This window comes from Brachycentrus maculatus, unplaced genomic scaffold, assembly GCF_059751285.1.
Source record: "Brachycentrus maculatus isolate JH-2025_06_01 unplaced genomic scaffold, ASM5975128v1 h1tg000328l, whole genome shotgun sequence".
NCBI classification, from domain to species: domain Eukaryota; kingdom Metazoa; phylum Arthropoda; class Insecta; order Trichoptera; family Brachycentridae; genus Brachycentrus; species Brachycentrus maculatus.
This window is the reverse complement of record NW_028281077.1, coordinates 909550-973052: the sequence shown is the minus strand read 5'-3', so window position 1 is coordinate 973052 and position 63503 is coordinate 909550. Positions and strand designations below refer to the sequence as shown.

The following is a 63503-nucleotide window of genomic DNA, read 5'->3' as shown; positions in this document are numbered from 1 at the left end:
AAGTAATGAAATCGTACGATATTCATATGCTTAGAGTGTAAAATAGGTCTATACAAATATTTTAAAATTTGATATAAGATTTATTTTTTAAATTTACAGTTTTAAATTCTTCAAGTGTGTGTAATATTTATCATGAAATTTTTTTTAACTTTGACGTACAATGTAATCGTACAAAATGTGAAAAGTTGAAAATAAAGCTTTTATGCTCGTAAATTAAAAACATATTAAAAATTATTTTGCTAATGCTTTTATTTTACCCACATAAGCCGCTTGTGCACTGCAAGGAATTTTACCGTCCGACAGTTCGGTTTTGAAAAATGAAAGCGACTATGACAGTTTAGGGTGATTGAATTTACGCGCAACGTGTTCACGCACCGATCAAGAGCACCGATCCGAAGAAAGATGGACAAAAGCACAAGCTAATCCAAGCCAATCATCCGTTTTATATGCTAACTGACGTGCCGTACGGTAAAATCCGTGTAATTCCGTGTAGTGCACAAACGCCCATAGGCTAACTTATCTTAAATATGAAAGTATCTTTAAAACAGCTATGGGTCACGCGAATATTTCATCAAAAATTGCTTGGGCAGTTTAAGGTTTATATATTTTTGTTTATCAAATACAATTTTATCTAGTAAGCATTTACAAGTCTAAGAGTCGAATCTGATACAATATTCTTTTTACGATCAAAAATGTATTTTTTTTTATAAATAATAAAGCCTTCAAATAAATAAACTTAACCCTGAGTTCTGGAGTATCCAATGAGCAGTTACATATACGACTGGTCGCTAATTGATTGGTATTGTAACGAATTGGTACATGACATATCGCTCACTCCTTTCAAGAACGCCATAAATCAAAAATCGTCAATTTTCAGTTGTGCATGTTTTCGGAATGCCCAGAAAATGTACTATATCCCAGCAAAAGAGGGATATTTTAAACTTAATATCACCCCATAAATCACCTCATAACACCTCATAAAATTACCCCTACAGGGCAGAAAGTGTTGTTTTTGCATTTTGAAGAAAATGTATTGTTTAATTATTTTTTTTAAATATACTTAATTTTTTTCAAATGGAGAAAAAACCTTTAAGTTTTACCTAAAAAGTTTTGTTCACAGTAAAAAGTTCATTAAGTGACTTGATATTTATTTTCAATACATTGTATTATATTTTTAAACTTTGAAAACGTTCTCCTGAAAAATCAAGTTTTTTGATTTATGACGTTCTTGAAAGGAGTGAGCGATATGCTCGTTTTCACTAAATGTGCTAAAATAGGGATAAAATAAATGATAAATAATAAGTCCTTCCAAGGAATGAGTTAAAAGTTCCTCGCTCCCCGTATCTTACCCTCATATGTTTGAAATAATATATTTTCTGCTAAATTATCACTCAGGATCAGCGTACCTACTTAAAATTCTAAGCGAACGTATTTTTCAGATATTAATTTGTTTAATTAAACGATTTGTTTTACAGAAAATTGGTTACAATACTCACGTATTGGTGATTACTGTTTATTATATTAATTTTTATTTATTTATTTTTCGCTATACACAAAATACAATTTATAATAAAGTGCCCTCGCTGATTTATCCCTTGCCGACGGCACATTTTACAATACTAATTATAAAATGATATATAAGTATATCGCAGTCATACAGGAGAAAATAACCAGCTAACAAACTGTTCAGGAGGGCCGTTTAAGTCACTTTTGCTTGGCAAGAAAATAAACATCCATGCAGTTAGTCATTTTTAACAAGTCAATATATTATACTTCCAAGTTTCAAATCCTTTGAGATTTTTTTCAGGGCAATATTAAGCTAGTAAGATATCAAATAGTCAGTGATCACGTTTTTGTAAAAAAATGCACTTGGTCACTTTCTCCTGCATGACTACGATATAGTAAATTGTCTGTCATGCAATCAAGTAAGACATAGCCGAAAATTGCGATCTATTTCAGATGTACCCACCTCCATTATACATTTTAATAGGTATTTTATACGTAATTTTGTTATTTAATGACTTTATGGATAATGGAAGTAGGTTGTTCAACTTTATTCCTTAATACTCAAACTTATTTTTAACAAGCGAGGTATATGTTTCTTTGTTTTAGGTCTTGTGATTTTATGTCGCTCACTCCTTTCAACATCGTCATATATCAAAAAACCTGATTTTTCAGGAGATCGTTTTTAAAGTTTAAGAATACAATAAAATGTATTAAAAATAAATATGAAGCCAGTTTTTAACGTGCAACAGATCTTTTTAGGTAAAACCTGAATTTTTTTTCTCCATTTGAAAAATGTTTAGTATATTTAAAAAAATAATAATTAAACAATACCTTTTCTCCAAAATGCAAAAACAACACTTTCTGCCCTGTAGCGGGTAAATATTAATTTAAAAATATGCCGCTTTTGCTGGGATATAGTACATTTTCTGGGCATTCCGAAAACATGCACAACTGAAAATTGTCGATTTTTGATACATGACGTTGTTGAGAGGAGTGAGCGATGTATGCTTTCATAATATGTATTTTGTTGGAAAGTGCATTCTTGCGAAAGTATTCGGGTAATTCTTAAATGTGTATGCAAGAATTGTTTTAGCGTACCTATGTGTAGTTGTTTGACTGTCATAAGTTGTAATTTTTTGAATATTTCCTCTGTGGGAGTCCGTCTCGGAACTCTGATTATTATTTTCATCATCGATTTTTGGGTAAAATTAACATTTCGTTCACTCCTTTCAAGAACGTCATAAATAAAAAATCGGAACGCCCAGAAAATGTACTGTATCCTAGCAAAAGAGGCATATTTTCAACTTAATATTTACCCGCTACAGGGCAGAAAATGTTGTTTTTGCATTTTAAAGAAAAGGTATTGTTTAATTATTAATTTAAATAAACTAAATATTTTTCAAATGGAGAAAACATCAGGTTTTTTTACCTTGAAAGATCTCTTGCACAGTAAAAAGTTCAATAAGTGGCTTGATATTTATTTTTCATACATTGTGTTATATTTTAAAACTTTAAAAACGCTCTCTTGAAAAATCAAGTTTTTTGATTTATGACGTTCTTGAAAGGAGTGAGCGATTTGTTTATAATGATTACTAGTACCACCCCAACCAAAAATCAATACTCATATATTCTCAAGTCAATGCATAAAAAGCATACATAATATATTAGTATTTATTGATTTGGCGTTTAATTTGTAGAACTCCATTTTAATTTATGTATTAATTTTAAATCAAACAGTATTTTTGAGTCTACTAAGTTGTATTTTATTTACAAAAACACATAAAAAATTAATAATATGACAATAATACGTTGACATTCGTTTGAAAATGGCATAACTAGGCGAAACAATTGTCGCAATATTAATTTTTATGTGTTTTTGTTGATAAAATACAACTTAGTAGACTCAAAAAATCTGTGTATGATTTAAAATTAATACATAAATTAAAATTAAAAGCATAGACAATGGTTAAAAAGTCAATGGTGATGTCTCTAATTAGCCTATCGTACTATCGAAATGTTCATTTCGTATAAATATTATTTTAAATCGAATTGCTGCAAAACATTCATTTATATTTACCTTTTTTTAGTAGGTAACCAATATTAGTTAAAAAAAACTACTGCATAATGTGCCAAGTGACAACGTAATGCTTTAGGGTTATTTTTTCTCAAGTTTAGTTTTTTCCGCCTCCGTAGTGTAATGGTCAGCACGCTCGCCTACTATTCTAGAGGTCCCGGGTTCGATTCCCAGGGGGGGTCAAGTATTGAGTCCTGATATAAATATAAGTGATTTTTTCCACTCTAATATTTTTTCAATACTACCCTGGACTGGTACCTGAAACGGAGGGCTGATCACATTTCTTTCGTGTGTTAACGATCAAGATAACGCTGCGTTTATATAATGCAGTGCCCTATGCACCATTGGGGTGCGGATAAGGGTTTGAATGAATTAGTTTTTTCACTATGTTATAAATCAATCCCTATCCACAATCCAGAATAGATATGGTATACTTAGTATAGTATGTTGGGCCGAGATTCATAAGAATATTGTAAAAACAAGAGAAATGTGTATCAAGATTATAAATGGTAGCGTTAAAGATAAAATATGCTTTGCTTATACAGGCTACAATTAAGATCGAATTGTCCAAGATATTCTGAGTGATTCTATATGATAACAATTGAAATTATCTTTCGCCGATTAAAAAACATATTTATGTTATTAAATTTTACTGTACAACATTTTGAGTGTGTCCAAATACTTGTTCACAAAATCTGGATTATCTCCAATTACAGGAGTTATTTTCATATTATTTTTTGACATCTCATCAAAGATGAAGAAGAATATGGAAGTCTGGGCATTTAAATTATCTGGTCAAATTATAAGCTTAAAATGAAAATGGTATTTTCTGGCGTTTCTCATGTGTGTGATTATTATCCAGGATTCGGACCTCACATACTAATATAAGAGTTTCTGCTTAGTAAAAAGCTTCTTTACATCTCACCAATAGATGTCTCTAGTGAAGTTCTAGTGATTCAAGAACAAGGTTTCTAAATTGGTTCATATATATAGAACTTCCAAGAATTTGAGTAGTGTGGTTGTCAATAATGGGTAGAATTGGTGAATGTTACACGTGTGTAAAGTGATCACTTAAACCAGCCTATGACGGTCGTCAGCCCCGTAAATGCCCAGACTTCCATATTCTTCTTCATCTTTGATGAGATGTCAAAAAATAATATGAAATTTTACTGTAAATATGTTTTTCATTCTACTTTAATTTATATTTTCAACGTCATGTAATAATCTCAAACATTATCTCAAACGAATAAAAAAAGCAGAAATTCTACTCGGATGCGCAAAAAAATGGCAATGTATTATAATCCGACTTCGAGTCTAGTAAGTAGTCAGCGTGTTTGGCTACCACGCCGAAGGTCCCGGGTGCGATTACTCTAATATTTATTTAATATTACTCTGGACTGGTACCTGAAACGCAGGGCCGATCACCTCTTTCATTATGTCTTGAACTATCAAGATAACACTGCTTCTATACGACGCAGTGCCCTATGCACCATTGGGTTAGAAAAATAAGAATTATTGAAGTATCGTTTAATGTGATATAATAATTCGTTCAAATGGAGGTTCAAAATATCCTTAGGATGTAGAGTAAAATAAAACTTATCAATGTCGATATAAATTATTTTTATAAGGAACAATACATATTTTATGTTACATTATATTCATCCGCCTCCACGGTGTAGTGGTTAGCACATTCGGCTACCATGCTTTAGGTCCCGGGTTCGATTCCCAGGGGTAAAAAATGAATACAATTGTTTTTTCCTCTAATATTTATTTAATATTATCCTGGACTCAATACCTTGCCAGGATACCTTTAATACCTGAAGCGCAGGACTCAATACCTTGCCTTCATATAATAAACGATCGAATTTACTTTGCATCAATTTGATGCCGTGCCCTATGCACCATTGGGTGCGGATAAGGGTCAGTAATAGTAGTAGTAATATTGTATTTAATACTAAACAACAATTATATCTTGTTGGATAATGATAGTTGATACCTTTAATACCTGAAGCGCAGGACTCAATACCTTGCCTTCATATAATAAACGATCGAATTAACTTTGCATCAATTTGATGCAGTGCCCTATGCACCATTGGGTGCGGATACGGGTCAGTAGTAGTAGTAGTAATATTGTATTTTATACTAAACAACAATTACATCTACTTAGATAATAATAGTTAAAATCTGAATAATATGTAAATGTTGTTTTCTCTGTTGTTACTCACGTTGAAAAATATTATGAAAAACTATGTAAAAATTGTGCTACAACGATCACATCACTTCCACCCACTTTCGCGTCTATATAAAATCATTATAAAAAGTATTCTGTATATATTTTGATAGAAAAATGCATTGATCAGTTCTAAAAGTTTTTTTTTCGATTATATAATAGTAACACCTTCTACAACTCTAATCGATTTTGCAAAATATGATTAAGTAATGACTCTCTGAGGACGCTCCACCATCACATGCGATAGACATGGTGGTCTGCTTTAAACTCAAACGTTCTCGAGGTTTATGGAAGGCGAGCAAAGTCGGTCGGCCGAAAACATGAATAGAAAATTCTTGAATCTAGAACTGTTGCTCCAGCCGAGTGTCCCGAGCCCAGTTCTCGAACAACATGTATATACAGCTGCCGAGCCGCCAACAATGTTCGGGCAAATATGCAATAAATCACTATCTGTGTAAATTGTATTCATTGAACAATTGGTAGAACATTTCAGCAGTGAAAATATGCTGAATGTCATTTTTCATGATGGATATGTTTGCCGTGGAAACAACGCGCAGTTACCGCGAAAATAATGAAATTTTGTTGAGAACACAAATGTATTATTGCAGACGATGACTTAAAAAAAAACTCTTATTTCTGATCGGGATGACATGTTTGTTGTTTAAACAGAGGGGCTATGCGCAAATTTTCTTCTTGCGAATTCACATAATTAGAGATTGAGTAATGGGGGAAGGGTAGAATTGAGGCCGTCAGCGCAAAAGTGGCCTAACCCCTTAAATTTTCATATCCTGACTAGACTTACCTACCACGAATTAATATATTTAAAACGTTAGAGGTTTTTTACTGACATTTCTTGGTGGAATTGCATTTTATAGAATAAAATAACAACTGTGTAATTTTTTCCACAATAATTTTATTTGACCAGCAACCAATTTGATGAAAACCAAGCAACTTGATTATGTCGGTTACGACGAAACCCGGTTGATGGTCAGATAAAATTCATGTGGTAAAAATTACATAGTTTTTATTATTTTTTATTTTTATTTTAATACATTTTTTTCATACAATATACATATTAAAATAATACAAAATAGTTGGTAAATATACAAAACATTTCAAATATAACGTTTCTACCTCTCTAATAAAGAACATAATTGTGTTTAGAGAGGGAGTTCGTTTTACTTTTATTTTTATAAACAAAGTAAATTATAACAAAGTAAATTAGAAATAAACTAAGTAAATTAAAAAAAATATATTCCTTGGTATGGAGTCTAGGTAGGGCTGAGTGTTATATGTTTTAAAATTGTATTTAAAACGTGCAAAATAATATTATTTAGAACGTTTTTAGATATTTCTGTATTAGCCAATAATACACTTAGTAATAAGATTAAAGAAATTAAAGATTTCATCTCAAATTTTAGCACGTTTTAAATAATTTTTAGTCAGGATACGAAAAATTGAGGGTTATGCCTCTTTTGCGCTGACGGCCTCAATTGTAGAGAACTTAAAATCTATCTAACTAACCATCACGCCGCTTCTCCGCAGGAGCAGGCAGAGAGAATAGAACGCCATACCACCCTGTCTTTGCAAACATTTTTCGCATCTTCCATATTCATGCATCTCCTCATACATATCCGCCGATTATTTCGACTCCTGACCCAGCCATTTTCAAGTAATAGGGGTTATGAACTGTCATAGGCTGGTTAAGTGATCACTTTACACGAGTGCAACATTCACCATTCATCTTATGATTGACAACCACACTACTCAAATTTTCGGAACTCCTAGATATATGATCAATCTCATGACACAGTATATATGAGTTTATAACAGCTATATATGTTGGATCGAGAAAGCGTTTATTAAGGAGAGATGCTTTTATTTGTATGCAAGATCCGAACCCCGGATTATTTTTACATACTGGGAAACGCTATTCTTTTTTAATTTGCATTAATTGATTCGGCAATCGCTTTATGGTAATATCTTTACAAATTTTATTTCAATTTACTTAATAAAACCACTCTTCTTAAATATATTGTATCGCATTTTATGTATACGAAAAGTCATAAACTTAATAATTTAGAAACAATATTATTATTATTAAAACCCTTATCCGCACCCCAATGGTGCATAGGGCACTGTGTCTTATAAACGCAGTGTTATCATGATCGTTTTACACATGAAGGAAAGGTGATCGGCCCTCCGCTTCAGGCACCAGTCCATAGTAATATTGAATAAATATTACAGTGAAAAAATTATATTTATTTTACCCCCCTTGGGAATCGAACCCGGGACCTCCAGAACGGTAGCCGAGCGTGCTGACCATTACACTACGGAGGCGGACAAGAAGACTAGAAATAATAAAAATTCATGAAAATATAAATAATAATAAACCCTTAATTAACAATATGACAATGACTAAAGCCTCCCTCCCCCCTAGCGCCCCTGTTTCCTGATATAATATGTTTACTAATAAAAAATAAAAATAAAATTCCTACCCCCTCTTCATCCTTCAACATCCTAAGAGACAGCTCTAAAACTTAGACATAACTTCACATATGGTGTTTGAAAATGATACGGAATGCATCGAAACACTTGTCGCAATAGATTTCAAGTAAAAGTAATATTTACCAAGAAAAATTTTAATTTAAAAATGGATTTTTTTACTTCGACTTCACAATGTGTTCTAAAAAACTGGATTTGTCAAGCATTAAAGTATTTTTGTTAAAAATAAAACACTCTCCTTACCATCCATTGTTTACTTTGTGAAATACCACTAACTAAAACTTTGTTTTGTGTTTATTTTGTACATTAAAAGCTTTGATAACCTTGTGGTATGGTAATAAAACGCTCTCCTCATCATCCATTGTTCACTTTGTGCAATACCACTTTTTTAAACACTTATTTGTGACTACCGGTTTCGGAAAATCATTCCATTAAAATTAAAATTAAAATAAATTTATTTCATTTAAATTACTAAAATTAAATAAAATTATTACGATTTGACATTTGATGATAGAATGATTTTCCGAAACCAGTAGTCACAAATAAGTGTTTAAAAAATGATATTACACAAAGTAGACAATGGACGGTAAGGAGAATGTTTTATTACCACACCACAATGTTATTTCGCTTAAATTTTCATATATTTTTTACCATTTTTTTTCAGCAGGGATACTTTTACATTACATTACATACAATAGCTATACCTATTCGAATTATTGTCCATTGTATTATCCATTATGAAATATACAATCCATAGTGATGTATTAAATCCTATTTCCTATTGATATTTCTGGGTGGAATCTAAATTAATAATATTTTTGAAAGTGTCATTTTTTACTTAAAATATTTACATCTCATTATATAAACGCAATGAATATTTAACTATAAAATATAATTTTATTCCATGTATAGGTTTATCATCGATGGTCAAACGGTAAAAATATGTAAACGCTGGCAAACCTGCCCCTTCTGTTTGACGTTTCCTTGTATATAATATCAGAATTGGGATCTTACAATTATTGATTGATTTATCATTAATTTTGTGGAATAACATGATAATTTTAATGTAAAAATTAAACACTTGTATGATACCACTTTTGAGTTTATTAATGTATACACGACTAGTTTCGAGAACTACAGATGTTCTGATGAATAGACGAAAGTTGAAAAGTTTTATGTTTTTCTTGTGTTGATGAGAACATTTCGCTCACTCCTTAAACAACGTCATATATAAAAAAACTAGATTTTTCAGAACATCGTTTTTAAAGTCTAAAAATATAATAAAATGCTTTAAAAATAAATATCAAGACACTCATTGAACTTTTAACTGTGCAACAGATCTTTTTAGGTAAAACCTGTTTTTTCACCATTTGAAAAATATTTAGTATATTTAAAAAAATTATTAAACAATACCTTTTCTTCGAAATGCAAAAACTTTCTGCCCTGTAGCTGATAAATATTAAGTTAAAAATATGCCGCTTTTGCTGGGATTTAGTACATTTTCTGGGCATTTCGAAAACATGCACGACTCAAAATTGACGATTTTTGATATATGACGTTGTTGAAAGGAGCGAGCGATTTGTCAAAACTAGTCATGTTAACATTAATAAACTCAAAAGTGGTGCTTAAAAAATTTTTAGTGTGTCCAAATACTTGTTCACTAATCTTGATTATCTCCAATTATAGGAGTTGTTTTTCATATTATTTAAAAGAAAATTACATATATTTATATTTATAAATATATATATATATATATATATATATATATATATATATATATATATATATATATATATATATATATATATATATATATATATATATATATACATATATATATATATATATATATATAAATATATATATATATATATATATATATATATATATATATATATATATATATATATATATATATATATATATATATATATATATATATATATATATATATATATATATATATATATATATATATATATATATATATATATATATATATATATATATATATATATATATATATATATATTTACATATATATATATATATATATATATATATATATATATATATATATATACACATATATATATATATATATATATATATATATATATATATATATATATATATATATATATATATATATATATATATATATATATATATATATATATATATATATATATATATATATATATATATATATATATATATATATATATATATATATATATATATATATATATATATATATATATATATATATATATATATATATATATATATATATATATATATATATATATATATATATATATATATATATATATATATATATATATATATATATATATATATATATATATATATATATATATATATATACACACATATATTACACGTGTTATATTTTTAGTTTTTTTTTTTAATTTAGGGAACTTATTTGTATTGCGAACTTAAAAATGGATATTCTCAAATTCGATACAATATTTAAACAAAATACGAAATTAAGTATGCGAAATTTAAGATCGATCGATACAGGAAAGTGGGTCAAAATCGCAATTATTTTTGGAAAACGATCCAACGCCCTATTATCAAACTAATAAAAGCTTTTAGATAAAAAAAAACTTTTTCATTAAAAAAGGATATTTGACTCAGGTACAACGAAAAAAACCTTATCGAAACAACAAAAGACCCCGTGAGTAGGAGCCCTTAAAACACATCTTGAAGAGATGAGAGAAGTAATAAATTAAACCCTTTTTTCCTCTTTTTCTTTTACAAATTAATGTAAAATAAAGGGGCTATTGTTGACTCCACGTATTATCCATCCCTTTAACCCCATACGATTTCCCATCGACAATGGTTTTAATTCAGAAATCTTTAATATAGACGTATCCTTCTTACGGGTATCCATCAATCATATATTCAATGCCCGTTGAAGGGTTATAAGTAATAAGACTTCTTAAATCCTTAGATTTTAAAATTGATATTGAGTAATACTTGAAAAAGCTTACGCTGTATTTCAAATCCTTTGTCAAAGGTATGCTTCATAAGCAATTGATATTGGTATATATTGAACAATATATCGTGGGTATACTGGCAGAAAACGTTAACTCTAAGATCCCTGTTTGAATAATTCCTGTTATTTACAGCTTTTAACCTTTTAGACATCAACAAATAGAGCCGCCAATAATTTAACAATGTTACCAATATTGAAATAACCCCATCGTTTTTGTGACGTCATTCATTGCCAACTTACGAAAAAAACGTTTTTTCGAGGGAGAATTTTCCAAAATAAAATATGAATTATATCGGCTGTTATAAACACGAAACTAGTCTAAAACAATCCGTTAATGGTTGAGTATGTTAAATTAAATATTCCTCCCGTCTGACAAAGATCCACTCGTTACAAAATTTCTAGCGTATTAGGGCTAGTTCACACCCGGCAAAATCAGCGCGTTTGCGACCGCGCGATTTGAACTATGTACTGCGTTCACACAGCCGTGATGACCGTGCTTTACTCAGCATAGACCTTTATTTAAAAAAAAAAACAGATTCAAGATCCTGCACGAATGATTTCGCATACCCATACCCAAGACTTCCATATTCTTCTTCATCCATGTAAAAATAGCTAAATGTATTAACCCAGATTTGTGAACAAGGATTTGGTTTCACCCAAAATGCTGTGAATATATTTTCAAACTGGGCCTACATTCTTGAAATGCTTAAGGATGAAGATAAAATTTAATAAAAATTAAAAGTTGATATCTCTTTGATTAAGAATTGTAAGTCATTAATATAGTTATAAGTAAATCAATAAATTTACAACATTTTGAGTGTGTCCAAATACTTGGAAGTTCTATATATATATATAGAACTTCCAAAAATTTGAGTAATGTGGTTGTCAATAATGGGTAGAATTGGTGAATGTTACACGTGTGTGAAGTGATCACGTAAACCAGCCTATGACGGTCGTCAGCCCATAAATGCCCAGACTTTTATATTCTTCTTCATCTTTGATGAGATGTAAAAAAAATAATATGAAATTTATATAAGAATTTACACGACCGTATTATAGCCACTTACACGAAAGTTTAAAAAAATTAAGTGAAATTTTGTATTTTAATATTATTAATTTTGACATCTCATCAAACATGAAGAAGAATATGGAAGTCTGGGCATTTACGGGGCTGACGACCGTCATAGGCTGGTTTAAGTGATCACTTTACACACGTGTAACATTCACCAATTCTACCCATTATTGACAACCACACTACTCAAATTCTTGGAAGTTCTATATATGAACCAATTTAGAAGCCTTGTTCTTGAATCACTAGAACTTCACTAGAGGCATCTATTGGTGAGATGTAAAGAAGCTTTTTACTAAGCAGAAACTCTTATATTAGTGTGTGAGGTCCGAATCCTGGATTATAATCACACACATATTTATTTGTATTTTTAAGTGAAATTCTTTCACATACGGTGTTTGAAAATGATGCGGAACGCATCGAAACACGTGTCACAGTAGTTTTTAAGAAATAGTGGTATTTACTAAGTAAAACATTAATTATAATAAAAATGGATAGATTTTACCACAAAGTGACTGCCGAATCAATTAATGAAGAAATTCTGTAATTGGAATTATTTTCATTTTATAAATTGTTATTTTTGTAAATATTCTGTTGGTTTTCTAATAGTAAAAAATAATGAAAAAAATAAAATAAATAAAATCAATTGTTTCATTGCTTGCATTTTACGTCCGAAAAATACGACCACCGCTAACAATTGAACTCTCTAGACATGTCATAGAAATGGACCTATTTTCCAATGATCGGGTGGATACAGATGTATAGAAAGAGAATCCGCGCAGACTAGTATTAAGACATTAATTCAAATAACCTCCGTGCGGTCGGTCGCTGCGGTTTGCACTCGCGCATACTGCCGCGTCTAAACTAGCCCTAAGCCACCGAGCCATTTTAGAAAATCGTTATTAATTTTATTCATGCAAAATTCAAATTGGAACATAACTCGTAATATATATTTTTTAATGCAAAAGTAATTCTTACGGCACTTGAACAAATAATGTTTTGTGTAAACAATTAACACTAAGCTCCATATATTCTTTATCGTCGATTCTCGATACAAGTACCATGAGAACAATTACATATGATTTCATCAAAAAAATGATTTATCACCTGACATCGTCCCTGTGCGGAATAAGACATCATTATAGAACAATTATGCATAGTAATACGGGTATATATTACGTAACTATGAATCATTCAATGTTTAATACAAAATAAAACATTAAATATAAAAAAAAATAAGTTTAGTTTTAATACGACTAGTTTCGAGGACAACAAATGTTCTCATTAACAGGTGAAAATACAAACTGTTTTGTTTGTGGTTGTATTTTGTACATAGTTTTATTTTCATCCGTTGATGAGTACATTTGTAGTTTTCGAAACTCGTAGTTGTCGTGTTTACATTACATTACATTATACAAAGAGTTGTTTTATGAGTGTTTTGTTTTTACATTAAAATCATCATACAAATATTATTACTTTTTTTTAAATTTAAGTATCGTCTTATTAAAATATAATTCAATGAATGCGGTATATTGAATTACTTATGCTGTTTTTATGTTTTTGTGATCATAAATATGTTTTATTAACCTTTTGAGGTAACTTTAACATTCAATCGCGTTTTCCACGAAACATCCCTTTTCAACCGGTAATTTTCTGGTTTAAACGTATCCGATTTTTGTTAGATTTTCTGTTTTATTTTGCACTTTGGATAATAAAAACATGTCAAAATTGTGTTTGACAATGCAATGAACTAGTGTCATATGATAATAATACTCACACATACTAGTACAAACAGACATTTAAAAAAAATGAATAACCCACAAAACCTTTACTTTTATAGACTTGTTTGCAGGTAGGATAGTAAGGATAGGAAATGTAAATGTGAAAAATACATCACTAACACCCAAACCAATTAAAATAAATATTTTTAAAATTTACTTTGCAATTGGCCCCGCTTTGCAAATTTCGAACCCGCGACGCCAGCGTCTACCCAACTACGCCCGACCCACATACACATAAGCATATTTGATACTAAAATTAAACGGGGTTTTTGTATTGAAATCGAGAATGACAACCCTCTGCGGCATCTTCGAGTTGCGTGTGTGTGTGCGTCCCGTTTTGGTGTTGTGTAAATTGTGAAGTTAGCCAATGCTCAGTAAACCCTCAATTATCGTCTTCCACTACACTTCAGTCCCCCTGCTCTCCATTTCCCTTTATATTCTAATTAAATTTGCCATAAACATGCAAATCTTCTTCGCTACACGGACACTATTATCTGATCGAAACTCCGTCTCGCGACTCCTTGTATGAGATGCGCCCTTGAGGAAAATCTTCCAGCTCCCAAACTAAGAGGGGATAGTGCACTTAGCGAAATAGTATGTTCTACTTTAGGGTGTTCGAACGTTACGGTGGCTATGCCGAGTACTTTTTTATCGAGTGGCGTTAATTTGCCGGGGTCTGCTTTTTCTGTTACTGTACTTTGCGCGCCCTTGAGGAAAATCTTCCCGCTCCTAAACCAAGAGGGGGTGGTATATCTAGCGAAATGGTATGTTCTACATTAGGGTGTTCGAACATTACATATGATATGCTGGGTACTTTTTTATTGAGTGCCTTTAATTTCCCGGTTACTGGTTTTTCTCTTTCTGCGTATGGGTCTTGCTGTTGAAAGATTGCCGGCTGAGATAGGTCCAAGGAAGGTGACTATTACAAGTGGAGTTTCCAAAGTGTCGAGGGCATATCCGGGGGATATAATTTAAATTTATGTGGACGATTGCACATAAGGTATTGTTGTTCCGCCGGATTTCACGTCTTTAGCCAAAGGAAGACTCGCGGGGCGGAATAGGAAGATAGTGGATACCAGTGTATGCTGGTACGATTAATATTAAGTTCTAGCATGTTGGATTAGCGTGGATGATTTAACGCTGTCTGGGCATAGTGATTTAATGCGACATGGCTTTTCTAGCGTACATAACAAGGCTTTGTCATTTTTATTTTTTACAAAAGAAATAGGAGGCACACATTTCTAATATATCTTCTTCTTCTAACCCTTATCCGCAACCAATGGTGCATAGGGCACTGCATCGTATTGACGAAATGTTATCTTGATCGTTACTCACATGAAGGCAAGGTGATCACTCCTGTGCTACCAGGGTAATATGAAATAAATATTATAGTGTAAAATCACTAATATTTATTTTCAACCCCTCCCCCTGGGAATCGAACCCGGGACCTCCAGAACGATAGCCGAGCGTGCTGACCATTACACTACGGAGGCGGACTGTATATAGTATTTACTTATTGTTTACTTTTTTCATTGGCATTTTTCGGTTTTTTGTGTTCTTAACAGAAAACAATCGATCAAATGTTTGTAGTTAATGTAAGCACTTTTAATCTATTTATATTCTTGATATGCACTGTATTATTTCCTGTACCCTTTATTGTAACCTAAAATAAAATGGATGACAACACAAGGCAATGCCTTTGAGGGATCTTTTTTTGTTCAGTTTACATTTTTGTACCTGTAATTATATTATATTGTAAAATGCAAAAAAAACGTTGCAAATTTTCAATGATATCGGTGTATGACTTTTGAACAAAATAAGGAGATTTGAGATTTTGAACAAAATAACATTTATTTATATATGTATTTTTTAATACTTTTTTTTTCATTCACACAATTTTGAGTGTGTCGAGTTTGTTTTCCAATTCATGATGCGGGCACTAAAATTTGGAAACTTAAAAAAAACTTTCTCAAAAATAAGTTTAATAAAAAAAATTAAGTGTATTTTCAGGCGTCAACTAGCATGTAAAATAGTTCAGATTTTTTTACAAACATTTAAAAAAGGTTTTTTTCTAGTAAAAAAAATATATTTTCTAATATGAATGTCGCCGACGACGTAACAGGCAGTAGATGTTTTCTATTGAAGCGTAAAATACAACTACCGAATATTTGAGTAATGTGGTTGTCATTGCATAAAGCGGTCACTTAAACCAACCAATGACAGGTCGCGAACTCTGTTATTCGTTTTGCCACACATTCGTTGGAGACAAGTCTTCAGTCAATTTGTCTTAGAAATATTAGGCGATTTTTAACTAGAGACGTCTCCTCTCACGCTTCTAGATTTTACACGTTCGTTTTGTCACAAGTGCTTTGTACCTTCGCGGGTCAAATTGTTCAAATACCGGAAGGACGCGTGCATCCCTCCTTCGACTAGTACCAACGCGTAGTAATCCATACATTTTCACGGTCGCTTTTAGTGACACAATTTTCTATTTCCCCTTTCCGCCCTACTTATGTTGCCGCGCAATCACCTCTTCGTCCGTACAGGGTGAACCACAAGTCTTATTTCCGGATTAAATTTCTCAACCGGCATTTCTCAAGGTTATCCCTCCTGTTCCCAATACAGATTCAAATAAAAACATGCTGAATTAGCTAGCAGAAGCAAAAATCCACTAAATGATCCATACACCTTGTACATAATAATCAAGGTAAATAATAAATTCAGTTCCCATCGAAAAAAAAATTACTCGAGGTTTGAGTTATTGTTCTCAACACAAATTAAAATAAAACATATTTTTAAACACTCTCCTTATCATTCATCGTTCACTTTGTGTAATTATTTGTCTTCTTTCTCTCTTTCAAAATTTTATTTTTGTTGCCAGACCGTAATACTTTTATTTTAATGACCTGATGATGGAATGATTTTCTGAAACCGGTAGTCACGAATTATTGTTTATTAAAGTGGTATTACACAATGTGGACGATGAATGATGAGGTGAGCGGTTTATTACCATACCGCAAGTTATCAATGCTTTTAATATACAAAATAAACACGACTAGTTTCGAGAGCCTATCAGAAGACACCCTCCTGGCCTTGACCTTCATGATGCTATACTCCAGGACTGGTCTAATGGATGGAGAGTCTAGGCCTGCGTGTGAACGCGGCCCAAAGACCTCTGTACTTTTTACCATACGAATACGAAAGGTGAAACAAGTACAGTGCCAGCTCGCCAATCCGAACACTCCGTAATCCGAAAGGCGCTGTAATCCGAATGATTTCGCGGCTCATATAGTTAAAAAAAAAATCCACGACTTTTGAGACGTATGAGTAATTTAGGCTTTGATCACCAGTTAGGTTCGTTGGTTCAAAAGAAAATATCCGATTTTTTGAAGCTTAAAAAAATATTAAATTTTTAAATTGTTCGTTCAATACCTACATACCTAAATGAAAATGCAAAATATAGAACATTTTCATTCAACGCAATTTCCTTTTTTCTCTTATTTTTCCCAAAACACTCTGTAATCCTAACGATTCCCTAATCCTAAGGACCCACTGCGCGATTTACGTTCGAATTAGCGAGCTGGCACTGTACACTTATAAAACTAAAAATTGACAACTTTTACGTCACTGGCGCTCCCAAATGATCGTTTACAGAGGTCATTAAAACAATCGCCATTCGTGACTTGTATTGGAGGTGAATTATGAATGTGGTGAAAATAGGTGCCTGAGGCGAATACTGTGCGTAAAGTGGTATGACTTGGTCAGTAATTAGGATGTGAGGAGAAGAACCCAACAGCCCCTCATACTGGAAGTCCTGAAGAGGAGAAGGTGGACATGGTTGGGACATGTCCTTGGAATGCCACCTGAGTGTATCAACCCCTCATGTCTCTTCTTCCAACCCCGAGAATTCCGGCGCCCCGGAAGGCCGCTGACGATCATTCATCGACTATACTCAGCGGAACTTCAAAAGCTAAGGAAAGCCAAGGAGATGGCGCGTGACAGAGTGACTTGGAGACGTCTCGTGTTGGCCATATGCGCCACCTAGGGAGCGAACATGGAAAGAAGAAAAATAAAAAACATTGACAGTTCTACCAACCGTCTCTGAGGCTCTAAATGTATACTTGAACTGGACAACTGACACCCTAGCGCTTTCCACAAGTAGAACAAACTCTAAACAAGGTTCCTATATTTATCGTTCATCAAAATTCGTCAATGATGAATATGGGAATTTTGTTCTACTCGACATTGTCAGCACTGCGATCGCGTACAAACTAAGTCAATATTTATATCGCGGTGTGTCCCAATTTTTACATAATTTGTCTTGGACTTGAGCTTTGATCTTTCCCTTTTCCTCCCTCCTGTTCTTCTTCCAGGCATTTACACTTGATGATAATTGTGATGTTAAATTTTGTAAATGGACAGTTATAAATACCTGTTTTTTGTAACTCATTATTGTAAATGTATTTATGTAACTGTTTTGTAAAATTTCCAATAAAATAAAATAAAATTAAACTATATTATTTTGAGAAATGAAAAGACTTCGTTTTTTGATCCACTCACATTTTTATTTACAACCAACTAGTTTCGGCAACAACCTGTTGCCCTCTTCAGGGTTTGATTTATGTCTATATCAAAATAATATATCAATATGATCCACGAAGTTAAAGCGAATTATTTTATAGCGAATTGCTATTTTTAGGTTTGGCGACGTGTTGCCGCGTTTTGTGATCACGCTGGGTGGTCGTATTTTTAATACAAAGAAGAGGTCTTCTTCTCCGTCTTATTCCTCATTGCTGAGGGTTGTGACCCTTGCAGAAGCAATGACTCTTCTCTAGTTATCCCTTGACTGTGCTGCACGTAGCGCTCCTACCACTGAGGTGCCTGCTGCTGCCTTAATTTGATCGGTCCATCTTCTTCCTCTCCCTCTCTTTCCCTCCAGGCTACCGATCACAACTAGTCGTTCCAGGCTATCCTCGTTGAGAATCCGTCGGGTACAGATATTGGCCAGAGTCAGGCCATCCAGACGTAGTTCCAGAAGTAAAGTACTAGTAAAGAAGAGGTACCAGAATGAAATTAAAGAATGCTGTACTTACAGTTAGTCTTTTTATTTATATAAATGCGCTAACACTGTAATCAGATAATTACAAAATACCCTATAATCTATGTATAATTTAAAGAAGTGAAATGAAAGTCGCAATAAAAACGTCTGTCGGTTCCAACGAACTACTTGCACCTTTGGAAGACAAGAACACCGCGCTAAATCTAATGAAGATATTAATATATTCAAAACATAAAATTAAACTCCCTTCAGTTATCAGCTACAGTACACACATACGTACACACGGGTATGCCACACATACATGCGGGTATGTACGCGATATAGTTCTCCCGGTTACTTATTTCAAAGTGCCCGCTGGTCTGTCACGCCACGGATCACGTGACCGGATCCACTCGCCAGAAAAGAGGGCGGCTGGTTGTGAAAAATTGGTCAAAGCCTTTCCTAATTCCAGAACTATCGCCATCTAGAAGCGGCCGCCCGCAATGCCTAACGGGTTGGGGACGTTTTTTTGTTGTATACATTTATTTTAACACCGGCGGGGGCGATGCTTTGAAGAAGGGCTGTTTTTAGCACCCTGTTCCAAAACTTGCCTGCTGGAATTTGTAGGGTAATAGTAATTATCAACAACATTTATTATCCAAATACTCGTTCAAAAATATGGATTATCTCCAATTATAGGAGTTATTTATCATTTTTGTACATATATCTAAATACAGTATTCATATACTTAAATATTAAAATTTATTTATTTTACAAACACGGGTGAGACGTGCCGTGATTAATTTCCAGTTTTGAAAGTATTTAAAGTAATTTTTAATCTATTTTATTTAATTTTGATCAATCGTTTATTTGTTTATAGATTTGGCGTTTAATTTGTAGGACTCCATTTCAATTTATGTATTAAATGTAAAATCAAACACTGTTTTTTTTTTAGTCTACTAAGTTGCATTTTATTGTTAAAAAAACGCATTAAAAGCAATTTTCGACGATTGTTTCGCCTAGTTATGGCATTTTTAAAACGAATGTTCTAAAATGTCACAACTAAAAAGGCGAATCAATTGTCACAAAATTGATTTTTATGTGTTTTTTAACAATAAAATAGAACTTAGTAGACTCAAAAAATCATTGTATGATTTAACATTTTATTTTGTTGTTATTTATCATATTATTTTGTTGACATCTCAACATAAATGAAGTGTCGGGCTGTGGTCCCGTGGTTAGTGTCGCGGACTCTTGAGTCAGAGTTTCTCGGTTCGAACCCACTCTACCACAATTTGATACCTATTTCTAATAATGAACCGCTTAGGCTCACAGAAATAGTATGAATATGAAGTATTTTTTAAAAATAATAGAAATAAATATTCCTCTAAAAATATATATGGAAGTCTAGGCAGACTTCTATAATTGGAGAAAATCCAGATTTGTGAACAAGTATTTGGACTAACTTAAAATGTTGTTAATAAATTATCTGGTCAAATTATAAGCTAAAATAAAAAAAGGATATTTTCTGTCGTATACGATTGTAATCCAGGATTCGAACCTCGCATACAAATATAAGAGTTTCTGCTCAATAAAAAAGCTTCTTCGGCTCACCAATAGATGTCACTAGTGAAAATTCTAGTGATTCTTGTACAATATTTCAAAATGGGATTATATATACTCCTATAGAATTTTCAAGAATTTGAGTAGTGTGGTTGTCAATCATGGGTAGAATTGGTGAATGTTACACGTGTGTAAAGTGATCACTTAAACCAGCCTATGACAGTCGTAAGCCCCGTAAATGCCCAGACTTCCATATTCTTCTTCATCTATGTTGAGATGTCACAAAAAAAAGTTTTACTGATACATTAATATAAAGAACTATTGCTAATGGCGCATTGAGAAGCTTTGACCCTCCGTCGTTGAACGTTAAATATAGATTTTGAAGTTGGCAGTATGTATATCTACTGTATGTAGGTACGTGAGGAATACTCTATTAGTGACAATTTCACAACAGGGCAGTGGCAGGTTTGGTTTTGAAACCTCGGTTACCCGTGTATACGAATAAACGAAATATTGGTGAAGAAATAAACTATAATAGTAAGTACTTATATAAAAAATGTAATATTCGTGCAATTCCTACTCGTATGTGGGTACAAAAAGATTTTTCACAATTGATAGAAGGCCTTCGACGTCATTATCTAGGTACTCTAAGGTCGCAGAGTTTTCGGGAGTACGAAACATTTATTCCACAATCGGGTGGTAGTGAAGAATGAAATCAATCAGGATGATGAGGAGGAACGGCGCAAGGACGCAAGGACGCAAGGACGCGCCCTTGCTTGACTCCTTTAGAGAACCCCAAACCAACCTGCGACAACACCGTCAACTCACATAAACTTCTATTGTATATTTTCAAAACGTGATATACGAGTACTATATGTAGTTTGTACCTTGGTTCCAGATTCTTCAAACCCTCTTCTTCATCTTCAAACCATCATATCACCCGATGGTGCATAGGGCACTGCATCATATAAACGCAGTGTTATGTTGATCGCCAACGTAAAAACGTATGTAAAATGAACTCCGCCGACAAGACACGGAAGGTGGCATGGTGAGTTCTCTGCTAAAAATAAGTTCTTCTTCTTCTCCTTCTTTTAGGACTAGGTCCTGTCACTCTCCGGTCCGCTCTTGGGAGGTGGAAGACCAGCTATCCTTACATCGTTTAGGTGGTCTTCCTGGGGGTCTGATCTCGCTTATGCTGCTGTCCACTGCCATGCTAACCACTCGATCTGAACTCACTCTTCCCACATGATTTCTCCAGAAACGTCTTCTTTCTTTTCCCCATCGCACAACATCTTCAACGTCGCAGATTTTTCTTATTTCTGAGTTTCTAACTCTGTCGCGAAGTGATAGGCCTGCAATGGGTCGTAGAGTCTTCATTTCCGACCAGAGCCGACACCGCGAGAACAAAAAAGCCTTCTTAGGACATCGGAAAAAAAGTTAATTATGTTTATAATTTTTTAATGAATGCATACAGTATATGTATTTATATGTTTGTATATAGTTAACAAAAACCATAAAAAAGCCCTGAAGCCCTCCACTTCAGGTACTTTGTCATTTGTCAGCAACACCACTTGCTAATGATTTTTCTTTGGTAATTTTGAACGTAACCAAAATGCGGGAGCGACCAATTCCCAAGTGTTATTGCCTCTTCGGCGCAGGCTTTTAGGACTGCAGGCGCCTGGGGGGAGGGATAGGAGTCTCGTGAAGGCACACCATGGTAGTCATGGTCCTTAGGCAAGAGGGACTGAGTTGGAGAGGACTACTCAACCCACGGCAGAGCTGAGCATAAAGGTTATAACGCCACTCACAGTCCTACCTTCCTTATTAAAATTTTTTTTCATTTCATTCATTTATTTCAATTGATATATACATTACAAACAACATTTTTTTTTAAATCGTATACATTAAAAATACATTAAAATAAAATATATACAAGAACTATTGGTAAAGGTGTAGAAGAATCCCGCTTCGGAAAACTACTTCCAATGAGATATTGTTCAACATAGCGGTAGCTCTTCCTACAGGCATAATCATCGGCAGGTTGGTCCTGTGTATGGGAATGTGAAACAATCTATGCCGACGCTGTCTTAGGTAACTATCGGGAACATACAGACCAATGTTCCGGATAATTTCAGGATTATCAATCATACCGCGCAACAATCGATAAAAATGCGTAATCAAATACACATTCCTTCTAGTCTCTAAACTATTGTAGCCAAGCATACCCTGGAGAAACTCGGTCGGGTAGAGCCGAGGATAATAGCCGTACTCTCTCATGTAGAGATACCTCAGAAACTTCTTTTGGACTTTCTCTACCATAAGAGAGTACTTAAGCTCGTGTGGCCCCCAAATCATCGAGCCACTCTCGAGTCTACTTCGCACCAAGGAGTTATAAAGAGTTCTCAGCACGCGGGTATTTTCGAAAACCCTGGCAGTACGCAGAACAAATCCTAGCGTTTTCAATGCATTACCACTGACCGCCTCTATATGATCGTGAAATGTCAGGATGCTCACAAACCTAACGCATATATATTTCATCTAGATAGTCTCCGATTAGGTCGACTTCTGATATTCCGGTTGCACCTTATCAAAGGAGGCGGTATCATACATGATGGCTTTAGTGAATGTCGTTTATAATATAAACCAACCTAATACCGAACACTGTTGACATCCATCAGTGGTTCATCTTCGCTTGATGATTTTTTTACCCATATCCGAAAGGTGTGCTGGCAACTGCGTTAGATTGACACGGTACCATGAGCCGGTTGTCTATTGTCCGCTTCGTTAATTACCTGAAAAATTTAATAATTTTGAATTCAGCCCTCAGAATCGCAAAGTTTTTACCATTATGAGATAGAGAAGAAACTTTTTAACAAATAAAAAAGGTATCAGCACAGTTGATAAATAGAACCTACAATGCTAATGAGCTTGACGCCTTAATCTTACATATCATTTTCTGAATTATCAACAAATACTAGCCGAAAATACAATTGAAACATGTGTACTATTAAACCATTTTTTTAAGTTATAAGAATGATTATGAATTTGACAATTAACAAAAGAAATCTAATGTAAAACTAAAAATTGTGGAAATACCAAACCACTAGGGTTATTTTAAAAGATATGACACGGTGATCGTCTTGGGCTCTAGATTCTTTGGTATACCATATGAGTGAAATATTTAGGGGATTTAGTTTGCCAGGCTATGTACTAAGCATGCCTCCCGAGAGCTCTAATAAAGCTTGCCTCTTTTCCAAGGCATCACGCTCCCGCTTCCCAGGACGTCCAATGCTGACAATCCGTTGGCAGCTCTCGCCTGAATTTCGGGACGTGGTCCTGACTTGGAAGGATGCAGAGGAAATGATTAACGACAGAAGTTCCTGGAGCCAGTTTGTAGACTGTGTATGCTAAGCGGATGTGGATAAATGAATGAAAAATATATTTCATTTTGTTTTTTGACATCTCATCAAAGATGATAAAGAATATGGAAGTCTGGGCATTTACGGGGCTGACGACCGTCATAGGCTGGTTTAAGTGATCACTTTACACACGTGTAACGTTCACCAATTCTACCCATTATTGACAACCACACTACTCAAATTCTTGAGACATTTAATCACTTAAGACATCTATCGGTTATTATCCAGATTTTGTGAACAAGTATTTGGACACACTCAAAATGTTGTAAAAAGAAATTACATTTGTTGGGATACAGGGGATGTGAGCGAAGGAGCTCAGGTTTAAGGAAAGGTAACATGGGAAGGTTGTAAGAGGGGAATCGGTGAGTAGGAAAATACGAAGAACAGCAATGGCTAGGGCGCTCGAGATTGCAAACCCTTACTGGTACTAGCGTTCGTAATTTATATACTACTGTTTTGTATTAAATACTAAATTGTACCTAGATTAATATTTTTAGTACCTACAATTATTGTACACGTTTTACAATTACGTAATATACTTTATAAAATTGTTTTTTACGTTTTTAATGTTGCTATCGGCTATGTTTAAAAAAAATGCATTTACATATTTATTTGCTCGAAAAATATTTGTTTTATACCGCCGATGGTTAAACAGCGATAAATCAATCTTATTACTTGAAGAATGATATCCAACACCTGGCGAATATTTGCCAAGACGATTAAGTGTATTTAGCTTAACAAATACTGCGGTTTGCGATTCTTATAAATTGGTGGAATCGGACAATCTTCATCATCAGTCTCACTAAGCCCTCCGCTATGAGGGCTATTCTACTCCTGATCGTATTCTGCTCCTGGCAGGTAAACTATTTCTTCTTTCTTACTTTTAATTATCTGAATCGTTGTCTTTAAATCTTTATTATAAATCTCATTTTTTATATTTCTTTTAATTTTCACTTAATTTCTGACAATATAATCAAAATCAGAATTAAATGCTTTAATTTTAAAACAAGATTCTCTTGCGCATTTTTTAATTCATTTTATTTTCCATGTTGACTGAAAATATTTTTTTTTCGATTTCATCCCATTGAATGGATTTTTTGGGAATATAATTATATCTTTAATATAATTTTTTTAATAATTTTGATAAAATGTTGATTTTTTTTATATATAACCATTTACCGAGAATTTTGTCCACCGGTTTCGAGGCTCACCCGTCTCTTCGTCAGGACAATCACTAAACCAGCAAGAAAGCAACATCAAACATCTATACCGTAGCACTACTCACAAACTTAAATCTATGCCAAATATTAGTTTCATGCGCTTTTACACGAAACAAAGACCAGCAACGTTATAAGTGGTCTTTGGTCCGTCTTTTAACGCATTCGATTAATAAGCGATTTGGTGGGTGTGATTGTGTGAAAAAAACAATAATGGTTGGGTATAGTGTTCGTTGATACCGATGTAGTGATTGTCCTGACGAAGAGACGCGTACCTCTCGAAGCCGGTGGACTGAAATTGGTGAGTGGTTCCATATTCTACCAAACTTACATTTCGTATATCATTATTATTTCGTTAAATTTTTTGTGACGTTAAATATTTTCATAGCGTTTTTTGTTCGTGGCTATTACTATCGTTTTATTTTATACAGTAAAATTGTATTAAATATCCGTTAATATTGTAAACTGAAGGATGAAATCGATTTAATAAAAAAAGGAATTGTTTAAAGGATTTGATAATTTTTCGAGGGTGAATCTTTTCATGTGTCGATTTCGGGGTTGAATTCGCGAATGTTCATAAAACATCCTTGAACTTATGGATGTTCGTATTAACAGCATCAACTATTATTGATTCGTAACACGACCATTTACTATGTTGCTACATATTTATAGTGTTCTGGGAGACTACCAATACGCTCGTGCAATGGTGGAATTTTAATAAAGGAATTACTTGTTACAGGTACACACAACAGGATCGTCTGCTGTATTAGACAAAGTACAAGACTTGTTTAAACATGGGCACCATTTTGATAGTGACGGCTTGCACGAAAACCTTATTCAAGAAGAAGATGTAATCGAAACGAATAGCAAAGGAGAACTTATCGAAAAAATTACTTCTCTTAGGGAAATAATATCGGACGATGTATCATATTCAGAATCGTATAGCGATTCTGAATATGATTCGTCAGAAGATAGCGGTAGTACTGAACAAATAATAAAACAAATTATTATTGTCCAAGAAAAACCTAAGCATGGACATCACCATGTTAAGGAAAAAATATATGAGGAGGAAATTGTCATCAAGAAGATTGGACATGCACACTCCGGTGAAATAAAGTCTAAGGGAAAGAAAAAGATTACGCAAGTGGAAATTCCTGGATCGATAACTAAAACTAAAATCTCCAAGTCAGTTTCCATCGAAGGTGGATACCGTGGAGGATATCGTGGAGGATCATCAGTTTCTGTCTCTGTCTCCGTTGAAGCACGACGACCACACATTCGACGAGCACCCAAGGTGTCTGTCAGCAAATCTGTTTCAATTGAGAGAATTGTCACTCCAGGATCTTACACCAAGATCTCGAAATCTTCATCAGTTTCTGTTGAAGCACGACGACCATACTACGGACGTGCACCCAAAGTGTCTGTCTCAGTCTCCGTTGAATCACGACGACCATACATTCGACGAGCACCCAAAGTGTCTGTCAGCCATTCAGTTTCCATTGAGACCATTGTCACTCCAGGATCTTACACCAAGATCTCGAAATCTTCATCAGTTTCTGTTGAAGGTCGTCGAGGACCATGGGGATATGGACGTGGAGGATCTTCTGTCTCTGTCTCCATTGAAGGCGGACGACGACGAGGACCATATGGTTATGGCGCATCATCAGTCTCTGTTTCAATTGAAGGCGGACGAGGACATGGACCATGGGGACATGGATATGGCCCACATGGACGAGGATCATCAGTCTCTGTTTCTATTGAAGGAGGCCGAGGACACGGACCATGGGGATATGGCCGTGGACCTTATGGAGGATCATCATCGGTCTCTGTTTCCATTGAAGGAGGACGACGACGAGGACCATATGGATATGGATCATCATCAGTCTCCGTCTCTGTTGAAGGAGGTCGAGGACCATGGGGTTATGGTAAAGGACCATATGGATCTCTTGGTTATGGATCTGGAGATTTGGATATTGTAGGCGGAATCGGCGGCATTGGAGGATATGGTGGAATCGGCAAGTACGGAGGAATCGGTGGTCGACGATATGGTGGATCATCTTCGGTCTCTGTGTCTATTGAAGGAGGACGAGGACATGGACCATGGGGACATGGACATGGCCCATATGGACACGGATCTTCAGTTTCGGTCTCGGTTTCTGTTGAAGGACGACGACCATATTATGGAGGATCACGCAAAACATCCGCCAGCCATTCAGTTTCAATTGAGACGATTGTCACTCCTGGATCATACACCAAGATCTCGAAATCATCATCAGTTTCCGTTGAAGCACGACGACCATACTATGGACGAGCACCCAAAGTGTCTGTCTCAGTCTCGGTTGAATCGCGACGACCATACATTCGACGAGCACCCAAAGTGTCTGTCAGCCATTCAGTTTCCATTGAGACCATTGTCACTCCAGGATCTTACACCAAGATCTCGAAATCTTCATCAGTTTCTGTTGAAGGTCGTCGAGGACCATGGGGATATGGACGTGGAGGATCTTCTGTCTCTGTCTCCATTGAAAGCGGACGACGACGAGGACCATATGGTTATGGCGCATCATCAGTCTCTGTCTCTGTTGAAGGAGGAAGAGGACGAGGACCATGGGGATATGGCCGAGGACCTTATGGAGGATCATCATCCGTCTCTGTCTCTGTTGAAGGAGGACGAGGACGAGGACCATGGGGATATGGCCGAGGACCTTATGGAGGATCATCATCAGTCTCTGTCTCTGTCGAAGGAGGACGAGGACGAGGACCATGGGGATATGGCCGAGGACCTTATGGAGGATCATCATCAGTCTCTGTCTCCGTTGAAGGAGGACGAGGACGAGGACCATGGGGATATGGCCGAGGACCTTATGGAGGATCATCATCAGTCTCTGTTTCAATTGAAGGAGGACGACGACGAGGCCCATATGGATATGGCTCATCATCAGTCTCTGTCTCTATTGAAGGAGGACGAGGACGAGGACCATGGGGATATGGCCGAGGACCTTATGGAGGATCATCATCTGTCTCTGTATCTGTTGAAGGAGGACGAGGACGAGGACCATGGGGATATGGCCGAGGACCTTATGGAGGATCATCATCAGTCTCTGTCTCTGTTGAAGGAGGACGAGGACGAGGACGAGGACCATGGGGATATGGCCGAGGACCTTATGGAGGATCATCATCAGTCTCTGTCTCTGTTGAAGGAGGACGAGGACGAGGACCATGGGGATATGGCCGAGGACCTTATGGAGGATCATCATCAGTCTCTGTCTCTGTTGAAGGAGGACGAGGACGAGGACCATGGGGATATGGCCGAGGACCTTATGGAGGTTCATCATCTGTCTCTGTTTCTATTGAAGGAGGACGAGGACCACGGGGATATGGACGAGGATCATCAGTTTCAGTCTCAGTCTCTGTTGAAGGACGACGACCATACTATGGAGGATCACGCAAAGCGTCTGTCAGCCATTCAGTTTCAATTGAAACGATTGTTACTCCAGGATCATACACCAAGATCTCGAAATCATCATCAGTTTCTGTTGAAGCACGACGACCATACTATGGACGAGCACCCAAAGTGTCTGTCTCAGTCTCGGTTGAATCACGACGACCATACATTCGACGAGCACCAAAAGTGTCTGTCAGCCATTCAGTTTCAATTGAAACCGTTGTCACTCCAGGATCATACACCAAGATCTCGAAATCTTCATCAGTTTCTGTTGAAGGTCGTCGAGGACCATGGGGATATGGACGTGGAGGATCTTCAGTCTCTGTTTCCATTGAAGGCGGACGTCGACGAGGACCATATGGTTATGGCTCATCATCAGTCTCTGTCTCTGTTGAAGGAGGACGAGGACGAGGACCATGGGGATATGGCCGAGGACCTTATGGAGGATCATCATCAGTCTCTGTCTCTGTTGAAGGTGGACGAGGACGAGGACCATGGGGATATGGCCGAGGACCTTATGGGGGATCATCATCAGTCTCTGTATCTATTGAAGGAGGACGAGGACGAGGACCATGGGGATATGGCCGAGGACCTTACGGAGGATCATCATCGGTCTCTGTTTCCATTGAAGGAGGACGACGACGAGGACCATATGGTTATGGATCATCATCGGTTTCCATCTCTGTTGAAGGAGGTCGAGGACCATGGGGTTACGGTAAAGGACCATACGGATCTCTTGGTTATGGATCTGGAGATTTGGATATTGTAGATGGAATCGGTGGTATTGGAGGAATTGGTGGTATCAGAGGAATCGGCAAATACGGAGGAATCGGTGGTCGACATTATGGTGGATCATCATCAGTCTCTGTGTCTATTGAAGGAGGACGAGGACATGGACCATGGGGACATGGACATGGCCCATACGGACATGGATCTTCAGTTTCTGTCTCGGTTTCTGTTGAAGGACGACGACCATATTATGGAGGATCACGCAAAGCGTCTGTCAGCCATTCAGTTTCAATTGAGACGATTGTCACTCCTGGATCATACACCAAGATCTCGAAATCATCATCAGTTTCCGTTGAAGCACGACGACCATACTATGGACGAGCACCCAAAGTGTCTGTCTCAGTCTCGGTTGAATCGCGACGACCATACATTCGACGAGCACCCAAAGTGTCTGTCAGCCATTCAGTTTCCATTGAGACCATTGTCACTCCAGGATCTTACACCAAGATCTCGAAATCTTCATCAGTTTCTGTTGAAGGTCGTCGAGGACCATGGGGATATGGACGTGGAGGATCTTCTGTCTCTGTCTCCATTGAAGGCGGACGACGACGAGGACCATATGGTTATGGCGCATCATCAGTCTCTGTTTCGATTGAAGGCGGACGAGGACATGGACCATGGGGACATGGATATGGCCCACATGGACGAGGATCATCAGTCTCTGTTTCTATTGAAGGAGGCCGAGGACACGGACCATGGGGATATGGCCGTGGACCTTATGGAGGATCATCATCGGTCTCTGTTTCCATTGAAGGAGGACGACGACGAGGACCATATGGATATGGATCATCATCAGTCTCCGTCTCTGTTGAAGGAGGTCGAGGACCATGGGGTTATGGTAAAGGACCATATGGATCTCTTGGTTATGGATCTGGAGATTTGGATATTGTAGGCGGAATCGGCGGCATTGGAGGATATGGTGGAATCGGCAAGTACGGAGGAATCGGTGGTCGACGATATGGTGGATCATCTTCGGTCTCTGTGTCTATTGAAGGAGGACGAGGACATGGACCATGGGGACATGGACATGGCCCATATGGACACGGATCTTCAGTTTCTGTCTCGGTTTCTGTTGAAGGACGACGACCATATTATGGAGGATCACGCAAATCGTCCGTCAGCCATTCAGTTTCAATTGAGACGATTGTCACTCCTGGATCATACACCAAGATCTCGAAATCATCATCAGTTTCCGTTGAAGCACGACGACCATACTATGGACGAGCATCCAAAGTGTCTGTCTCAGTCTCGGTTGAATCGCGACGACCATACATTCGACGAGCACCAAAAGTGTCTGTCAGCCATTCAGTTTCAATTGAGACCATTGTCACTCCAGGATCTTACACCAAGATCTCGAAGTCTTCATCAGTTTCTGTTGAAGGTCGTCGAGGACCATGGGGATATGGACGTGGAGGATCTTCTGTCTCTGTCTCCATTGAAGGCGGACGACGACGAGGCCCATATGGTTATGGCTCATCATCAGTCTCCGTCTCTGTTGAAGGAGGGCGAGGACGAGGACCATGGGGATATGGCCGAGGACCTTATGGAGGATCATCATCAGTCTCTGTTTCCATTGAAGGAGGACGACGACGAGGCCCATATGGTTATGGATCATCATCGGTTTCCGTCTCTGTTGAAGGAGGTCGAGGACCATGGGGTTATGGTAAAGGACCATACGGATCTCTTGGTTATGGATCTGGAGATTTGGATATTGTAGATGGAATCGGTGGTATCGGAGGAATCGGTGGTATCGGAGGAATCGGCAAATACGGAGGAATCGGTGGTCGACGATATGGTGGATCATCATCTGTCTCTGTTTCCATTGAAGGAGGACGAGGGCATGGACCATGGGGACATGGACATGGCCCATATGGACACGGATCATCAGTCTCTGTCTCAGTCTCTGTTGAAGGAGGACGAGGACGCGGACCATGGGGATATGGCCGAGGACCTTATGGAGGATCATCATCAGTCTCTGTATCCGTTGAAGGCGGACGAGGACGAGGACCATGGGGATATGGCCGAGGACCTTATGGCGGATCAACATCAGTCTCTGTCTCTATTGAAGGAGGACGGGGACGAGGACCATGGGGATATGGCCGAGGAACTTATGGAGGATCATCATCAGTCTCTGTATCCGTTGAAGGAGGACGAGGACGAGGACCATGGGGATATGGCCGAGGACCTTATGGAGGATCATCATCAGTCTCTGTCTCTGTTGAAGGAGGACGAGGACGAGGACCATGGGGATATGGCCGAGGACCTTATGGAGGTTCATCATCTGTCTCTGTTTCGATTGAAGGAGGACGACGACGAGGACCATACGGTTATGGATCATCATCAGTTTCTGTCTCTATTGAAGGAGGACGAGGACCACGGGGATATGGACGAGGATCATCAGTCTCAGTCTCAGTCTCTGTTGAAGGACGACGACCATATTATGGTCGATCACGCAAAACATCTGTTAGCAGTTCAGTTTCAATCGAAACGATTGTCACTCCAGGATCATACACCAAGATCTCGAAATCAACATCAGTTTCCGTTGAAGCACGACGACCATACTATGGACGAGCACCCAAAGTGTCTGTCTCAGTCTCGGTTGAATCACGACGACCATATATTCGACGAGCACCAAAAGTGTCTGTCAGCCATTCAGTTTCAATTGAGACCATTGTCACTCCAGGTTCTTACACCAAGATCTCGAAATCTTCATCAGTTTCGGTTGAAGGTCGTCGAGGACCATGGGGATATGGACGTGGAGGATCTTCAGTTTCTGTCTCCATTGAAGGCGGACGACGACGAGGACCATATGGTTATGGCGCATCATCAGTCTCTGTCTCTGTTGAAGGAGGACGAGGACGAGGACCATGGGGATATGGCCGAGGACCTTATGGAGGATCATCATCCGTCTCTGTCTCTGTTGAAGGAGGACGAGGACGAGGACCATGGGGATATGGCCGAGGACCTTATGGAGGATCATCATCAGTCTCTGTATCCGTTGAAGGAGGACGAGGACGAGGACCATATGGTTATGGATCATCATCAGTTTCTGTCTCTGTTGAAGGAGGTCGAGGACCATGGGGCTATGGTAAAGGACCATATGGATCTCTTGGTTATGGATCTGGAGATTTGGATATTGTAGATGGAATCGGCGGCATTGGAGGTTATGGTGGTATTGGAGGAATCGGTGGTCGACGTTATGGTGGATCATCATCAGTCTCTGTGTCTATTGAAGGAGGTCGAGGACATGGACCATGGGGACATGGACATGGCCCATATGGACACGGATCATCAGTCTCTGTCTCAGTCTCTGTTGAAGGACGACGACCATACTATGGAGGATCACGCAAAGCTTCTGTCAGCCATTCAGTTTCAATTGAGACCATTGTTACTCCAGGATCTTACACCAAGATCTCGAAATCTTCATCAGTTTCTGTTGAAGGTCGTCGAGGACCATGGGGATATGGACGTGGAGGATCTTCTGTCTCTGTCTCCATTGAAGGCGGACGACGACGAGGACCATATGGTTATGGCGCATCATCAGTCTCTGTTTCAATTGAAGGCGGACGAGGACATGGACCATGGGGACATGGATATGGCCCACATGGACGAGGATCATCAGTCTCTGTTTCTATTGAAGGAGGCCGAGGACACGGACCATGGGGATATGGCCGTGGACCTTATGGAGGATCATCATCGGTCTCTGTTTCCATTGAAGGAGGACGACGACGAGGACCATATGGATATGGATCATCATCAGTCTCCGTCTCTGTTGAAGGAGGTCGAGGACCATGGGGTTATGGTAAAGGACCATATGGATCTCTTGGTTATGGATCTGGAGATTTGGATATTGTAGGCGGAATCGGCGGCATTGGAGGTTATGGTGGTATTGGAGGAATCGGTGGTCGACGTTATGGTGGATCATCATCAGTCTCTGTTTCTATTGAAGGAGGACGAGGACATGGACCATGGGGACATGGACATGGCCCATATGGACACGGATCATCAGTCTCTGTCTCAGTCTCTGTTGAAGGACGACGACCATACTATGGAGGATCACGCAAAGCTTCTGTCAGCCATTCAGTTTCAATTGAGACCATTGTCACTCCAGGATCTTACACCAAGATCTCGAAATCTTCATCAGTTTCTGTTGAAGGTCGTCGAGGACCATGGGGATATGGACGTGGAGGATCTTCAGTCTCTGTCTCCATTGAAGGCGGTCGACGACGAGGACCATATGGTTATGGCTCATCATCAGTCTCTGTCTCTGTTGAAGGAGGACGAGGACGAGGACCATGGGGATATGGCCGAGGACCTTATGGAGGATCATCATCAGTCTCTGTCTCTGTTGAAGGAGGACGAGGGCGAGGACCATGGGGATATGGCCGAGGACCTTATGGAGGATCATCATCAGTCTCTGTCTCTGTTGAAGGAGGACGAGGACGAGGACCATGGGGATATGGCCGAGGACCTTATGGAGGTTCATCATCAGTCTCTGTTTCGATTGAAGGAGGACGACGACGAGGACCATACGGTTATGGATCATCATCAGTCTCTGTCTCTATTGAAGGAGGACGAGGACCACGGGGATATGGACGAGGATCATCAGTCTCAGTCTCAGTCTCTGTTGAAGGACGACGACCATATTATGGTCGATCACGCAAAACATCTGTTAGCAGTTCAGTTTCAATCGAAACGATTGTCACTCCAGGATCATACACCAAGATCTCGAAATCAACATCAGTTTCCGTTGAAGCACGACGACCATACTATGGACGAGCACCCAAAGTGTCCGTCTCGGTCTCGGTTGAATCACGACGACCATATATTCGACGAGCACCAAAAGTGTCTGTCAGCCATTCAGTTTCCATTGAGACCATTGTCACTCCAGGATCTTACACCAAGATCTCGAAATCTTCATCAGTTTCTGTTGAAGGTCGTCGAGGACCATGGGGATATGGACGTGGAGGATCTTCAGTTTCTGTCTCCATTGAAAGCGGACGAGGACCATATGGTTATGGCGCATCATCAGTCTCTGTCTCTGTTGAAGGAGGACGAGGACGAGGACCATGGGGATATGGCCGAGGACCTTATGGAGGATCATCAGTCTCTGTATCTGTTGAAGGAGGACGAGGACGAGGACCATGGGGATATGGCCGAGGACCTTATGGAGGATCATCATCAGTCTCTGTTTCGATTGAAGGAGGACGACGACGAGGACCATACGGTTATGGCTCATCATCAGTCTCTGTCTCTGTTGAAGGAGGACGAGGACGAGGACCATGGGGATATGGCCGAGGACCTTATGGAGGATCATCATCAGTCTCTATTTCAATTGAAGGAGGACGACGACGAGGACCATATGGTTATGGATCATCATCAGTTTCCGTCTCTGTTGAAGGAGGTCGAGGACCATGGGGTTATGGTAAAGGACCATACGGATCTCTTGGTTATGGATCTGGAGATTTGGATATTGTAGATGGAATCGGTGGTATCGGAGGAATCGGTGGTATCGGAGGAATCGGCAAATACGGAGGAATCGGTGGTCGACGATATGGTGGATCATCATCTGTCTCTGTTTCCATTGAAGGAGGACGACGACGAGGACCATACGGTTATGGCTCATCATCCGTCTCCGTCTCTGTTGAAGGAGGACGAGGACCATGGGGATATGGCCGAGGACCTTATGGAGGATCATCATCAGTCTCTGTCTCTGTTGAAGGAGGACGAGGACCATGGGGATACGGTCGAGGACCTTATGGAGGATCATCATCAGTCTCTGTTTCAATTGAAGGAGGACGACGACGAGGACCATACGGTTATGGATCATCATCAGTCTCTGTCTCTGTTGAAGGAGGACGAGGACGAGGACCATGGGGATACGGCCGAGGACCTTATGGAGGATCATCATCCGTCTCAGTTTCGATTGAAGGAGGACGACGACGAGGACCATACGGTTATGGATCATCATCAGTCTCTGTCTCTATTGAAGGAGGACGAGGACCACGGGGATATGGACGAGGATCATCGGTCTCTGTCTCAGTCTCTGTTGAAGGACGACGACCATATTATGGACGATCACGCAAAACGTCTGTCAGCAGTTCAGTTTCAATCGAAACGATTGTCACTCCAGGATCATACACCAAGATCTCGAAATCAACATCAGTTTCTGTTGAAGGACGACGACCATACTACGGACGAGCACCTAAAGTGTCAGTCTCAGTCTCCGTTGAATCACGACGACCATACATTCGACGAGCACCAAGCGTATCTATCAGCTCATCTGTTTCCATTGAACGTATTGTTCGACCAGGCTCCTACACCAAAATCTCTAAATCCTCATCCGTTTCAATTGAAGGAGGACGTGGACCATGGGGATATGGCCGAGGACCTTATGGAGGATCATCATCAGTCTCTGTTTCGATTGAAGGAGGACGACGACGAGGACCATACGGTTATGGCTCATCATCAGTCTCTGTCTCTGTTGAAGGAGGACGAGGACGAGGACCATGGGGATATGGCCGAGGACCTTATGGAGGATCATCATCCGTCTCAGTTTCGATTGAAGGAGGACGACGACGAGGACCATACGGTTATGGATCATCATCAGTGTCTGTCTCTATTGAAGGAGGACGAGGTAGTGGACCATGGGGATATGGCCGAGGACCTTATGGAGGATCTTCATCAGTCTCTATTTCAATTGAAGGAGGACGACGACGAGGACCATATGGTTATGGATCATCATCAGTTTCCGTCTCTGTTGAAGGAGGTCGAGGACCATGGGGTTATGGTAAAGGACCATACGGATCTCTTGGTTATGGATCTGGAGATTTGGATATTGTAGATGGAATCGGTGGTATTGGAGGAATCGGTGGTATCGGAGGAATCGGCAAATACGGTGGAATCGGTGGTCGACGATATGGTGGATCATCATCTGTCTCTGTTTCCATTGAAGGAGGACGACGACGAGGACCATACGGTTATGGCTCATCATCAGTCTCCGTCTCTGTTGAAGGAGGACGAGGACCATGGGGATATGGCCGAGGACCTTATGGAGGATCATCATCAGTCTCTGTTTCAATTGAAGGAGGTCGAGGACGAGGACCATGGGGATATGGCCGAGGACCTTATGGAGGATCATCATCAGTCTCTGTCTCTGTTGAAGGAGGACGAGGACGAGGACCATGGGGATATGGCCGAGGACCTTATGGAGGATCATCATCTGTCTCTGTCTCTGTTGAAGGAGGACGAGGACGAGGACCATGGGGATATGGCCGAGGACCTTATGGAGGATCGTCATCCGTCTCAGTTTCGATTGAAGGAGGACGACGACGAGGACCATACGGTTATGGATCATCATCAGTCTCTGTCTCTATTGAAGGAGGACGAGGACCACGGGGATATGGACGAGGATCATCAGTCTCTGTCTCAGTCTCTGTTGAAGGACGACGACCATATTATGGACGATCACGCAAAACGTCTGTCAGCAGTTCAGTTTCAATCGAAACGATTGTCACTCCAGGATCATACACCAAGATCTCGAAATCAACATCAGTTTCTGTTGAAGGACGACGACCATACTACGGACGAGCACCTAAAGTGTCAGTCTCAGTCTCCGTTGAATCACGACGACCATACATTCGACGAGCACCAAGCGTATCTATCAGCTCATCTGTTTCCATTGAACGAATTGTTCGACCAGGCTCATACACGAAAATCTCTAAATCCTCATCCGTTTCAATTGAAGGAGGACGTGGACCATGGGGATATGGCCGAGGACCTTATGGAGGATCATCATCCGTCTCTGTTTCGATTGAAGGTGGACGACGACGAGGACCATATGGTTATGGCTCATCATCAGTCTCTGTCTCTGTTGAAGGAGGACGAGGACGAGGACCATGGGGATATGGCCGAGGACCTTATGGAGGATCATCATCAGTCTCTGTTTCAATTGAAGGAGGACGACGACGAGGACCATACGGTTATGGATCATCATCAGTCTCTGTCTCTATTGAAGGAGGACGAGGTAGTGGACCATGGGGATATGGCCGAGGACCTTATGGAGGATCATCATCAGTCTCTGTCTCTGTTGAAGGAGGACGAGGACCATGGGGATATGGCCGAGGACCTTATGGAGGATCATCATCAGTCTCTATTTCAATTGAAGGAGGACGACGACGAGGACCATATGGTTATGGATCATCATCAATTTCCGTCTCTGTTGAAGGAGGGCGAGGACCATGGGGTTATGGTAAAGGACCATACGGATCTCTTGGTTATGGATCTGGAGATTTGGATATTGTAGATGGTATCGGTGGTATCGGAGGAATCGGTGGTATCGGAGGAATCGGCAAATACGGAGGAATCGGTGGTCGACGATATGGTGGATCATCATCTGTCTCTGTTTCCATTGAAGGAGGACGAGGGCATGGACCATGGGGACATGGACATGGCCCATATGGACACGGATCTTCGGTTTCTGTTTCAGTCTCTGTTGAAGGACGACGACCATATTATGGAGGATCACGCAAAACATCTGTCAGCCATTCAGTTTCAATTGAGACGATTGTCACTCCAGGATCTTACACCAAGATCTCGAAATCTTCATCAGTCTCTGTTGAAGGTCGTCGAGGACCTTGGGGATATGGACGTGGAGGATCTTCAATCTCTGTATCCATTGAAGGAGGACGACGACGAGGACCATATGGTTATGGCTCATCATCAGTCTCTGTGTCTATTGAAGGAGGTCGAGGACATGGACCATGGGGACATGGACATGGCCCATATGGACACGGATCATCAGTCTCTGTCTCAGTCTCTGTTGAAGGAGGACGAGGACGCGGACCATGGGGATATGGCCGAGGACCTTATGGAGGATCATCATCAGTCTCTGTCTCTGTTGAAGGAGGACGAGGACGAGGACCATGGGGATATGGCCGAGGACCTTATGGAGGATCATCATCCGTTTCTGTGTCAGTTGAAGGAGGACGAGGACCATGGGGATACGGCCGAGGACCTTATGGAGGATCATCATCAGTCTCTGTGTCTGTTGAAGGAGGACGAGGACGAGGACCATGGGGATATGGCCGAGGACCTTATGGAGGATCATCATCAGTCTCTGTCTCTGTTGAAGGAGGACGAGGACGAGGACCATGGGGATATGGCCGAGGACCTTATGGAGGATCATCATCCGTCTCAGTTTCGATTGAAGGAGGACGACGACGAGGACCATACGGTTATGGATCATCATCAGTCTCTGTCTCTATTGAAGGAGGACGAGGACCACGGGGATATGGACGAGGATCATCAGTCTCTGTCTCAGTCTCTGTTGAAGGACGACGACCATATTATGGACGATCACGCAAAACGTCTGTCAGCAGTTCAGTTTCAATCGAAACGATTGTCACTCCAGGATCATACACCAAGATCTCGAAATCAACATCAGTTTCTGTTGAAGGACGACGACCATACTACGGACGAGCACCTAAAGTGTCAGTCTCAGTCTCCGTTGAATCTCGACGACCATACATTCGACGAGCACCAAGCGTATCTATCAGCTCATCTGTTTCCATTGAACGAATTGTTCGACCAGGCTCATACACGAAAATCTCTAAATCCTCATCCGTTTCAATTGAAGGAGGACGTGGACCATGGGGATATGGTCGAGGACCTTATGGAGGATCATCATCCGTCTCTGTTTCGATTGAAGGTGGACGACGACGAGGACCATATGGTTATGGCTCATCATCAGTCTCTGTCTCTGTTGAAGGAGGACGAGGACGAGGACCATGGGGATATGGCCGAGGACCTTATGGAGGATCATCATCCGTCTCTGTCTCTGTTGAAGGAGGACGAGGACGAGGACCATGGGGATATGGCCGAGGACCTTATGGAGGATCATCATCAGTCTCTGTTTCAATTGAAGGAGGACGACGACGAGGACCATATGGTTATGGATCATCCTCAGTTTCCGTCTCTGTTGAAGGAGGTCGAGGACCATGGGGTTATGGTAAAGGACCATACGGATCTCTTGGTTATGGATCTGGAGATTTGGATATTGTAGATGGAATCGGTGGTATCGGAGGAATCGGTGGTATCGGAGGAATCGGCAAATACGGTGGAATCGGTGGTCGACGATATGGTGGATCATCATCTGTCTCTGTTTCCATTGAAGGAGGACGACGACGAGGACCATACGGTTATGGCTCATCATCAGTCTCCGTCTCTGTTGAAGGAGGGCGAGGACCATGGGGATATGGCCGAGGACCTTATGGAGGATCATCATCAGTCTCTGTATCCATTGAAGGCGGACGAGGACGAGGACCATGGGGATATGGCCGAGGACCTTATGGAGGATCATCATCAGTCTCTGTCTCTGTTGAAGGAGGACGAGGACCATGGGGATATGGCCGAGGACCTTATGGAGGATCATCATCAGTCTCTGTCTCTGTTGAAGGAGGACGAGGACCATGGGGATATGGCCGAGGACCTTATGGAGGATCATCATCAGTCTCTGTTTCAATTGAAGGAGGACGACGACGAGGACCATACGGTTATGGATCATCATCAGTCTCTGTCTCTGTTGAAGGAGGACGAGGACGAGGACCATGGGGATACGGCCGAGGACCTTATGGAGGATCATCTTCAGTCTCTGTCTCTGTTGAAGGAGGACGAGGACCATGGGGATATGGCCGAGGACCTTATGGAGGATCATCATCCGTCTCAGTTTCGATTGAAGGAGGACGACGACGAGGACCATACGGTTATGGATCATCATCAGTCTCTGTCTCTATTGAAGGAGGACGAGGACCACGGGGATATGGACGAGGATCATCAGTCTCTGTCTCAGTCTCTGTTGAAGGACGACGACCATATTATGGACGATCACGCAAAACGTCTGTCAGCAGTTCAGTTTCAATCGAAACGATTGTCACTCCAGGATCATACACCAAGATCTCGAAATCAACATCAGTTTCTGTTGAAGGACGACGACCATACTACGGACGAGCACCTAAAGTGTCAGTCTCAGTCTCCGTTGAATCACGACGACCATACATTCGACGAGCACCAAGCGTATCTATCAGCTCATCTGTTTCCATTGAACGAATTGTTCGACCAGGCTCATACACGAAAATCTCTAAATCCTCATCCGTTTCAATTGAAGGAGGACGTGGACCATGGGGATATGGTCGAGGACCTTATGGAGGATCATCATCCGTCTCTGTTTCGATTGAAGGTGGACGACGACGAGGACCATATGGTTATGGCTCATCATCAGTGTCTGTCTCTATTGAAGGAGGACGAGGACGAGGACCATGGGGATATGGCCGAGGACCTTATGGAGGATCATCATCCGTCTCAGTTTCGATTGAAGGAGGACGACGACGAGGGCCATACGGTTATGGATCATCATCAGTCTCTGTCTCTATTGAAGGAGGACGAGGTAGTGGACCATGGGGATATGGCCGAGGACCTTATGGAGGATCATCATCAGTCTCTGTCTCTGTTGAAGGAGGACGAGGACCATGGGGATATGGCCGAGGACCTTATGGAGGATCATCATCAGTCTCTATTTCAATTGAAGGAGGACGACGACGAGGACCATATGGTTATGGATCATCATCAGTTTCCGTCTCTGTTGAAGGAGGTCGAGGACCATGGGGTTATGGTAAAGGACCATACGGATCTCTTGGTTATGGATCTGGAGATTTGGATATTGTAGATGGAATCGGTGGTATCGGAGGAATCGGCAAATACGGTGGAATCGGTGGTCGACGATATGGTGGATCATCATCTGTCTCTGTTTCCATTGAAGGAGGACGACGACGAGGACCATACGGTTATGGCTCATCATCAGTCTCCGTCTCTGTTGAAGGAGGACGAGGACCATGGGGATATGGCCGAGGACCTTATGGAGGATCATCATCAGTCTCTGTTTCAATTGAAGGAGGACGAGGACGAGGACCATGGGGATATGGCCGAGGACCTTATGGAGGATCATCATCAGTCTCTGTCTCTGTTGAAGGAGGACGAGGACCATGGGGATATGGCCGAGGACCTTATGGAGGATCATCATCAATCTCTGTCTCTGTTGAAGGAGGACGAGGACGAGGACCATGGGGATATGGCCGAGGACCTTATGGAGGATCATCTTCAGTCTCTGTCTCTGTTGAAGGAGGACGAGGACCATGGGGATATGGCCGAGGACCTTATGGAGGATCATCATCAGTCTCTGTCTCTGTTGAAGGAGGACGAGGACGAGGACCATGGGGATATGGCCGAGGACCTTATGGAGGATCATCATCCGTCTCAGTTTCGATTGAAGGAGGACGACGACGAGGACCATACGGTTATGGATCATCATCAGTCTCTGTCTCTATTGAAGGAGGACGAGGACCACGGGGATATGGACGAGGACCATCAGTCTCTGTCTCAGTCTCTGTTGAAGGACGACGACCATATTATGGACGATCACGCAAAACGTCTGTCAGCAGTTCAGTTTCAATCGAAACGATTGTCACTCCAGGATCATACACCAAGATCTCGAAATCAACATCAGTTTCTGTTGAAGGACGACGACCATACTACGGACGAGCACCTAAAGTGTCAGTCTCAGTCTCCGTTGAATCACGACGACCATACATTCGACGAGCACCAAGCGTATCTATCAGCTCATCTGTTTCCATTGAACGAATTGTTCGACCAGGCTCATACACGAAAATCTCTAAATCCTCATCCGTTTCAATTGAAGGAGGACGTGGACCATGGGGATATGGTCGAGGACCTTATGGAGGATCATCATCCGTCTCTGTTTCGATTGAAGGTGGACGACGACGAGGACCATATGGTTATGGCTCATCATCAGTCTCTGTCTCTGTTGAAGGAGGACGAGGACGAGGACCATGGGGATATGGCCGAGGACCTTATGGAGGATCATCATCCGTCTCAGTTTCGATTGAAGGAGGACGACGACGAGGGCCATACGGTTATGGATCATCATCAGTCTCTGTCTCTATTGAAGGAGGACGAGGTAGTGGACCATGGGGATATGGCCGAGGACCTTATGGAGGATCATCATCAGTCTCTGTCTCTGTTGAAGGAGGACGAGGACCATGGGGATATGGCCGAGGACCTTATGGAGGATCATCATCAGTCTCTGTTTCAATTGAAGGAGGACGACGACGAGGACCATATGGTTATGGATCATCATCAGTTTCCGTCTCTGTTGAAGGAGGTCGAGGACCATGGGGTTATGGTAAAGGACCATACGGATCTCTTGGTTATGGATCTGGAGATTTGGATATTGTAGATGGAATCGGTGGTATCGGAGGAATCGGTGGTATCGGAGGAATCGGCAAATACGGTGGAATCGGTGGTCGACGATATGGTGGATCATCATCTGTCTCTGTTTCCATTGAAGGAGGACGACGACGAGGACCATACGGTTATGGCTCATCATCAGTCTCCGTCTCTGTTGAAGGAGGACGAGGACCATGGGGATATGGCCGAGGACCTTATGGAGGATCATCATCAGTCTCTGTTTCAATTGAAGGAGGACGAGGACGAGGACCATGGGGATATGGCCGAGGACCTTATGGAGGATCATCATCAGTCTCTGTTTCAATTGAAGGAGGACGAGGACGAGGACCATGGGGATATGGCCGAGGACCTTATGGAGGATCATCATCAGTCTCTGTTTCGATTGAAGGAGGACGACGACGAGGACCATACGGTTATGGCTCATCATCAGTCTCAGTCTCTGTTGAAGGAGGACGAGGACGAGGACCATGGGGATATGGCCGAGGACCTTATGGAGGATCATCATCAGTCTCTGTTTCGATTGAAGGAGGACGACGACGAGGACCATACGGTTATGGTTCATCATCAGTCTCCGTCTCTGTTGAAGGAGGGCGAGGACCATGGGGATATGGTCGAGGACCTTATGGAGGATCATCATCAGTCTCTGTTTCAATTGAAGGAGGACGAGGACGAGGACCATGGGGATATGGCCGAGGACCTTATGGAGGATCATCATCAGTCTCTGTCTCTGTTGAAGGAGGACGAGGACCATGGGGATATGGCCGAGGACCTTATGGAGGATCATCATCAGTCTCTGTCTCTGTTGAAGGAGGACGAGGACGAGGACCATGGGGATATGGCCGAGGACCTTATGGAGGATCATCATCAGTCTCTGTCTCTGTTGAAGGAGGACGAGGACCATGGGGATATGGCCGAGGACCTTATGGAGGATCATCATCAGTCTCTGTCTCTGTTGAAGGAGGACGAGGACCATGGGGATATGGCCGAGGACCTTATGGAGGTTCATCATCAGTCTCTGTTTCGATTGAAGGAGGACGACGACGAGGACCATACGGTTATGGATCATCATCAGTCTCTGTCTCTATTGAAGGAGGACGAGGACCACGGGGATATGGACGAGGATCATCAGTCTCAGTCTCTGTCTCAGTTGAAGGACGACGACCATACTATGGTCGAGCACGCAAAACGTCTGTTAGCAGTTCCGTTTCAATCGAAACCATTGTCACTCCAGGATCATACACCAAGATCTCTAAATCATCATCAGTGTCTGTTGAAGGACGACGACCATACTATGGACGAGCACCTCAAGTGTCAGTTTCAGTATCCGTTGAATCACGACGACCATACATTCGACGAGCACCAAGCGTATCTGTCAGCTCTTCCGTTTCCATTGAACGAATTGTTCGACCAGGCTCCTACACCAAAATCTCTAAATCCTCATCCGTTTCAATTGAAGGAGGACGAGGACCATGGGGATATGGCCGAGGACCTTATGGAGGATCATCATCAGTCTCTGTCTCTGTTGAAGGAGGACGAGGACCATGGGGATATGGCCGAGGACCTTATGGAGGATCATCATCAGTCTCTGTTTCAATTGAAGGAGGACGACGACGAGGACCATATGGTTATGGATCATCATCAGTTTCCGTCTCTGTTGAAGGAGGTCGAGGACCATGGGGTTATGGTAAAGGACCATACGGATCTCTTGGTTATGGATCTGGAGATTTGGATATTGTAGATGGAATCGGTGGTATCGGAGGAATCGGTGGTATCGGAGGAATCGGCAAATACGGTGGAATCGGTGGTCGACGATATGGTGGATCATCATCTGTCTCTGTTTCCATTGAAGGAGGACGACGACGAGGACCATACGGTTATGGCTCATCATCAGTCTCCGTCTCTGTTGAAGGAGGACGAGGACCATGGGGATATGGCCGAGGACCTTATGGAGGATCATCATCAGTCTCTGTTTCAATTGAAGGAGGACGAGGACGAGGACCATGGGGATATGGCCGAGGACCTTATGGAGGATCATCATCAGTCTCTGTTTCAATTGAAGGAGGACGAGGACGAGGACCATGGGGATATGGCCGAGGACCTTATGGAGGATCATCATCAGTCTCTGTTTCGATTGAAGGAGGACGACGACGAGGACCATACGGTTATGGCTCATCATCAGTCTCAGTCTCTGTTGAAGGAGGACGAGGACGAGGACCATGGGGATATGGCCGAGGACCTTATGGAGGATCATCATCCGTTTCTGTGTCAGTTGAAGGAGGACGAGGACCATGGGGATACGGCCGAGGACCTTATGGAGGATCATCATCAGTCTCTGTCTCTGTTGAAGGAGGACGAGGACGAGGACCATGGGGATATGGCCGAGGACCTTATGGAGGATCATCATCCGTTTCTGTGTCAGTTGAAGGAGGACGAGGACCATGGGGATACGGCCGAGGACCTTATGGAGGATCATCATCAGTCTCTGTGTCTGTTGAAGGAGGACGAGGACGAGGACCATGGGGATATGGCCGAGGACCTTATGGAGGATCATCATCAGTCTCTGTGTCAGTTGAAGGAGGACGAGGACCATGGGGATATGGCCGAGGACCTTATGGAGGATCGTCTTCAGTCTCTGTGTCCATTGAAGGTGGACGACGAGGACCATATGGCTATGGATCATCATCTGTTTCTGTTTCCATCGAAGGACGACGACCATACATTCGACGAGCACCAAGTGTTTCCGTCAGCTCTTCTGTCTCTATTGAACGAATCGTTCGACCAAGCACTTACACCAGAATCTCCAAATCTTCTTCCGTGTCAGTCGAAGATCGACGACCATGGGGCTATGGACGAGATTCATCAGTCTCCGTCTCTGTTTCTGTTGAAGGACGCCGACCATACATTCGACGAGCACCAAGTGTTTCAGTCAGCTCTTCCGTCTCTATTGAACGAATTGTTCGACCAAGCACTTACACCAGAATTTCCAAATCTTCTTCCGTATCAGTTGAAGATCGACGACCATGGGGCTATGGACGAGATTCATCAGTCTCTGTCTCAGTCTCCGTTGAAAGACGACGACCATACATTCGACGAGCACCAAGTGTTTCCGTCAGCTCTTCTGTCTCTATTGAACGAATCGTTCGACCAAGCTCATACACCAGGATCAGTAAATCTTCTTCCGTATCAGTTGAAGATCGACCATGGGGTTATGCTCCAGCTGAAGCATCTGTTTCCGTTTCAATCGAACGACGACGCATTCCAGGACCTCGACCAATTCATTATTCCGGAAGCTACTCTGCTTCATATGAAGTAGGACATGGCCCATGGGGTTATGGAGATATCGACTCATCCATCTCCATTGAACATGGTTACGGAGGTCGCGTTCTCGGTGGACTTGGTCGTATTGGAGCCCTCGGTCGATCAGGAGGCGTTCCCGTTCCAACCATTTACACCAAACATCCAGGACGAGATTCCGTCAGAACTCCTTGCAAGTTGGCCGACTTCAACCTTCTCGTCAAAGTTGGAAATACCCGTAAAGCTAACGGAAATTGCTAGATAGAAGATGAAGAATTGTTTATTTGTGTGACTCTTTAATTTTTGTCTCTTCTTGAGACATTCAGCAGCACATTGTTTCCATTTCAGCGCATGAAATATTGCTTCTTATGCTTTTTCTGATTTAATTTTCAATCTTTGTTTATTGTGTTGTACTGAAACAATAAATATTATTAATAATTCTCTCTTTTTATTATAAAATTAATTATTTATCCTGTATTCCTTAAGCACTCATTTTTTCTACTTCTCGAAATATGGTGAATAAAAAATAATGTAATGTTTCGCTGCTAGTATACAGGTGCCATATTTCGAAGGAAGTGTAAAAAATCTCGGAGCTTGTAAACGTCATATTCTCGTATATTTTTATTCATTTAAATACCTTTTAAGAATCGTATTAGGAAACTTTTTTACCAAAATGCTATACGGCGGTCGCGAAGATAACTTTTTAAAACATAAAGGCCGTCAACCAACATGAGATATTTACCTCTCTTCGCATGGATGTTAAAGAATATTTTGTAAGATACATTCTACAGCCGAAAGCCATGAATGGCGGAAACAATACCGGTGAAGACGTAATCATACCTTTACAGACTACTCTACCTTACATATGTCTTTTCACCAGGATATTGTGACACTGATCTATACTTCATTAGTCTGGGAGATGCTCGAAAACACTACCAAGATACATATTGTACGAAGGCCAACATTGTAAAGATGTAGGAAACTAATAAAATCATATGAATTGTGTTCTCGCTGCTTTGCGGATGATGCGCAAATTTATTTATATTTTAAATCGGCACGGCAAGATGAATTAGTTGACTCTATTAACAAGTGAATTGGAGAATGGATGACTGAAGACAGATTGTCATTGAACCCATCCAAAACAAAACAACTCTGGATAGCCACACCTAAACGCCTGAATTTAATTGAAAGCTCGGCTGTCAAGTTGTTGGTTTGTTATTAGATCTTGATCTCTCTCTTGAGACTCAAGTCAGCAAAACATTGAGTATGTACTCGTACATGTTTTTATCAGCTAAGGCAAATTTAGAGCATTCGCAAGAATCTGCCTGTTGATGCTGCCCGCCAATTGATAAATACGTTTGTTGTATGTAGGGTAGATGTTAACGGTATACGAGAACACGTGTACACGATTCTACCAAAGATTAAAATGACTCGTCTGCAATATGTAACTACAAACATGTATATTAAAAAAAATGTTTAATTTCATTACAAAAAAGTATTTGCGTATACTACGTATCGAGAGAGATAGATTTTATAATAATTCAGGTAATTCTTCTCGAATTCAAAGCTCCTTTAGTTACTTTGGAGACGTATTATGCAAGGATTCAAAAAAGGAGATATAGTTTATACCGAACCCTTAAGGGAAAGCGAAACCAGTGTAGTTTGTGAAGTATTGGGAGTGATATATCTGAATTTAGACATTCTAAAAATCAGTCTCGCTGCAGCGTTTTACTGATTGCAGTCGAGCCATTTTTTTGTTTGGTGGAGCCGTTACATGCATACTATATATATATTACACTTCCGTTCGCGTCCATCCCCCTGACGACGACTATTGCTTGAGAGTAATTGTCCTTGTGCTGGGCAGTCCAATTCTAAGGACACATCCCAACCATGTCCACCTTCTCGTCTTCAGGACTTCCAGTATGAGGGGCTGTTGGGTTATTTGTTCACGTCATCATTCCTGACGAAGTCATACCACATTAGACCCAGTATTCGCCTCAGGCACCTAATTCCCTATTTTCCAAACTTGCTAGTTAATATTATTTTTTGCCTAGGAATATGGAAGTCTGGGCATTTACGGGGCTGACGACCGTCATAGGCCGGATTAAGTGATCACTTTACACACGTGTAACATTCACCAATTCTACTCATTATTGACAACACCACGATCGTCAGCCCCGTAAATGCCCAGACTTTCATATTCTTATTCATCTTTGATGAGATGTCAAAAAATAACTGTAATTGGAGATAATCCAGATTTTGTGGACAAGTATTTGGACACACTCAAAATGTTGCTATTTAATATTATACATGCTTAAATTCAAGTGTCACCGCATATAAACAATTTTTAGAGGCCATGATAATCACGTCATTCTTTAGAATTTGAGAGATAATCCTGGTCGTATTCTGCACCTAAAATAATATGAAAATAACTCATGTAATTGGAGATAATCCAGATTTTTGTGGACAAGTATTTAGACACACTCAAAATGTTGCTATTTAATATTATACATGCTTAAATTCAAGTGTCACCGCATATAAACAATTTTTAGAGGCCATGATAATCACTTCATTCTTTAGAATTTGAGAGATAATCCTGCTCGTAGTCTGCACTTAACCGGAGCGGTAGTATATAATGGGATTGATTCCCTTCAGGAAATTTGAATCCTTGAAAATTGCAAACACAACTTGATTCCTTTTTCAAAGCACGATTACCGAAAGCAAGTGCGTCGATATCAAACAGCAACGTCACTTCACGACGAGTGTCCGAAGATAATAATAATAATTATTATGTAGATTGCCCAGAGCTTTTTTTTTCCCCCTCTCACATTTTTTTTACCCTGCTTTTATATGCAAGGTCATGTTACGGGTACGGGACTCTTGCACTTTTGCTTTAGTGCTTTCGGGTATGCATTATTTGGGAGAGAAAAAAAGGAGGTTAGAGCAGCGTTCGGCCGCTTCACTCCACTGCATTGAGCTCCGTAAGTATTATCCGGCTCCGACGTTTATCCTCCTTCATTGTAGTTTTTCATCTCCACAACTATACTTTCCAGGTAGTCCAAGAACAACTTGGTGACGACTCCGCTTCTTAGCATCTCCTGCGGGTTCAGGGAGTCGATGTTGTGAGCATCACACTCCGTTTGGAGAATCCACCTGTTTCGCTCAAACATTGGGCAAGATCTCAGCACGTGTTCCACAGACTGAGCAGTGGTGCCATCACACGGGCAGCGTGGATCAGGACGAAGGCCGAAACGGTTTAAATATACTCTAAAGGCTCCATGTCCTGTCAGCATTTGTGTGAGAAAATATTTTCTCCCATGTTTGTCTAGAATAGAGATCGCATCTTGCACATTTTCAAAAAAAAAAATTGTGGTCTTTCCACTTTCAGATGCTTTATATATTTTGTTCCATTCCTTTAAGCATTCTTGATGGTACAAACGTTTTACGTAGCTCAGTGGAATCATTGAGAAAGTTGGCGCCGAGTTTTTGGTGGTTGCGCGTTTTGCGAGCTCATCTGTACGTTCATTGCCTTTAAGTCCTACGTGCCCCCTCACCCACATCAGGTGTATTGGAGAGTTAACACAACGCAGTAGCTCGTGTATTGGATTAATAACGCAGTTTGATGAGCAGTCCACCTGCAGGGCTGCTAGCCCCGATTTGCTGTCAGAGTAAATGTTTATTGGACTCAGTTGTGAGTTTTCCTTACTCCATTTTACAGCTTCTCATATAGCTATCAGCTCTGCTTGAAAAACACTACACTCGTCGGCTAACTTGAAGGTTCCTGCTTTCACTTCGGAATTATTTATGTATGCTACGAAAGCAGCCCCAACCTTTCCGTCAATCTTGCTTCCATCCGTATAAATATTTACAGCCGTGCTGTCGTCCTTTGCAATGTCACCTGGGAAAGAAATGCTAACTGGAGTCCTTTCTGCAGAGTGTCTCAAATGCTTAAAAGGAATCCTCTTTTGAATCTGTCTGTCACTGGATAGTCCCATGATGGTGCCAGTCAGCTTGGTGTGATATATATCGTAGAGCCCAGAGCTTTTATCACTCATCAATTTTACAGTCCCGGGAGTACAGACCAGAAACAAAACTTTATTTAATATCCCTAAAATGCACACCAAGTCCTACGAAAATTCATTTTTAAATCGAGCCTGCGATATGTGCAATGTAATGAATTAGACATCAATAATGTTTCTTTTCATACGTTTAAGAGAAATATTGTTGATGTCTATTTAACTATTTGATATAGAAAATTTCTATCATTTGAAAAAAACATTTAATGTAAGTTTATTATGCTGTTGTACTTTTATGTATATGACAGTTGTTTTTTATTTTTAGTTTACTTATTACTTAACTGAAAACCTGTAAATGAAATTTTACTTTTTAAAATTTTATTTTGTTGTTATTTTTGTATAAACTCTAAAAAAATAATAAAAATACACAATAAATATAATTTTGTTTGGGGTTTGTATTGTTTATTTATATCTGAATACGGTGTTCAAATATATTTATTAATTAATTTATTTTGCAAACACGGGTGAGACGTGCCGTGATTAACTTCCAGTTTTAAAAGTATTTAACGTAATTTTCAATATTTTCTTATTTCAATGATTAAAGAAAACACTTGTTTTTTGCCACTTGAGTTTTATTGTAGACTACATGTTTCAGAAGTTAAACTTCCATCATTCAGGTCTGTATAATGAGTGGTAAAAAACAAGTGTTTTCTTTAATCATTGTAACATGTCTCACCACAAAGTTAATGCTAAAACAATAAATAAAATATCAGTTACTATACAGACCTGAATGATGGAAGTTTAACTTCTGAAGCATGTAGTCTATAATAAAACTCAAGTGGTAAAAAATAAGTGTTTTCTTTAATCATTGTAACATGTCTTACCACAAAGTTAATGCCGAAACAATAAATTTTCTTATTTCATTTTGATTAATCGTTCATTCATTTATTTATTTATTTATTTATTTATTTATTTATTTTAAACTTCATGTACAGAAAATAAAAAGTACATTGGCGGGCTTATTGCTAAAAAGCAATATCTTCCAACCGACCAAAGACGGACTAGTGATATTGATCAAAACGTTAATTATTATTGATTTATAAACGTTATTTATTGATTTGTTGTTTAACTTGTAGAACTCCCTTTTAATTTATGTATTAATTTTTAAATCAAATACAGATGTTTTAAGTCTACTAAGTTGTATTAGCAGACTAAAAAAAATGTGTTTGATTTAAAAATTAATAAATAAAATTAAAAAAAAGAATACATTGATCAATCGTCGCGGACAGTGGCTTTTTACAGGCACAATCGTCCAATTTACCACATATTGACGTACCTACTTAGGATGCCGAATTATTTTACAAGTATAATTATGGTAAAATGTATTTGGTTTTAAAATCTCTAAAAATTTTATAACATCTTAATTATAATGTCTACCGGTTTCGAAGCTAACCGCTTCATTATCAAGACTGATTAATACTAATACTTTTAGTATTTTCATTGATTGATTTAGCAGTCACTTTGTGGTAAAATCTAGTGGTATTTACCAGAACATTAATTTATTTACCAGAACATTAATTAAGTAAAACATTAATTAAAACTTTTAGTATTAATCAGTCTTGATAAAGAAGCGGTTAGCTTCCAAACCGGTAGTCATTATAATTCTGTTATGATAAAGTATTTAAAGTGATTTTAAAATAAAGTTACATTTGAATCATAAAATGGAAAATCACAAAGTTACTGCTTCAAATTTCGTAAGCGCTGAAATTCGGGGTGTATAAGCTTCGAGGTAGGAAAATGATTGTTCATTGTATTTAAATAATGTTGTATAATATAGTTTCTTATTAAAAATAACAATAATAAAACCCTTATCCGCACCCCAATGGTGCATAGGGCACTGCGTCATATAAACGCAGTGTTATCTTGATCGTTTAGGTACATATGAAGGAAAGGTGATCAGTACTCCGCTTCAGGTACCAGTCCAGGGTAATATTGAATAAATATTACAGTGAAAAAATCACTTATATTTATTTTACGCCCCTTGGGAATCGATCCCGGGACCTCCAGAACGGTAGCCGAGTGTGCTGACCATTATACGAGGCAAAGTTTCTTATCACAACATTAAATTATTATCTCATTTATATCGTTTAACCGAATATATAACCCCAAAGATCTCAAAATGCTTATTACAGTTCTAAATTACAGTTGCAAGCTATTGATTACTGGGCTTCAAGCCGTTACTCACAAACACAGAATTCAATAAGCAGCAGGTTGCCGGAGAGGCCACACGTCTCTCCAAGCCCGATTATTTATAAAAATATATAAGATTTGTTTTTGTTTTTAAGAATAAATGCTGAAAAGAAATTATTTTTCATTTGAAAAGACTCAGCCGCGTCAATGCGTGATCGGATATATGTAGCTAGTGTTAAATAATAAATCAAATAAAAACACAAAAACAAACGTCGTTTTTTTGAAAAATATGTGTAAGTACACTTTCCTGACTACCGCCATCTCTGTGTGAATTTACAAGCTGAGCCAGCGCGGCACGAGAAAGATACAGCGACATCTAGCATTTGGTAGATAATATATGGTTTGAATCTTCGCTGAGCTTCTAACAAATATTCAAGGGTAAAAAATATACAGCATTTATTCCAATTTTCAGGAAAAATTACTGTGTCGCATATTTTTATTTCTATTTTTCATTAAAATTAACAAAGTTTTTCTGAACATCAATTTTTTTTCAGAATTGTGAATAACACATAAAGGTAAAATATAAAAAAAATTAAGAATGTTCAAGAATGAATATTTCTAGTAGTTTTCTTATTTTTGTATAAACTTTCTCGTATTAAACCCCAGATGTAATATCCCATCATATTCTCTTAATCGGCCCTTGGTAACGTTTTTCAAAGTCCATTATTGAAAAATTTTATCCTTTCTACATAATATTAGCTAAAATATTGAGAAAAAAAATATTTCCATGTTCTTTTAAACTACTTATTAGTGCTACTATTACCTACTACCATCACGCCATTTTTCTGCGAGGGTAGGCCGAGAGCATGGGACACCACACTCGTCTCTCCTAACATAAATGGCAAATTGTTAACACAGCTGTAATAACCTTTTGCTGTAATAAAATAATTGTAATAGAGAATAATATCATTCTACTTTCATTTATCAATTATTTTTTGTATTTCTTAATATCTTTTTAGGTGATTACCCATATTATCTTAAAATTTATCCAGATGAGAATGTAACAAATGAAGTTCATAAAACATTCTGCACCCCGTAATTTTTTCATGTTTTCGGAATGCCCAGAAAATCTACTTTATCCCAGCAAAAGAGGCATATTTTTAAATTAATATTTACCCGCTACAGGGCAGAAAGTGTTTGTGCATTTTGAAGAAAAGGTATTGTTTATTTTTTTTAAAAAACACTAAATATTTTTCAAATGGAGAAAAAACCTTCAGGTTTTACCTAAAAAGATATGTTGCACAGTAAAAAGTTCAATAAGTGGCTTGATATTTATTTTTATTACATTGTATTATATTTTTAAATTTTAAAAACGTTCTCCTGAAAAAAACAGTTTTTTTTTAAATTTATGACGTTCTTGTTTATACTATCTTGATACCATTTTCTAACTTAAAAACACACACGCGTGGTTGTCACAGCTATGATTAATGAGTAAACACTCACTACTGTGCCATTCAAAAATAATATGCCATTTGCTATTGGTTTGATCAAAGTGCTATCATTTGTTGCTCATAAAATTAATTAAAATCTTTATAACTCATGGATCACATAAATCAGACAAAAACAAACTTTAAAAGCTAAAAATATAAATTTAAGTGATATTTGAAATTAAGAATCAGAATTCATGTATTAGAACAGAAACCCAAAAAAATGTAAACTAACCACCACGCCGCTTCTCCGCAGGGGTAGGCAGAGAGAAAAGAACGCCACACCACTCTGTATTTGAAAACATTCTTCACCTCTTCCACGTTCATGCATCTCCTCATACATACCCGCCGATTATTTCGACTCCTAACCTGATCGCTTTCAAGTATTTGGCATACTGATCGTGCCAATGTTTTCTCGGTCTTTCTCTGCTTCTTTTTTCAATTACATTCGCCTCATAAATATGTTTTACCTTTCTTTCCTCACTCATTCGTTCCACATGTTTAAACCATCTCAACACACCTGCCTTAATTTTATCGATGATGTTTATCTCAGATTTGCATTCATTCCTTATTTCACTATTCGAACTGACTTGTGTAATCAACAAAAGTTGGTCCACACGCTGACCTGGTATTTATTGGCCCCACGTTTGGGGCGGTACGCATGGTGAGGTTAAAAAACCAGTCTCCCTTAGACGTCTTCCTCGCTTGAAACAAATCTTGTTTACAGAATCGTGGGAATAAAAACTGGTCCAAACATAGATTGACCGGGCTATTTGTTGAGATCAAAAGGTCTCACAGTTGGGTCAAAGATCTTATTCACAGAGGGTCTCTCTGAACCTGCACAGTGTCTTATCATTGATACGTTTAATTTTTAAAATAAAATGGTATCAAGTGAAAATGTCGAACGATTATCAATCACTTGAAATTATTGAATAACTTCTTTTTAATAGTGACATACGGGTCTTCAAAAAAACATTTTTTGATGATGAAGTTCGTGTTTTTTTAAAACAGGTATGATTAATTAATTTTTAAACCAAATATGTAAATGCCTTAATATGTGCCTTTGTAAGTATTTACAACATTTTGAGTGCGTCCAAATACTTGTTCACAAAATCTGGATTATCTCCAATTACAGTAAGTACAGTAATTGTTAGTGCCTTTTTTATTGTTCTCTCTTTAGTATCTCCACGCACATTAAAAAAAATAGAGTATATTGAAGAAAAAAAATGCAATTTTTAACTGCTAACCTTTCAACGACTTTCAAATCAATATTTTTTTTCAAATCATAAATTTATTTTAATTTATCAAGGAAAAACTTTCAATACAATAACGTGCTATAAAAAAATCAGTTACGTTAAACGTTACCTGTGTTCAAAGAAAATTATGTTGCGGGCGATCGAATATCCTGCCTTAAGGCCGACATACAATGATTGACGTAGTTGAATTTTATCCACTGTAAAAATTATAAAAATAAATATGTATATTTATATATTAATAAATATACATATTTATTTTAAATATGTATATTTATTAATTTAAATATGTATATTTTAAATATGTATATTTATTATAATCACTGCCGAATCAATTAATGAAATTTATGTACTTAATTCTAAAACATTGAAATAATTTTTTTAAAATAATAATAAACCCTTATCCGCACCCCAATGGTGCATAGGGCACTGCGTCATATAAACGCAGAGTTATCTTGATCGTTTACACATGAAGGAAAGGTGATCGGCCCTCCGCTTCAGGTACCAGTCCAGGGCAGTATTGAATAAATATTACAGTGAAAAAAAAATACTTATATTTATTTGACCCCTCTGGGAACCGAACCCGGAACCTCCAGAACGGTAGCCGAGCGTGCTGACCATTACACTACGGAGGCGGACAAAACATCGAAATACTCATAGTTAATTACCCTTCCCTTACCAAAAACTTCCACGCACTCCGTACACCAAATGAAAATATGATTTAAAAAACTCCTAAATGCTGTTTTTATTGTGCATTGCGTAGCGAATACGTCAACTCCGGATGACAACTTGTGAGCTACGAATGGAATCGCCAAAAAACAGTATGAAGCCGCTGATTTAATAAAGTTATTAATATGTATAAGTATACATATTCAAGATTTTGAACCAACTTACATTTTTACTTATAAAGATGTTTGATAATATGTATTTGCGCTTAATATACATATTCCCATACCGCGGGACGAAAATTGGATATTCTGTATAGAATCATAAATCATCGTTGTCTCAAACTGTAATGCCGTAACGATGAGTGAGATCGGGCGAATTTAATTTTCAACCTACCCAACCATCCCCAGATTTCATACCCTGCAGGCTTCACCCTAGACAGAAATTTATGTAAAAGGCTTCTGTCTCTGACACAGCCTTCATTACAAATTGAATAATCAATTTTTAACCACACAGTAGGTACCTACTTACTCCGCGATATATTCCGTCAATGCATTTCAAATCAACGCTTTTTATTAGGACTTGAGTTTTATGTAAATTCTGGATTGTAAACCTCATTTCCCAATTAAACGTATCTAGATGCATTTTTTAATCCTTACAATATCTACATCTTTTACAATTTTTTAATAACACTCTAATCATAATGTGTATAATGGCCCTTTCTAGAAAATAAGTGGAGACAAAAAGCTAGTTCATAATAAGTTTTGAAAAATCTATATTAATAGTATAGTATAGTAAATATTTAATATTTAATTGGTCCGCCTCCGTGGTGTAATGGTCAGCGTGTTTAGCTACCGTGCTGGAGGTCCCGGGTTCGATTCCCAGGGGGAGGGATGAAAATAAATATTACTGATTTAACACTGTAATATTTATTTAATATTACCCTGGACTGATTCCTGAAGCGCAAGAGTGATCACCTTGCCTTCATGTAAGTAATGATCAAGATAACACAGCGTCAATTTGATGCAGTGCCCTATGCACCATTAGGTGCGGATAAGGGTTATAATAGTAAATATTTATAAATAAGTATTTTTAATTTAAATTTTACTTGGTAAATACTATGATGTCGATTTGTTTGAAGATATTGTGCTCAGGATGCAAAATAAAACGTGCAAAGAAAACGTAAGCCAATAATGAACAAAAAATGATATTTAGATATAAAACATACATTTTGAGCCAATTATAGTTTTCTGTGAATGACTGTGCCAAAAGTAATTATTAAAAATATATATAAAAAGCGAGCACACAAAAAAGGATACGTTGTCAAACTTACTAACCATCACACCGCTTCCCCGAAGTGGTAGGCAGAATAAATAAAACGCCACTCCAAACTGTCTTTGCATGCAATCTTTGACTCTTCCGCATTCAAGCATATCCTCATATATACCCTCCGATTATTCTGACTCCTGACCTGACCGCTTTAAGTATTTGAAATACTCGATGTTGCCAAGTTTTCCTCGGTCTTCCTCCACTTTTATTACCAACCACATTCACCTGATGAATTTGTCTTATTATTCTTTCTACACTTATTCGATGCCCAAACCATCTCAACATACTTTTATTAGTTTGATCGAGAAAAATGCTAGATATTTATTTATTTATTGAACGGCTATAATGCCTTTAATATAATACATTTATAAAATATCTAATATAAAAATACACTAATGAATTCACTAATAGAGATACAAAAAGTCTTAATAAAATAATAATAAAATTACAAATAGTAAGCACTGGTAAATACACGTCTCCTTCACACACTATCAGCGAGCAGCGAGAGTGAGAGAAACACAACGTTTAAATTTTATCCATTATAACATGGAGAAGAAATGCTGATAAAGTACAGACTTCAAGGTGGATGACAATATATTTAAAAAATCTATACTTTCAAAAGCATTGGCTAACATGTGAAGCCGCGGAATCGGACAGAACATGTCATAGTTTGCATTATGTAAAAATACTGCGAATACAGATTTTTGCCTTGTACCTCTTCGACGCACGCTAAGCTAAGATCAGGGCTGTCCAAAATTTTTTTAAGAATTTTATGTAACATGACCAAATCAGTAATTACCCTTCTATCACTAAGATTTATTAATTTTAGCCGCTTTATTATGCAATTATAATCTAACTCAACAATGGGTATATTTAGTTTAAAATTGATGTATGTAAGGAATTTGTGTTGTGCTCTCTCTACACTGTCAGCGTGTATAGCATAATGAGGAGACCAGACTGTATAAATATAAAATAATGTATATATCTTTTTTTTAAATGCTTATCACTAGGGAGAAAAGTATCGAAGAATTGAAGGGTGACCACGATATTTTTCCTTTGCTTCATTTCAAGAGAAATAGCGTTTGAGAAATAAGTTATTGGACAATTCATAAAGCGGCGTTTATTTGTATAAACAATACTTGTGAAATTCATATAAATGTTCCCCATTTCCTGTGCTGAAGACATATATAAGTACGATCATAACATATTCTTTATTTTTTTTAATTTTCTCATTTGGTTTTAGACCCGTTTAGATTTTATATTTCATATTAAAGTTTGAGCTATATACTAGTAGAATAATTAAAAGTTTTCGCTGACTGTTGAACACTTGTACCTATTTTAATGAATTCATGTTTGAAAACAAGATGGCTTCCTTTTCAGGGGTGGATTCTCGTTGCTTTCCGTCCCGTGCAAGAACTGCGAGGGTAGTTAATAGGGTTGTTTAATTTATATCTCCCTATTAATTGTTTAGACATCTTCCTCTTCTTCTCTTATAACCAATTTCTAAGGTTTACACAGGGTTGCAATCAATGCAGATGTCAAAAAAATATACGCATCGGTTACTTCTCGATCAAGGTTAGTCCATTTTGAGACATTTTTTGTGTGTCCCAATAGTTCCCAAATCTGAATTATCTCTTATTATAGGAGTTATTTATCATATTATTTTATGAAATCTCAACAAAGATATAAAATCATAAAAAAAGTCTGGGTATTTAAGGGGCTTATGACCCTCATAGGCTGGTTAAAGTGATTGCTTTACACGTGTGTAAAGTCATCAATTAAACCAGCCATGACGGTCGTGAGCCCCGTAAATGCCCAGACTTTTATATTATTCTTCATCTATGTTGAGATGTCAAAAAATAATAATCAAGGTTATAGTGCCAGCTCGCTAATCCGAATGCTCCGTAATCCGAAACGCGCTGTAATCCGAATGATTTCTACCGAAGAATCAAGTCGGTTTGATTGACAAAGACACGTGAAAATTACATGTGATAATCTCGAGAAGGAATCTGATATCGGCGAGCAGCTGACGCCAGTTTAAAAAAATTCACCTTCTGAAGCCTTGAAAGCTTTTAACATATCCATCAACTAAGCTGAAGAAATCGTGTAGAACACTGAGAAATTGATGGTTTTGAGACGAAATTCGCGATTTAGCCCTGGAACACTTGTTAGGTTCGTTGGTTCAAAAGGAAATGTCAGATTTTTCAAGAAATTTAAATAAAATAAATAAATAAAAATAAAAGAAGTCCGTTGAGGTTGAAATACAGAATTAAAAGTATTTACTGGAGTTACGACCAGTCAATGGCTGGATAAAGTGATCGCAAATGTTTCATAGAGCACCGTATCGGTTTCGACGTGGTGTTAACTTTATCGTTAATTTTATCGATTATAGGAAATGGAGTGGAGTATGTTTGATGGCTGCAAATGACATCAATGAAGGAACTTATGGTCAAGGACATGACCGTTGTATAAAAAAAGAAATACAGAAAGAACAATAAATAAAATAACATCATAAGTTAAAGTAAAGAAAATTTAGATATACTCATTTGTATTTCCCGAGCTATCTAGCACTTGAGGCCGTGGAGGGTGGCGTTTAAATAGGGGTAACTTTTGTCCGTGTGATGAATGTCCTGTCAGCTAAGGGTGGGGGTTGGGGGTGGCATTAATGACATTACATCGGACCGCTTGTATTTCGGACCATTTATAGATGGATATTAGAAGTCTGGATCCCGGATTTGCATACATTCCGTTTGTCGTTAATTTTTTGAATTATGAAATACCCATGCTCAATTATGCCTTTTGCTCGCTACACAAAAGGGCGCCTCAAAAAGTGACTATGAAATATTCCAATTAAAATGATTCTGTATTTTTTTCGTAAATAAGATTCGCCATCGTTGAAATAAAACATATTACAAACGCTTTATAAAAACAAAAACTAAAACAATTTTTTTTCTTTCTAAATGGTGAAGTCAAAATCAAATGACATTAAACGATATATAAAAACTCCATATTTTTTACATTTTGACATCTCAACATGATGAAGATAAAGAATATAGTAGTCTGGGTATTTACAGGGCTTTCGACCTGTCTTATGCTAGTTCAACTGATCACTTTACACAGGTATAACATTCACCAATTCAACACATGATTGTCAACCACACTACTCAAATTCTTAATACTTATATATACATTGTTCAAATTTGAAACATGCTTGAATTCACTAGGGACATCTATGGTTTTTTTGAGCAAAAACCCTTTATATATTTTTAAAAAAATCCATCCTGGATATAAGAGGTTTGGACATGAGTGAAATCTTTTTTAAAGGAAGCTGGCTTAAGGTCCAGTTATTTTACCGTTGTTTTAAAGAAAAGCAGGAATCGAAATACGATAGTCGATATACGATAGCCGATTAACGTAATCGATTAAAAATCTACAAGTACAGATTGTCCGCCTACGTAGTGTAATGGTCAGCACGCTCGGCTACCGTTCTGGAGGTCCCGGGTTCAATTCCCAGAGGAAGGGTCAAATAAATATAAGTGATTTTTTTACTCTAATATTTATTATATATTACCCTGGACTGGTACCTGAAGCGGAGGGCTGATCACCTTTCCTTCATATGTTGACGAACAAGATAACACTGCGTTTATATGATGCAGTGCCCTATGCATCATAGGGTGCGGATAAGGGTTTGAATGAAAAAAAAACATATCTACGGCACGGCCGGTCGCATCTCAGCATCTATTGGAAAAAGGACATTTTACCCATCGTGAATTATTAATCCATTTCTTGAAATATTTTTCTTACCGTGTGTAATAGAGGTCATCGCGAATAATTACACACACATCGCTAATCGACTCCGCAAATATTGGGGTCAGGAAACAATTTAATTTATTTTCTCCTTTTTGCCCGCATGCGGGATGCTAAATAAATAATAGTAGGTTGGCGATTCGGGGGTCAATTTCGTCGGGGGTTCTTCACCGGTCTGCCGGGGGAGGGGGTCGGGCGGGGGCGGGGAGGAGTGACGCTCTATCGATCGACATTCTAGACTACTTGCCTTTCGAGCTATAAGGCTTACTATAAAAAATACCATATATATATATATATATATATATATATATATATATATATATATATATATATATATATAAATATATATATATATATATATATATATATATATATATATATAAATATATATATATATATATATATATATATATATATATATATATATATATATAAATATATATATATATATATATATATATATATATATATATATATATATATATATATATATATATATATATATATATATATATATATATATACATATATATTTATATATATATATATATATATATATATATATATATATATATATATATATATATATATATACGCTCTATCGATCGACATTCTAGACTACTTGCCTTTCGAGCTATAAGGCTTACTATAAAAAATACCATATATATATATATATATATATATATATATATATATATATATATATATATATATATAAATATATATATATATATATATATATATATATATATATATATATATATATATATATATATATATAAATATATATATATATATATATATATATATATATATATATATATATATATATATATATATATATATATATATATATATATATATATATATATATATATATATAATATATATATATATATATATATATATATATATATATATATATATATATACATATATATTATATATATATATATATATATATATATATATATATATATATATATATATATATATATATATATTTATATATATATATATATATATATATATATATATATATATATATATATATATATATATATATATATATATATATATATATGGTATTTTTTATATATATATATATATATATATATATATATATGTATATATATATATATATATATATATATATATATATATATATATATATATATATATATATATACATATATGTATATGTATATATATACGTACACTTGTCTACTATAGTATGACGATCACCATTCTGCCGATTATAGAACAGCATTTATCTATTTTTTTTTTAATTGCCTTATACTGATAAACAAAATGTATACGTATATTTTTTAAATTATCTAACGTCCAACTGCACCTGAAATCTAGCTACGGCTTATGCAACATCGCTTATCATGGCCCTATTTTTTCATTGCCTGTACCTGCCTTCACCTAACTTCATGTGATGAATATTTATATTTGTTAAAACAATGCGTAATTAATAAATAATTTTGGAGAGATGGCACAAGAAATAGTTACTAAATGTAACTTTTTATAAAAAGAAGCCTGATGGTATTATTATTATTGTGATGTATTTATTACATTTACCTCCCCTATCCTTACTATCCTACCTGCAGACAAGACTCTTGTGGAGACTTTCCTGGTTATTCCTTCAAATTAAAAAATAAATGTGAATTTTCTTTATATTCGATCTACTAGATTTTTTTACTTTCAAATGTTTATCGATTCACACCAAAAATTTAGAGTAAGACAATTCGGCACAATAGTAATTCCTAAAATTTTTAAAACACCCTATTGGACCGCAGAACTGATCACCCTGCGCCTTCACGTAATTAGCGACCAATTTTACACCGAGTCAATCCTATACGGTGCCCTATGCACCATCTGGTTGCAGGTTTAAAATATAAAATATGCCTAATGCAACTTTTGAAACCTGCAAGAACCGTGTACACTTAGTGCGCAATAAACGAACTGCAGCCGGTGTTCTCTTGTTTGTCGAATTCTAAAATGTATGTAAATAAAGCTTCTAGAAATACCTGCGTTATGATACTAATATCTGAAGCTATGAGATCATCAAAGTTTACACAAGTCAGTGATCCTGAACCTTTTCTTTTCGCATATTATACGGTACATCGAAAGTTTATTTATTTATTTATATAGAAGTTTAACAGAACATCAACATTAATACGTTTACAATAATGAATAACAAATAAAACAGGTTATTGTAACATTCCGATTACAAAATTTCACAAATGTTAAATGAGTTAAAAGTAAACAGCAAGAATAAAATAAAGCAAAAGTTTAGAAGATTAATGGGCAGACTTAATTTAGAGCTAAAGTAAAAAAAATAAAATATATGTATAAATATATATATATATATATATATATATATATATATATATATATATATATATATATATATATATATATATATATATATATATATATATATATATATATATGTGTATATAAACAGTTATAAT

The 63503-nt window shown here is 38.1% G+C and overlaps 1 protein-coding gene across 1 annotated transcript; it reads left to right on the top strand.

Moving 5' to 3' along the window:
• Positions 1-24999: 24999 nt before the first annotated feature.
• On the top strand, positions 25000-46713 carry LOC148304146 (uncharacterized). The gene is made up of 2 exons (XM_088268803.1): positions 25000-25068; positions 26167-46713. The coding sequence occupies exons 1-2, from the start codon at positions 25027-25029 to the stop codon at positions 46534-46536; spliced, it is 20412 nt and encodes a 6803-aa protein (XP_088124929.1). The 5' UTR covers positions 25000-25026; the 3' UTR covers positions 46537-46713.
• The last annotated feature ends 16790 nt before the right edge of the window (positions 46714-63503 follow it).

Bases quoted from the DNA above. Each gene is read 5' to 3' on its own strand.
- LOC148304146 (XM_088268803.1), top strand. From the start codon at position 25,027: ATGAGGGCTATTCTACTCCTGATCGTATTCTGCTCCTGGCAG. The intron at 25,069-26,166 runs GTAAACTATTTC...TACTTGTTACAG, and splicing joins TCGTATTCTGCTCCTGGCAG to GTACACACAACAGGATCGTC.